Genomic DNA, 72,089 nt, shown 5'->3' on the forward strand with positions numbered 1-72,089 from the left:
AATCAGAATGAGAGAATGGTTACATTGGAAGTATGACTATACCTAGTCATGTTTCCTTCCATTTAGTTAGCAAATAGGAATATATTAATTCAAATTAGATTTCTTTTCTGTTTGCACTTATTTCAGATTTTCAATAAAGCAAGTAATAAATCTGACTTCTTTTGGGCATCCCCTTTAATTTTTGGAAAGCGGCTTAAAACATTTTAGAAGCTCTTAGATCCTACATATTTTCGAAAGAACTCGATTGTCTTGTTTTGCAAAAAAATCATCACGATGATCATACATAAAGAAATTCCAAGAATTTGTTATAGCTTGACAATTGTTTTGATTCACAAGTAATTCTGAACAGATAATTTTTACCACTCTTGTCTACCGATGTAAATTTGAGGTGGATGCAATTTGAAAATTCATTATTTAGCATTTTTTAGATGATATTGAACATGAGATAAATTGAAGATTCATGAGGTAAAATTTACAGTCAGTTTTCTTCCAGGTATGCGTTTATAGGTTCATCATCAACTATTGTTATTTTTAATTTTCAAAGGTTATTTCTTATTTTCTATTTTGTCTCTTTTGTAGGTCTTCATTGATTTGATTCTGTTGACCTGAAATAAGCAAACAACAAACCCTTTTTAAAATACGCAACATGTTCAGGGAAGTATTATTTGTTCTTCATCATAATTTGAGTATTGCTTAGTTTTACTTTCATTCATTAAAACCCAATAAGTCTTTAAATTAGTATTGGAAGATTCATATCGAAACACTCTAATAGCATAATTGTTATCATTCAAAAAGCGTTGATAAACAATCCAATATTTATGATATCTATTAAAAGGAACTTTATGTTTAAGGAGTGAAATTAAAATGAGCGTTTTCTTTTGAATTAAATACTTTGTCATTAGCCCCATAAAATGCCACGTCTCATATCGCATTTCGCATATCGGAAGTTTTCAATTAAGCATATCTCCAATATCTCGAATCACCGATCTTCGATAGTTGACTTCGCCAATATTGTGATGTCCACACAATCCCAGACTCGATACAACATTTAAATCTAGTTTTGAATATCGCATCCATTCACAAATTGCAAGTTTGGTAGGATCGTAGGTTTAAAAGTTCTGATGTCCCGGATCCGATATAAAATTAAATACGTATCATAAAACTATCAGGTTCGTTTTTCATCGCACATCGGTGTATGCTGCACCCCATACTCAAAACATCCCATCGTTGATCTCTTATAAATCCAAAGCCAGTCCCACCAATGTTCCACATCATCTATCATATTCCCACTATCGCAAGTATAATTTCGATGTTTCCTTTTCATTAACAACTATGATCTCCCTATATTTCTATTCTCTGATATCACAATCGCTTCATCGCAGTTTTTATTATATATGTTCATATTGCAGATTTGTTATCGCAACACTGATATCGCATTGCAAAAATCAAATGAAGCTTTGTCTTAAGATCCTCTGATGCGATAAACTCTAATATAATCCCCTCTGCCATTTGTCTTTTAACTATTGTATAACACTCAATCACATATCAGAAAAGGTAAATCTAACAGTTTGACGATTAAGCATGGCAAAGAAACTTGCGATGCAAAACATCCGATCAAGCGTTGTGTTGTATAAAAGAATCTAAGGCAATCTTTAGCAACCATTATGGTAATGAAGCAATTGACAACAAATTTACAATATGGTTAAATCATTTTTTATTTCTCTTATATTTGCTTTTAGATATATCACTCTATATTTAATATATGAAATTCAAGACCTCCCCATCTACACACCTGTATTTCATTATTTTGGATTTGGTCTTAATTCTGAACAATTTATGAAAATCATGGAGTTGATATGAAACTTATAATATTATGAGAACATTCATTGCTGCAATTCATTAAGAATCATCATTTCGTTCTCATTTATGATAGATTTTGTTTATTTTCGATTCCTTGAACACGAAACATTTCTTTATTAGTTTATTGTTCACTTTAGTATAGATTTAATAAATGATGATTTTGGGTTATAAGATTACAGTTAGTTCAACTTCTTCATGCTTTTAATTCTAATTAAAGGAAGAAGTTAGCTAGTATTGGAGAAGATGATACTTCTCAAGTAAGATTAAATGCAATTCTCCAATGGTAAGTTTCATGTACCCACTTTCATTTATTTTCATTACTTTACTTTTGTTTTTAGTTTTTGTTGATCTTAAAATCTGTTTTTACAGGTCTTCATCAACCTTTCACACCTCCACCAGATCAGTTTTGAAGTTCATTTTCTTTTATTCTCATTGCTTTGAGGTTTTTAAGAAAAGAAGTAATGATCCTAATCAATTCAGCTAAACTGGGGAGTTTCTGAACCTTTAATTGTTCCTTGAAGCTTTACTTTTATCAAAAAATGATTAAAATGCTTCTTACAGGTTTTTGCTTCAAAGCAAGAAAGTTTGCAGCAGACAGACACTTCTCATTTAGCATATTATCTATCATCACTACTATTCACCCTATACATTATGAAAGCCCCATTTCTTATAACTCTGCAAGATAAAAAAATTTAAATCTCAACATAGGAAGGAACATACATATGTTTATTTTATTTTATCTCTTTTGTTGAGATATTTTTATAAGTAATCTTGTTAGAGTCTTTCTTTTAAAATTGGGTTTTTCTTTTACCTTTCGCCGCCTTCATTTCTATTTTTGTTTTCTTCGGTTAATTATTTTCCTTTTGCTTTCAGTTTTTTTTCTATTTTGGTGACTTTGCCATAATTTATGTGAAAGACCCTTTTCTCACCCGACAATAATTACCATACATGGGAAATCTCTTAAATATATATATTTCAATGAGTTTCATTTATCATTAAAAGCATATCCTTATGGAACCATAAAGTTCTCTTACTTTAAAATCTTTTTCATAGAGGAACACACATCCTTACTAAGTGATTGAGTTTACTCTTTCAAGGAAAGAACTGATTTGAGTTTAATATAATTAATCGCTCCCACCCCTCCACATAAAATTCTCTGATTGATAGTCACGGGGAAAGAATTTGGAGTCAACATTACGAAAGTAATATGTCCATTAGAAATAAGTCTCTATTAACATCCCACCTTTTTCACTCAAATACATCATAAATCAAAAGCTTCTAAAATGCACTTATCAAAATGGTGATTAAAAGAGAAAGCATGAGAAATACAAGTAAACTCGTGGGTGCTATGGACGCTTGCTGGCAATGGGGCTAGGCTTATGTGGCATTAAAGACAATTTCATCGGGGTATTGTTCAGGCTTGCTGGCAATGAAGCGGTGTCAGAGACCATTCATAAAAATGGACATATGCTTTATCAAAAAACTCTTGTATGTACCTCTTTCTATTTTTCATATGAGGTAATTTTAAGATAAATTTTTCCCAAATTTGGATTCATGAAATTTTACTCGGATCTATTTTGAGTAGTTATCTTTACAAACCCATATTGCTTAATCTATCTATGTGGGACCTGTGGAAACGTTTTACTGTTAGAAGATCTTGTGATCTCCATTATTTTTAACCTTTGAGCATTATCTTCAATTAAAGATAACTAGTTCTTCTCCTGTATGTCCCCATTGTTGTAGGGAAAACCCAACACCCCCACCCCCCATTTTTAAACCATTTACTTCAAATAATGGGGACCCTTTCTATAATTTTTTGGATAAATGCCTTTTATGATTTTTTTAGTTAATTGTTTTATAATTTTGTGATTTTTTTTTTCGTCAGCTTCCTGTTTTGATTGCTTTATTGAATTCGATTTTTAACTAGCTTTCCATCGATATTTGTTTCGCCTCATTTGGTCAACTAGTTTGTAAATAGCACTCCTTTGAAGTTTGATCACTTTCTCCCCTGAACTAAAAAATGTAAATAAATGTATAATATTTCGATTTTTGTAACTAATTAGTTTCAATAGTCATTCATTGTAAATATGAACTCTTAGCTAGTTTTTACTAATATTTTTCTATTTTTCACTAGCGGTCCTATAAAATGACTCAGCTAAATTATATGTCAATTGGATAACGTTTCGGGATCCTAGTAATTTACTCCAATTTGTTATTTTAAAACAAATTTCCAAACCCGAAATCTCAAAACTACAATGTAGCTGTAGTTATAATGAGAAAATCTCTTTAAGTAGACCCCACTTTAGCTATTGTTGTTAAATTAATAACCCCTAAAACCAAATTTCATATGAAATTAGACCTCACATAAAATAATAATAATAATAAATATATATATATATATGAACAATATCAGGTACACTCCATATCCATATGGAACTTCCGGTATCGCAAAGATTACAGCAAGCACAACTCCATTGACCATTCCCTTGCGATATGCGATAAACCTGTGTGATAATATGTTAAAAAGCTTAATTCTTCTCATGCCTAAAACTTCTTTGAAATATTGCATATTAATGCTATCGCATATCGGGTTTCGCACTTTTTCGTTAGGCTTCAAAATAAAAATTGTGAATCGCTGTAATGCAATATTCATTTCATTCCATCCTCCAATGGCTTGGTCAACACATACATTAATTTAATAAATGTCCAAACACTTAGGTAATGCTTAAACATCGGATTTGGATTTTAAATTTTTCAATTGGTTTGTTTAACTTTATGAATGGACTTTTCGTTATTTAATATTATAATATTAATTATATTATATTCTTATTATAATAATTATGTTTAAATTATAATATTAATATAATATAATAATATTTTAATAATTAAATTATTTTTATTATTTAAGTTTTTGTGATAAATAATCTTTTAAATTAAAAACATAATTAATATTAATTAGTTGTTAATTATATTTTAATTTAGGATTAAATTTTAATTAAAATTTCTGATTTTTAGTTTAAGTATCAAAATTTATAGAATTCGGACAATTTTAATAATCTAATTTTAGAAGTTCATAAATGGAATTTTATTTGGTCAAATGAGGCCTAAGACGGCTCATTATAAAAATAATATTATGGAGAACATTTCTATAGTTTCATTTCCATATTTGATCATTTATTGGGTCTAAAAAATAGTAGAGGATCAAGCTCCGAATTTTTAATAAAACTAATTTTTTGAGTTTAATTTTCTATATTCTCATTTGATCACAACTTCTCCGGAGGATAGATCCATTCGTTTATGTTCCCATTGACCAATTAAATCTCCACGGATATCAATAGAAAGCTCAGATTTATTTTATTTTAATTATGTAATTAAGTTTGGATTGGATTTGTTTTAATTCTAGATTTGATATTTTGGTTTTATTGTTGCTTTTTAATTTAATATTGATTGGTTTTTTGTAGAAAAACAATTTAAAGAGATGAGAAGAAGAAGATATCAATCAATGAGAATGCTCTAGAAATTGAAGAATAGGATTTTGGGCCAATGAAAGTTCATTAAGCAGATTTATTCTTCAACAAACTTTCTTGTTGAGGATTATTTTTGTAAAAAATATAAATTGCAGATTATAAAATGTAATAGGGGCTTCTCTTCTCTGCAATTCTGAAGTTCTAAAAGCACTACTATAATAGGAATTTAGAGTTGCAGGTGATAGGAGAGAAAATCTCATATTTGAGGATTATTAAAGATTTTCCTTTTGCATTCTGAATTACGTATGGAGAGCAGAGCTTGTACCACTGCATCTCTTGTTGTAACAAAAGAAGTTCAAACATTGTAGAAGACTATTGGAGACCAAAGCCAGTGAAACTGATTCAATAAATTGGTATTTATAATACTATTGTTTTAAATACCGGTTTCATTTATGATGGCAAAAATGTGTCATATTATTCATATTTGTGCACTTTTGTCAATATGAGTAATTTGTCTAAATTATATGTTATTATTTATCTCTGCTCTTATGGGTTAAATTCTGATTTATGAGTAACTATTTATTCAGAAATTTTTCTTTTAATACTGATTTAACAAATAGTGATATGTTGTGAACTATTTCCTCATATTATTGTTTAATTATTTGAATTATTGATTTGAAAATCGATATCATTTTGTGAACTACTTCCTAAACGTTGTTGGTTTATTATTTCAATCAAGAGGTCTCTTAATAGGATGTGATTTGGTATGTGATTTGGTATTCATAATGTCAGTTAATTGAACTACTTCATTAACTTGATATTTATTATAAGACAGACATATTTAAATCCCAATCATTTAAATATCTTGCTCTCAGTTGGGTTATATCTATATTTGCCTAATTGAGATAGGATAGGATTTATTTCCTTTTGCTTGTCTTTTAGAATAATTTTGCATATAGATTTAATTCTACATTCTTGAAATTCCTCTTCACAAAAAGGTGAACTTTAGTTGTGGCTTGGCTAAGCCCTAAATCAGCTTAAGGATCACGTTCTTTCCTGATGAGCAAGAGGGTTGATCTGATGTCTCTTCTCCATTGCTGGATGAAAGCCATATTTTAAGTTATTGGAGATTGAGAGAAGGTAATTGGACCTATTTAAACCAGTAGGAGCCACCATTCCAAATGGAAAAGGATTTTCTTTAAGGTTTGGATCGGGTGGTCATCCCCAATGTTGTTGAAGCGAATTTCAAGGCATCAACAGAACGACAACATAAAATAAATTGCATGCAAGAGAAAATACACATGCAAACTAGGAGGGCACACTTTCAAAGCACAAAGGGAACATGCATGGTCATTCAGGTCTTCGTAGTGCACTCATGCACTCAAGAAAGGAAGAAAAATCAACAAGGGCACATTGTCGCACCCTGAAGGATCGAAGGGATGGGGAAAAGGGCCTTCAAGTCTTCCCTATCTGCCCATGAGCTCAAGCAAACAAGGAGGGTTCATTGTCACACTCTGAAGGAATGAAAATTGAGGTAAATGAGGCTTCATGCCTTCATAATGTGCTCATGCGTTCAAGGGAAAGGAGGGTGCATTGTCACATGCTGACGGTTGAATGATCAGGATTTGTGCCTTCGTGATGAGATCATGCGCTCCAAATAAAGGAGGGTGCGTTGTAGAACTCTTCAGGGTCGAAGGGAAATGTTTCATGCCTTTGTGATGCGCTTATGGGCTCAGGAAAAAACTTGGTCAAACAAGACATAATTTTCTAGGTTGGTAATTCTAGGTTGGTGGACCTTCGAGCTCAAGAAGTGTGCTCTTCCTATTAGAAGCTTAGAAATAAGTTCAATCAATAGGATTCGATGATAAGATGAGGAAGAGAAGGATTTGTAATGCTTCATAGTTGTTGCCACATGCCTAGGGTTAGATAGAAGGTTGCAAGAATGTGAAGAGTTTCTTGCATGCAACAGTGAATTAACACTTGCAACATGAAGATTCAACACAAATGCTAGCAAACAAACTGAAAAACAAGTGATAAAAAATAGGAAAATAAATATTTGACAGTGAAATCATGAACTACAATAGAAGGATTTACATGCAAACTTACTTATTGCACTAGTTGATGAAGAGATTTTTGATTCCCTAGTTATGCGCTCAACTCAAATGAAATGATTATGAAAGGAACGATTATCTAAGTTTATTTAAAGAAATTAACATGAAAAATTTATCCATGCATGATTTCCACTTATCATTGCATGAAAGGGTAAGTTAAGAGGAGTTAAGAAGGCTCATATTTTCTAGGAGTGCACCCTCATGCAACAAGTTGTCTCATGCATGCAACTGGACATGGTGCATGTCTTCAACATGAAGGAGTGTGCCTAGGTGGGGTGCATTTGCTCAACATGAAGGATTTCGCTCAAGTAAGGTGCACTCCTTCATCCCGAAGGATTGCGCTCAACTCAAGAGCATGTCTTTATCAACTAGAAGTGTGATTTTTCTTTTGTCAGTGATTTTCTTTCTTTTTGGTTGTGTTTTTGTGCTTTTGAGTGTTTTTTGTTGTGTGTATGGAAATAAGGCAAGTTTCTAAGTTTAGAAGATAATGATTTCACCTAACCATGGATTAATTAACTCAAGTGCTTTCAAATGGTTACGTGACGACGCTTAGGAAACATTGACTTAGGAGGACTTGACGCTAGGAGACAACACATAAATGGAAAAACAAACAACATGACGAATCAAGAGGGCTTGAAATGAAAGCTCGTAGGCTCCAAAATTGACAGAGGCCAAAATTTTGGAGGGTCATTTTTGCAACGACAACAGACTCTTTGAAAAATAAGAGGAAAAAATTTGTTGAAGGCATGTGCTAGCAGCTATGAGGAAGGTTAGTTCCTTGGAAGAAGAGTAGATATACCAGTTGATGATAAAGCTGACAAGTTCTAGATATATCAAAGTATGATGTAATATCATACTTTGAGGAGCCAAAAATCCCTATCATGAAGATAGAGTGTGAAATATTTTGATATAGCCTTGTATGATAAATTCCTGCAACTACAGTGATATCTCCATGAAATAAGAAGTAGTTAGTGTAATGGTAAAGTATGAAACAATATTAGACTTGTGGTTGTGTCTCCCTAGTTGAGAGGGAGCAAGGATCTATTCCCTAATCAAGAAGGAACGAGAATATCCTCCCTAGTTTAGAGGGAGTGGTGACGAACATTATATTCTCTTCTTCATGTGTCATGCACTAGGCCAAGACTAACATTCATGCGTCTAGTGAAGGACATGGAGGCAGAATGGGGTCTGGAGGATTGGATAAGCATCTGAGACTGGTACTCCTTGAGGATTGGGAATCCAAGATAGGAAGTAGTCTCATGGACCGACACTCTTTGAGGATTGGACAGGGTATCCAAGACAAGAGTGATCGAATAGGATCGATATTATTTGAGGATTGGGAATCCAAGATAAGAATAGTCCTAGAAGGACATACCTAGTGAACATCTGGATGTGGTATGTGCCTCAAGATGTAGTGTGGTATCTCATGTAAAACCTCATAGCATTGTGCTCTGATATAGTGGAGAGATAGAGCTGGTTAGTGAAGTCCTCGCTATGTTAACAATGTTGGTTATGATTTTGATGCTTAAATATGGATTATCAATCTGACTCTTCTTATGAGAATATTTCAGAGTGAGAGTATCCTTGTACCAGGTGTACAATTATTAATACCTCCCTAGTTAAGAGGGAGTGTTGGAGAAAGTAACTAAGTTCAATATTCATAATTTTCATGATGTATTTCATGTAAAAGAAAAAGAAAAGAATATAAATAAAATTTATTATTATTTAGTATTCAAGCACGCATTTCATTCTTCTAGGGTTTGTCAAAGTGAAAGTCCCATTTGGACTCTTTGTAAAAGAATTTTTTTTTTTTTTTTTAAAGTTAAATCCTTAAGACCAAGTCATTTCTTACATGATCAGGTCGATCAGCTCAAGGGACGTGACCCTTCACATAGAAAGATAACTATATAATGGAAAGTGAGCACCTCCATTTGAATAAGACTTAGTTGCTCTTCTTTAGTAAGGCATGTGAGCCTAATGAAGCTAGATATGAAATTTTCTTAGAGGAAAAAGAAGAGAAGGGTCTGAAATTATGAGAAAGCACCAATCTAAGTTTTGTAATATTATGTTTCAAGAAGAGGCTATTCAAAATTATGTTTTGGGTGAAGTATGATGCATGAGTTAAAAGACTCTTTATAGTTGGAATTTTATGAAGGCTGAAATTTGTTACAATTGGAAGGCTTGTAAGGTAAAGGATAAAAAGGAGTGATGGATTGGTTCTTGAGGTGGTAATGAAGTATTGGATTTCTCATTTGATTTGATTCTATAAGAAGAGAAGAAAAATTTTGGGTTTTCACCTTGGAGGGGCTTTTACCTGGCTTGGAGCATATATATTGTTTATACTATTTTTTTTGATCTTCATGATGTATAATTTTGATAGTTATTTGATGAAGAAACATAAAAAATAGTAATAAATGGTGTAACATATTCACAAGAAATTATCAAAATGAGAAACTAAATTTAATTTGTAAACCTCCTATTTCTCCAACAAACATTACATCATCGTATCAATACACCACAAGGGTGAATCTCCATGCTACTTTTGGAGTCACTTTTGATGGTAAATATTGGTATAGGGAGGTTAGTATAACTGTTTTTCCCCCTTATTAGTTGAACTTGGTTCCTCATTATCCCAAGCTAATATGTGGAAGGCCCCTTATATCCATTGGTTTCTCTATTATGTAACTTAAGCCTTACTAGGGGTGTGCTCTTTATCCCGAGTATATTTCTCCATAGTGGTGTCTTGTTTCTTCAGTAAAACACGTTTACTCACCATGGTTGAAAAAAAAATGTTGGATTGTTGGAAATGTCTAGATGGTTGGTGGCACTCACTATGTTGGCATTGATTTTAACTAGACTAGCACTAAGGATAGAGGCGACACTTGTTGGAATTAATAAGCATGTTGTTTAGGGGGAGTCCCATGGTTGTTGCAGTATTCTGTAGAGAATCATCACAGTAGATAGCTTACTGGAGAAGCCATAAAGATATGATTGTGATGGCTCAGGAGTCCTAGACTTTGGAGGTATTTCTTCCCCATGTGTTTATTTCATATGTCATTAGTTATGGCATAATTGAATAGTGCTCTAAAATAGCTCTCCAATGGTATCTCTACTCTAGAAAAGGTCTTATGGATTAGGAGTTATAATCAATTGAAGTTGGCGGATAGAAAATCTCATTCACTTAGGGCTTAGGCATATTTTGAACTAAGGTAGGGACTTAGGTGATTAAGGCCAGTCAAAGGTCGAGTCGTGTAGTAGAGTCAGTGGGAGAACAAATCCTTAACCCCCAACACGTTTGAGACCAACTGCAATTCAGGTGGTGGGTCTAGTCAGGGTCGGTTGGAGGTCGGGCCATGTAGCAAAATTTAGTACAAGAACAAAGCCCCAACTTCAGACCCCCGACCTATGTGGGACCTGGTATAGGTAAACAATTGGTAGAATGTGATTAGCTCGTGGTGATGTGCTGACAACAACATGGTAGATGACATTAGTATGACATGGCAGTACAGAGGACACCTAGCAACCAATTTCGACATTTTTGGATGGCCTAATGGACCAAATTTGGGTGACACATGTCACCATATAGAAGGAGCCATGTGGCCTAGATTATGTCAGCATGACATAAATTAATGATGTGGTATAACCTAGAAGATTGTGCCAAGAGTTTGTTCTGGGAACTTTTTCCCATGTATTCAGTTGTCAGTGTTGAATTAATAGAACAGGCCCCAAAATAGTGGAAAAGGTCCCTAGTCAAACCTACAAGCAAGTTGGGGGTTGATGCTAATACAGGCACACAAGTAGATAGATCTTGTTGACTCATGACTTCCCTACCAAACCAGCATACCATGGGGATTGCAAAAAGGTTTCACTGATCTGTGGAGTTGCCAACTCCTGTTCATTGTCCAGTTGGTTGATGTCTAAGGCTTGAAAGTTTGTTTCAGACATCAGTTTGGCTAAACCTTGTCCCTTTATGAGCTTGGTTGGTTTAATTTCTATGTCATACTCAAGGATGTTAGCAATCCACTTGCCTCTTTTGCCCTCTAACCCCTCTTGGGTTAATATGTCTTTTACAACAGCATTTGGGACATAGGCAATCACATGTGAATATAAAATGTAAACTCGGAAATCTTTGATTGCTTTAACAAGGGCATAGGCATGCTTCTCCATGATTTGGTATTTCGAAGGGGCATCTCTTAAGGCTCGGCTGAAAAATGCAATTGGCTTTTCAACTCCCTGATCATCCTTTTGCAAAAGGACAGCAGCTATGGTGTGCTCAGATGCAAATGAAAATATGATGAAATCTTTGTCAAATTGTGGACTGGTGAGGACAGGGGCTTGGGTTAAGGCAGTTTTGATACTCTCAAAGGCTTGCTTGGTCTCAAGAGACCATTTTACCTTAGCATCCTTTTTTAACATGTTGCTTAACAGTCTTATTAGCTCGGCTAGATTTGGAATAAATCTCCTTAGGAAGTTGATTTTTCCAAGGAATGCTTGCAACTCTTTTATGTTTCTTGGATATGGGATTTGGAGGATGGCTTGGATCCTTTCCGGATCTATTCTAATACCGTCTTTTGAGATGATATGGCCAAGGAGTTTGCCTTCTTCAAGGCCAAAGAGGGACTTCTTGGGGTTCAAGGAAATGCCATATTTCCTACATGTCATGAATATTTTCCTTAGGTGTTTGAGGTGCTCTTGATCAGATTTGGAGAAAGGGGTTAAGTCATCAAGGTAGACGACTAGGAAATCATGTATTTCCTTGGCAAATGCAATATCCATTGCCCTTTGAAAGGTAGCACCAGCGTTTTTAAGTCCGAAAGGCATCTTCACATACTTAAATGTTCCCCACGGTGTGGTAAAGGCTGTCTTGTCTTGGTCATCCGGGTGAACCAGTATTTGATTGAAACCTGAAAAGCCATCTAGCAAAGATATTCTAGATGACCCCACTACTCTTTGTAGAATGTGGTCCATTTTTGGCAAGGGGTAGTGGTCTTTTAGGGAGACTTGGTTTAAATTTCTTAGGTCTACACATAGCCTAATCTCACCTGTCTTTTTCCTTGTGGGAACAAGATTGGATACCCATTCAGAGAATCTGATGGGTGCTATGATACCTGCTTCAAACATCCTTTTCACTTCCTTTTCAATCAAAGGAAGGAGTACGGGATTGATTCTTCTAAGTTTCTGTTTGAAGGGCTTTTGGTTTGGTTTTAAAGGAATGGTGTGTTGGATCACTGAGGTGTCATAGGACTTCAAGTCCTCATAACTCCAAGCAAATACATCTTGGAATTCTTTGAACAAATCAACATATTTGGGTTTTTGATCGGGTGGTAAAGATTGAGATAGTTTGATCATTTTGGGGTTGTCTGTTGTCCCAATGTTGTGTTCTTCTATAACAGTGTTTAGGGGCTGTATTTTTGGCTTTTTGGGAACATCATTGGCATCAAACATATCTTCTAATGGAGTGAGGCCAACAGGGAGAAAGTTATCTTTTAGATCAACGATCAGGGCCTCTGTTTCTGCTATTTCCTCCAAATGCATCTGTTTCAGCTCTTCTATGTTTGCATTGTCAAAAACAGTTGGGTTCAACATTTGTTTGGCTGTTACAGCGGTTACAGCCTGCTGATTTTCATTTGTTTGCTGTTGTTCATCCGTCATAGCATCCATGTCAATGTTAATATTTGAAAACTCATGCTCAAGAGTGAGGAAGTTGTTAATCTGGGCATCACTTTCAAACACTTGCCAATCTTTAACATTATTTGGGATAGCAGGCCTATGTTTTATCTCAGCAGTAAAATGGTGATTTGGCTCAAAGGGAACCTTGCATGTACTAGAAAAAGTGGCTAGGTTGTGTGCGTGAATGTTATGATCTCTTGAAGTCTTGGCAAGCTTGGATTCAGTGAATGCATTGAGTATATTAGTAGTAGCAGTCCTATAGGCCCTCATTCTATTGTCATTGGTAACAAAATTGCCTTTCATTTGTTGTATGATTAAATCAAAGTCACCTAGAATAGACACTTTTGCAGCTCCTAGAGCTTTGAGCAGTTTAAGGCCTAAAAGGAGAGCCTCATACTCTACCATGTTATTGGTGCATTTGAAATTTAGTCTGTAGGCATGACCTTCTGCATGATTGTTATGTTTATTGTGAATCCAGACACCTGCCCCTGCTCCTAACTTGTTAACAGAGCCATCAAACTCTAAATACCATGCGATTTCTTGCTTGTGGTTAGTATCAAGAGTTTCAGTCACTTTAGGATTGGGCAGTTTTGAAATTTCTGTTTGGGGAGGTTTTTCTTGTATGCTGGTTGCCTTGCTTGTTTTGACAGTTTCATCAGTATGGGCAACCAATTCTTCATCGGTGTGTATGTTCAGTTCTAAAGCCAAGGGCTTGTCATTAGTGAGAGTATTTGTTTCATCATTAAATAGAATAAAAGAATCCATATCAGAATGGATTGAGTGAATAGGAAAATTTTGGAGCTTGTCCTCACTAGTTACCACATACTTCACCAGTGTTTCTCTATATAGTCTCTTTGGTTGCCCAAAGACAGATATAGTTGCATAAGAGAGGTCTAATTGGAGGGATCCTTGGAGTTTTTCCCCCCAAGATCTTGATAATAGCATGCCATATTTTAGTGGAATGTCAGCAACCACCATATCCATGAGGATTGTCTTGTTAGGATATTGGACTAAGGAGACACACAAGTCTTTGATGAGGCCTAAACACTTGGCTTGACTTGAGTCAAAGGAGAATAGATCTTTGTAGGGTCTTGTAACATCAAGGTTCAGTTTTTCCATTACAGCTTTGGGCATAAGGTTGTGTGAGGCACCTGAGTCAAACATAGCATTATGCAAGACTTTGTCATGTATGTGCAAATTGACATAAAAAGGTAGAACATATCCATATGTTGATTTTCCATTAACTTCTGGACCAAACAGCAGTTTAGGCTCATCATCAAGAACATTCACATCATCCTTAACCTCTGGCATTTGAAGTGATCTTTGAATTTGTTGCCTATACACATCATGTTTGGCAAGCTCAGATAAGGGGATGGATATCTTCAGTTTACCTATTTCTGCCTCTAAGTCAAATGATTTTTCAAATTGGGTTTTAGTATTTTGAGAGGCAGGCTTCTCTTTTTCTATTGGAGTATCAGTAGTTCGGTCTTGTTTATCGGCGTTAAGGGAAGTAATTGCTTGCGGTTTTTCAGTTTTAGGAGGGCTTTTTGGAATGTTGTTCAAATTCTCTTTCGAGGAAGAAGGTGGCAGAGGCTGATCATTAGAGGACTGCATGTCCGTGACATCCTCTATGGTGACATCCTTTGGATTAGGGACTGTTTTACCAGCAGTTTCTATGAGGGCAACCTTTTCTTTAATCTTCTTCGGCTGCTTGGTATCATTTGGTTTAACCTTTTCAGGCACATCTATGGTTCTTGTCCTTAGCTTATATTGTTTGTGGACCTCATACACAGCAGTATCATAGCCTTGTTTAAAATCAAAAGATTCACCAGATTTAGTTTGAAATCGATTAAAGTCATGCTCATCTTGGTCTTGTTGAGTTAGGAAAATTTGTTCCTCAACCTTCAAATCCACCAAGTTCATGTGAGTATCTTCCGTCTGTTCACTAGATGTAGATGCTTCCGCGTAATTTTCATGAAAATGAGGCCTTACATCATGGTCTGGGCTAGACCTACCAGCATTTGTATTCTGAGTTTTCCGGAAATTTGGGTTCCTTATGGTATTAGGTTGTTGTCCTTCCCATGATGATTTCCTCTGAACACTCTCTACTTTGTCTCCCATCCTGTGCATGCCACTGATAATAGCATCCAGCTTTTGATCTAAGGCTGAGGGTTCCTCTTTGAAGGTGGTTCTTCTCTCATTTCTAGCTCTGTTTCTTTTGGCAATTAGATTTGCCTCTACGCTAACAACAACATTTTGCATGTATGCAAGGGTTTGAGGGGCTCTTTCCCTTAACTGATAAGCCATGTCAGTGTCAAAACGATCAGGGAATTTATACAAAGAAAGATCAGGTGGAGGTCTTAGGTTCTGTGGTATTGCATTATAAACGTTATTAAATCTTGCACAATAGTCCAAGACAGATTCTTGAGGGCCTCTTTTGATGGTGTCATATTCAGATAATATGTGCAAGGGGTCTTTCTTTTTCTCCCATCTGTTGATAAATGACTGGTATAAGGCTTCTGGGTCTGCTATGGAATTGGCTGTGAGTGCTCTAAACCAAGTTCTAACATCACCTGTCAAACTTTGGATGAAAATCTTCATTCTCACGCTATCGTCATCTATCTCGTAGTTTTCAAAATAGTCTTTCATCTTCTTTGTATGCTAAAGGGCTGTGCAAGAACCAGTTCCATCAAAATATGTGATTTTAGTTTGATAATCCTGAGGCATAGCCCCTGGATTAGCAGGTAATTGCAAGGGTGCATATCTATTAGCCATGTTTACGGGGATAAGTGGAACAATAGGAACATCTAGAACAACTATAAGAACAACGGTTATGGGAGTATGTGCAGTAAATGGAGGTATGGAAGGAGTGCTTTGAGAGGTGGATGATGAACAAGGGGAAGTTGGGGTTGAATGAAATAAAACCTTGACAGGGGTTGGAACATAGCTTGGCTGAACTGTTTCAGGGCTAAAGTCAACAAAATCTTCTCTTTGCTCTAGCTTCTTGAAGTTCCTTGGGATTAAATTGGGATTTTCACGAATAGCTGGGGGGTTTGGGTCTGGATTTGACCTTGTGTACCGTGAATTCCTTTTGGGAGCTAGATTCTGAACTTGTTTTGGTATTTTCTATGAATGCTTTTTAGAATTAGCAAGGAACTGATCAAATTTTGGTATAGCTATCTATAACTTAAAACTAGCATGAGTATTGACTGAAGCAGCATTTGTTTACTACTATAAATGCAAAGCAAGAACAGTTTCAAAGGCTTCCTAGCTGACATTCAGGCTTCATCTGTATTTTTAAGGAATATGCAGCAATTAGAAAATTCATTGTTTTCCCCAATGGAGCTTTCCAACTTGATTTGTGAGATTTAACTGAGGATGTCCCCAGTGGAGTCGCCATTATGTTATCACTCAGGTTCCTTAAAGGTCCTTAAAGGATACGGTCGAGGTAACCCCAAACCAATCTTTGGACTGCAGGTCCTAGCCTACCGGTAGTCAGAGAAGGCTCTCTCTTTAGGATTTAGCTTTGTTGATGATGATTTTAGGCTAGTTATTGAGTACAAGGGGTTGTATTTGAGTTTTGGTGGGAAGGATGATGCTTTAAAGTAGAGAGGCAGGGATAGCATGAAAGTTTTAGAACCATTGGGCGTGGAGTCAAGGAGTAGGACTGCTGGTGCATTTTCTTGGTCACAAGAGGGAATATGGAGCAAGCTAGCTGCACATGAAACAATGATTCAAGCTAAAAGGATGGAATGAGGGCTAGGAATGAGAGGCAGTTAAGAATCTCTCGTTCAGCTTAGCAGAGGGAAGGTGAATGAGCTCTACCTAGGAGTAGTGAAGAATCCCTAGATAACTGTCAAACATGGGTGAATTAGGGTAAATATGAGCCACAGGGAATTCATATTCATTACTAATTTAGATGAAAACATAAAGAAACAACAGAAATTGAGCATAGAGGGCAATTAAACCAATTCTAAACTATTCATTCTTTCTGCTATTTTAGATGGTACATCAATGGAAAACAAAGGTAAGAAACACTTATTGAGTCATGTTGCAACACAAGAATTCCACATTCAATTCTTCAAAACATTAATACACAGCACACAGTCATTCCTCCAAGCTTTTCAACAGTCTTTGATTAAGTAAAACATCAGGTATACAAAACGAGTCTCTCTTGGAGCTATACAACCAACCAACCCTTTAAACTGTGAATTAGGGTGGTTTTATAGATAAAATATCTACAAAATCAGATCCCAGTCGGATCTGCTGTAATAAGTGTCTTTAACCTAACACATGTCTGAAATAAATGCGGGAAAATATCCTCAAGCTGCGCTGGGTGCAGCTATCTCAAAAAAGAATTTAATGTGTTGTCTTTATGGCTCTGTGTTGACCACTTAGCCATAACTGTGCTTTGGGTTTTGATCCATGCTCTTGAGTGGTTCTGAAGTGCATTAACTGTGATGGGAGAGCCGATATAGCTCCACCGTTTTCTTTGATTTTGCTGGAGGTCATTCAATGTTCACCTGCATTGGGAATAAAAGTTTTTCATTAAAAACATTCGACTGATACTCTTTGCCGCTTCCTTGATATGCTTTGGCACTGAATGTGTGCCTTTCTCACTTCTGATACTCTTTAAATTGTTGCCTCGACCTTTCATGGCTGCTATTCGGCCCTCTGTTGCATTAAAAATTGTCTTTGCCCCTTTCCTGAACCTCTGCGAAGAAATTTATGTCATTTAGCAACTTTCAGGCCTGTTGGAGGCCGAGCCATGAAAGGGCTTTCCATTTTGGCCTATTTCCTGTAGCGATGCGCGATTAGCGCTAAGCGCTAATCGCGCATCAAAAACTGCCTTAGATTTTGATTCCGGGCTCTCTAGGCTGCGATTTGCGCCTTTCGCCCTTTTTGACGGTGACGTCAGCGTGGGTCCCAGTACGGCGGTGACGTGGCAAGGTGACGTCAGCAGGGTGACGTCAGCGGTATGGCCGGGTGACGTGGCGGTACGGTGGAGGAGATGACGTGGTAGTACGGTGGCAGCTACGTGGCAAGGACACGGTGGCAGGAGGCCGATGCAGGGTGATGACGTATTGCTGACGCAGGAGGGGGGAAGGCGGTTTCAGGTGCACCGCTTTTGTGTGCAGGCAGTTTCGGAGGATGGGGCCGGGAGTACGACGGGAAAACCGCCCATCTCCCGGGCATTAACCCTTGGCACGTCGGGGCACAAAAGGGCCCGCCCACCGTAGATCTCGGGCGCGCCAGATTTGACAGTCGGCGGCATTGATAACGCGGCGGAGGGTTAGGGACGAGACCCGCTCTGTTTTTATTTGTTTTTTTATACGGCGGGGGGGGGGGGGGCGTTAAACATTAGAAATGTGGGTTTATGGGTATGCGCAGGCAGCGTTTAAATAAACGCCAAACAAGGGTTGGCTATTAATTTAACAGGGGTTAAATTAATCCCAGGTTCGGACACGGAAGGGCTAATGCCAAGCCCCAGATGAACTTAGCATTCCCCGAACTTAGGAAATATGGCTATAGTGCCAAAGGGAGGGGTTATTTAATATTTTTTTGGGGATTTCATATAATTTTTAGTAGTCAATGGGGATGGGGAAATGATATAGGGAGCTAGATAATAGAGTTAGGGGTTAATATGAAAATGAGGTGAAGTGTAGGGGGGAGGCTAAGTTTGTGAGCCTAAACTTTGGACATTGAAAGTGAATGGACTGTGGAGACATGATTTTACACAAGAAATGTGGCTTCCTTTCACAGAAGAAAGTCAAAGCTTGACTTGGTGTTGTTACAAAAATAAAGTTATAACAGGACTGGTTGGGCAGATCCCAAGGTCCTCAAGGGGATGTTAGTGAGTGATTTGGGGAATGAGAAGAAAGGGGAGTTAGACATGCCTCACTTGAGCTCCTCCAAAGGGGAATTGCCTTGCCCTGTAATCTGAATAGATATAACACTTGAAAAGATGAAATGGATTACACAACATGATTCTGCAACCACAAAACTACTTACCCAGCCTACTTACCTAGCATTTTTTCTTCTTTTTTGCATGGGTGCACTTGGACTTGCAGACCCTGATTATCCTTTTTTCTTTTTTTTTTGTCCTTCTATCTAAATCTACACTTATTTCTTCCAAGGGCCCAGATTAAGTGGTTGGGCTCCTTTGTTTCTCTACCTATCTGCAAATCTGCCAAGATTAAACTGTTTGGACAAATAATGATTCTCTATATTCTATAACAAGAAATTAGGGAAGCCAAGATTAGGCTGTTTAGACTTCCCTTACCAAAAAATTCTTCAAAAATGGTTAATTTATCAAAATTGGAATACAGTAGTGGCATTTAGACTGGCACACTCTCATGACCTTTTCTTTGGCCTCTTTTTAGGAAATATGGAGCATTGCAGCATGCAAAGTATAACATATTTGGCATGTAAAAATGCCAATCATGAAAGATGAACACCTGTTGCAACAGGAGGCTAACACTCGCAAATCTCCCACTGAACAGGGTCTACCACAGGTCCGAGCGAAACCCCTCAGCAACAAAGGTGTCCCCTTGAAGCCAAAACAGCTCTGATACCAAATTTAGGTTTTAACCCAGTACATAAACTACTTGCATACAAATTCTAAAACACAGAAAAATAAAAAATGCGAGAGCATAACACACAAAACACATATACACAGAGATTTTCCCACTATATCCCAAAACTGGGACTACCAACTTGACTTTTCATTATGTTCCTTTCAATGTTACAATACATATTTATACATGTCGAAGCATCCAATACCATGGACCAAAAACCATCGCATCCAATACCATGGACCGAAAACCATCGCGTCCAATACCATGGACCAAAAAACCATCGCGTCCAAAAAACATGTGCGAAAATCATGCACAAAACCATAGGTGGGTCCGCCCAACCTAACATAGGGTCCAAAACCAAAATTTTTAGGGGCGCTGCCCCAAACCCCATAAAATGGGGTTAGGGTGCCCCTCAAGCCCCCTATTAACTACGTGGAAATAATATAACACAACCCAACAATCACAATTCCATTGACATTGACCCAATCAAGCTTAGAACCACTTGGCACAACAAAAGAATGAGGGAGGACCGAATTACAAAACACATTGATCGCTTTCTACTGGTTGAGAATCTGGTAGATATTCTGCCTCTTATAAAACATTGTATTTGGGATGGTGGTGGCTCAGACCACTCCTTGATGACGTTGGAAATCAAAGCTATGAGGAAAAAACCCCCCAACCATTTCAAATTCAACTCTTCCTAGCTCATCGACAAGAGTTTCACAAAGCTAGTGAAAGCCACCTAGAGGCCTTTCAACCCTCTGTTTAATGTCTCAACATGAAGACAGTTCACTCAAAATTTAAAATTAGTAAAGAGCTACCATAAAATGGTTGGTTGACAAAATGAACAGGGACTCTCAGAAACTCCGTGAAGTGGAAGTTGATCTAAAGGTAATATCAGAAGACCTATCAGAAGGCTATGATTTAGAGGAATCAAAGGAAAATATCTCCCTCCTTAAAGGGATGAAGAAAAAATCCTGGATAACATTGAGGCTACTCAGATACTCAAAAGTTGAGCCATCTAGTTGGAGGAAGGTGATGAGAACACCAAGTTTTTCCAAAACTTCACTAAAGGGAGGAAAATGAGCAATACAATTCAGAAGCTAAGGGACCTAGAGGGGAATTATGTTTCCTCTTTCGAGAACCTTGCTGCTCTTGGGACAAATCATTTTAGCTCTCTTTTCAAAGAAACCCAGAGGGCATCCATTGTAGAGGTGGTCAAATTGGCCCTTTTCTTCCCAAGATTCACGGTACCAAACGACAAGGAGCACTTGATGGAATCAATAACTATTAATGAGCTTAAGAAGGTCATGAGTGGGTTCCAAAAGGAAAAGAGCTCTGAGCTAGATGGATGTTCAATTGAATTCTTCCAAGTGCTTTTTGAAATCATAGGTGATGATCTCTACAGAGTCTTTGAAGAATCCAAATCATCTGGACATATCCCTACCTCTTTCAACTCTATCTTCCTTGTCTTAATCCCAAAATCCAATGACCCCTCTTATTTCGATGATTTTCGCCCCATATCCCTCTATAATTGTATCTACAAAATTATATCCAAAACTATAGCTCCCAGGCTGAAACTCATCCTATATAAATCTATCTCCGAGGAATTTTTTTCCTTCCTGGAAGGAAGACAAATCCATGAAGCCATAGGTGTTGCCTAGAAAGGACTTCATAGTCTCAAACAACATCATCTGAAAGGAACCATCGTAAAAATTAAACCTCCAAAGGCTTTTGAATGAGTTAGTTGGTTATACATTCAACTTTTTCTCACTCATATTGGTTTCAGAATCGACTTTATCAAATTGATTATGAGTTGCATCTCCATTGCCTCCTTTGTAGTCCTCATCAATGGTTCTGCATCTCCTTTCTTCAAAACCAAACATGGATTAAGGCAAGGTTTCCCTCTATCTCCCCTTCTCTTTCTCTTATTGGAAGAAGGCCTTAGTATATCCTTGGAGGAAGCTCATAGAAGGAATGGTTTGATGGGTCTCAAGGTAACACCCACTATCCACATCACCCACCTCCTTTTTTTTATGATGTCCTCATCTTCAATTATGGTTCCCAAAATGATGCTCGTTCAATCAAAGAATCTCTTACTCTATTCGAGTCAGCCATAGGAATGGCTATCAATCTTCAAAAACAAACCATCATTCCTTTCGGTCTGAGTGAAGGTGAGGTGAGGTCCCATCTTCACTTATTTCCTTTCAATCAGACCAATCTAGAGAGCGAATTCGAATACCTTAGTTTCCTCCTAAAACCAAACTCATACACTAATGCAGTCTAGAAATGGCTCTTAGCCAAGATTGAAAATAGTCTCAAATTTTGGAGCACAAGATGGTTATCAAGGGCGAGGGACTTAGTTCTAATCAAATTAGTTTTGGAGGCCATCCCAACTTACTGGATGTCTCTCTCCTGGATCCTGAAAGGTACCCTCACCAAAATATGAAAACTATGATATAAATTTCTATGGGCTAGCACCTCAGAATAGTATGCTTTTCCTTGGGTCAAATGGACTAGAATTGCCATGCCCAAGGCATGGGAGGTATGTGGATTGAAACAACTTCCTTATTTATCTCAAGTATCGGTAGCTAAAGTAGGTTGGAGGATACTCTATTCCCAAAGTCTGTGGACTTTTATGGTCTATAGGAAATACATTTTCCCTCTATCCCTTGAGGACTGGATTCATAACTCCAACAAAAATGGGCCAAATGCCTTTATTGTATGGAGGGCCATCATCAACTCTTTCCCCCTCATTGAAAATGGTCTTGCATGGAAAGTGGGAGTAGGCTCAAGCTTATCATTGGGCAACGATCCTTGGGATGGAAGTAACGAATCCCATTGCCTCTCGATGTATCTAATTGCACTCCTTCACTCAAAATGGAGCTATGCTCTCAACTAAGTTGTGGCACCCCATCTGAATCCCCTCAAAGATCAAAAATGGATTTTGGGTAGAAAGTTGAACTTACCAAGACAGTTCAGAAGAACCTGGTTGACATTCACACAAGCCTTACGAAAGGCACACATCCGCATAAGTTAGCACCCTGATGAACTAGCCTAGACCCTCTTCTCATTGGGACTTTACATTCCAAAAGAAGCCTACCTAACCCTCATCTCATACTGAGCTCTGGGCCCTTAGGAGTTGTGGTGGTACCACCTATGGAAGCTCAATTGTCTAGCCAAATCTAGATTGTTCATGTGGTGTGCTTTGGAAACAAAATTCCCACATGGGATTTTCTGCGCAAAATACAAAAATAAGAAGGGCCAAACTAGTGTAGTTTAAGAAAAACAATGGAGGAATCAATCACCCACATGTTGATCGAATGCTCCTATACCAAAATCCTTTGGCAATACTTTTCTTCAAAGCTTTTTCAGGCCTATAAATGGGAGGGTTTAAATGTTATGGAAGAATGGAAAGAGTGGGTCTCTAACAAAGGAACAAGAGACTTCATTGTTCTCACTCTCTTATCAAGATGGGGTTTTTGGATAGCAAGGAAAAAAGCTATTTTCAATGACAAATTGATTCCTTCTTAAACCACAGTTACAAAATATCTTGCCATTATGGACCTTCTGCCTAAGCCATCCCATGATCCTCACACTAGAATTGCTCCCTAGCCTCAAATAAACAAAAATAACCCTTGGGGTTTCTTTGATGGGGTAGCACAGGGAGATCCTAAATTATGTGGAGATGGAGTTGTCCTACACATTCACAACAAACACTCTTATCATATGAAAATGGGGTTGGGAGAAGGGTCAAATAACTATGCAGAGGTCATGGCACTGAAGCTATTACTGGTCTTTTCTTTGTGTAGGTTTTAACCCCGTACATAAATTACCTGTATGTGAATTCTAAAACACAAAAAATAAACAATGCGAGAGCATAACACATAAAACACATATACACAGAGATTTCCCCTGGATCCCAAAACCGGGACTACCAACTTGATTTTTCATTATGTTCCTTTCAATGTTACAATACATATTTATACATGTCGAAGCATCTAATACCATGGACCGAAAACCATCGTGTCCAAAAAACATGTGCGAAAATCATGCACAAAACCATAGGTGGGTCCGCCCAACCTAACATAGTGTCCAAAACCAAAATTTCCAGGGGCGCTGCCTCGGACCCCATAAAGTGGGGTTACGGGTACACCTCAAACCCCCTGTGACCTCCCCCCCTCTAACCCCCGATTACTACGTGGGCTAGACGTGGAAAGAATATAACACAACCCAACATTCTCCCACTTGTTGTTTTCTTTCCACAGGGGGCCACAAGAGAGCTTAGTCATTTTTCCAGCCCTGAAACGCCCATTGTTTCTCTACACCAAGAGAACTTCTCAGAGCTCACAAATTTTGTCAATGCATATGCAATATTCTTCAAAGTGTCCACCTTTACCAGCAACACCTTTTTGTCTTCTATCATAGCCCTCACAAATTGATACTGAACATCAATGTGCTTTGTCTTTGAATGATATGCAGGGTTCTTTGCCAAGAAAATTGCACTTTGGCTATCACAGTCTTTCCTTATAGCTTCTTGTACTAACCCCATACTTGAACACAATCTTTGCAACCAAACTGCTTCCTTGCTTGCATGAGTGGCTGCCATGTATTCTACCTCTGTAGTTGATAGTGCCACTACATATTTTTTCTTACTCATCCAACTGACTGCACCTCCAAATAGGTTAAAAAAATACCCACTTGTAGATCTTCTCTGATCCAGATTTCCAACCTAGTCTGCATCAACAAAGCCATGAATATCCAACACTCTGTCCAATCCTGGTCTTCCTTGGTAGCGCAAACCATAATCACTAGTGCCACGCAAATACCTGAAAACCCGCTTCACTTATGTCCAATGCTCATTTCCTGGTTTTGATATAAACCTGCTCAATACTCCCACTGCATGTGCAATGTAGGGTCTAGTATAGACCATTGCATACATCAGGCTACCGACTACACTTGCATATGGAACACGGGACATGTCCTCTTCCTCTTCTTGTGTCTTGGGACACTGTTTAGCAGATAACCTCACACCTACAGGAATAGGAACCTTCACTAGTTTACTATCTTGCATATTAAACCTCTGTAATATTGTCTCGACATACTTCCTCTGGTTTAACTAGAGCTTCCTCTTTGCTCGATCTCTTTTAATTTCCATGCCCAAAATATAGTTTACATCACCAAGATCTTTCATGTCGAATTTGGAGGACAATTGGGTCTTCAAATCCTGGATAATTTTTTTGTCATTTCCAACCAGCAACATGTCATCCACATATAAGACCAGATAAATAACACGGTCACCAATTAAGCCAATTCCTCGTACAAATGTATCAAATTTCTGATACCACATCCTTGGTGATTGTTTTAACCCATACAAAGACTTCTTTAACTTGCATAATAGTTCTTTCTTACCCTTCACCGCAAAACCTTTAGGTTGATTCATGTAGATTTCCTCTTCCAGATCCCTGTGAAGAAATGTTGTCTTCACATCCATTTGTTCTACCTCAAAATCAAAAGCAGTAGCAACAGATAAAAGTAATCTAATAGAAGTTACCTTGGCAACAGGAGAAAAAAATATCACCAAAATCAATTCCGAGCACCTGGGAATAACATTTTGCTACCAACTGATCTTTGTATTTCTCCACTTTTCCTTCTACATTTGTCTTCTTTTTAAATACCCAATTGCTACCAATGGGTTTCCTTCTAGCCGGCAACTCCACCAGATCCCAAGCCTCCTTTTTGTGCAAAGATGCCATTTCATCAACCATGGCCTCTTTCCAGAGTTTTCCATCCTCTGAATCCACTGCTTCCTTCACAGTTCTGGGATCATCATCAGTAACATACAAAGCAAAATTTGAACAGAAAGTAGATGGATTATACCTTTCTGGCTGTCATCTTTCTCGAACTGATCTTCTCACAGCCGGAGTTTGTGGCTCTTCATCTTCTGATTCCTCCTATGCTGTAGAGTCTGATTCTTCCTCCTTTAGCTCAAACTCTATCTTCTTAGGTTCCTTTGGTTGGACTTCATGTTTAATAACATCTTTCACCTCTCTGAACACCACATCTCGGCTGTACACAACCTTCCTTGTTACTGGTTTCCAAAGCTTATAACCCTTTAAACCATCCTTATACCCAATAAAGATGCACTTTTTAGATTTGCTATCCAACTTAGTTCTTTTCTCCTTTGGAACATGTACATATGCATCACATCCAAATACCCTTAGATGTGAAAGAGAGGGTTTCTTACCAGTCCATACCTCTTGTGGAGTCTTATCCTCCAATGCTGATGAATGTGACCTGTTGACCCAGTAACATGCAGTATCCACCGCCTCTGCCCAGAATTCCTGTCCTAACCTGGCACCATTAAGCATGCTTCTTGCCCTTTCCATCAATGTCTTGTTCATTCTTTCTGCAACTCCATTTTGCTGAGGTGTATATGGAGTAGTCTTTTACCATGATATACCACACTTCTTATAGAATTCTTCAAATTCCTTGCTGCAAAAATCTCCACCATTATCTATCCTCAGCACCTTTATCTTCTTCTCTGTCTAGTTTTCCACCAAAGCCTTAAATTCTTTAAACCTGTCAAAGACTTTAGATTTCTTCTTAAGGAAATATATCCATGTATTCCTTGAGAAGTCATCTATAAATGATACATAGTACACAGACTTACCCAGTGATGGAACCTTCACAGGTCCAAACACATCACTATGCACAAGTTCTAATATCTGTTTCACCTTCTCACCACTAGAGGGGAAACTCACCCAATTCTGCTTCCCATATACACAATTTTCACAGAAATCAAAATCCATATAGTTATTACTCATACCTTCTACCATACCTTTACCATGAAGTATTCGAAGGCCCTTCTCTCCAATATGTCCAAGCCTTTGATGCCACAACATGGTCTTCTCTCTAGAGACCACAAGATTTTCAACTCCACTTTCAGGAACCACAGAGCTGTTTCACCCCTCAACAATAGTGCTACCTTGCAGCTTGTATAAAGTTCCAATCTGAACTCCCCGCATCAATACCAGTGCTCCCCGAACCATCTTGTAGGTATCCTTCTTTAAAATTGTTTTTACACCTGCATCATCCAGCTTGCTAACAGAAATCAGATTTCTAGCTAATGCAGGAATATGCAGAACACCCGGAAGTGTTCTAACCCTTCCACCTTGCAGCTTCAACTTTACTTTTCCAAGACCAATGATTCTAGCCTTCCTGTCATCCCCCAAGAAGACATCACCACCATCATATTTCTCATACTCACAGAACCACTCCCTATGGGGAGTGAAGTGAAATGGTGCACTTGAGTCAATCAACCATGCCACATGATCTACATGTGTACTTGAAGAAGCCAAGTACACATCCCCACCTTCATCTGAGGTGGTTTTCGCCTCTGCAGAAGGAGCCTCATCAGATCCATTTCCTTTGTCAGGAGCTTTAGATTTACAGTCCCTTTTGAAGTGGCCTTCCTTTCCGCATTTCCAGCACACCACCTTTACAGGTTTTCCTGGAGATTTAGATCTCCCACTCGATGACTTATTTTTGTTTCTGTTCTGGGAGTGTCCTTGTACAAACAAGGCATCACCATTCTGGCTCTCCATATTTTTCTGTCTCATCTCCTCCGTCAGCAAAGATGAGACTATTTCATCAAACTGCAAGGCAATTGCATTGCTACCTATTGCAATAACCAGACTATCCCACGAATCTGGTAGAGAACACAACAAACTGATGAACTTATCTTCATCTGAAATTTTAATATCAATAGATGCTAACTGACTTACCACAGTGTTAAATGCGTTCAGATGCTCTGTCACCGAGTCTCCATCCTTCATCCTCAGGTTATATAGCTTTTTCCATAGGAACAGTTTATTCACCAGAGACTTAGATTGGTACAAAGTCCCTAACTTGTCCCACAAAGCCTTTGTCGTAGCTTCCCCTGATACATTCAACAATACTGAATCTGAGACACACAATCGTATTGTGCTCTTTGCCTTTCGATCCAACTTCTTCCATTCTTCATCGGACACTCCCGTTGGTTTAGTACCCGGATCTACCATGATCCACTGATCTTTATCCACCAATAGATCCTCCATCTTGAGTTTCCACAACTCAAAACTCTGACCATTAAATTTCTCGATCTCTATCTTTCCACTGCTCGCCATCTTCTTTCACCACCAGAATCGATCTCGCAGATCTCCCACTGAACAGGGTCTACCATAGGCCCGAGTGAAACCCCTCAGCAACAAAGGCGTCCCCTTGAAGCCAAAACTGCTCTGATACCAAATGTAGGTTTTAACCCCATACAGAAATTACCTGCATACGAATTCTAAAACACAGAAAATAAATAATGCGAGAGCATAACACATAAAACACATATACACAGAGATTTTCCCCTAGATCCCAAAACCGGGACTACCAGCTTGATTTTTCATTATGTTCCTTTCAATGTTACAATACATATTTATACATGTCGAAGCATCCAATACCATGGACTGAAAACCATCACGTCCAAAAAACATGAGCAAAAATCATGCACAAAACCATAGGTGGGTCCGCCCAACCTAACATAGTGTCCAAAACCAAAATTTTTTGGGGCGTTACCTTGAACCCCATAAAATGGGGTTACGGGTACACCTCAAACCCCCTATGACCTCCCCCCCTCTAACCCCCGGTTAACTACGTGGGCTAGACATGGAAATAATATAACACAACCCAACATTTTGGAACAAAACATCACTTCTCTTCAAATTTTTGGGGATTCACAGCTCATCATAAATTGATAAAATAATTGAATGTATGTTATAACTTCAGGCTTCAACCTCTTTTATATGACATATCTCGCCTCAAATAAACTTTCTCATATTTTACTATTTCTCACATCTACAGGAAACACAATACATGTGTAGACACCCTCTCTAAAGAGGCTATTTTATTGGTTCGTGGGACATGGGAAATAATTGAGCACTTTGAAGGAAAGGTTCATTGAGGATGAAAGCACATATTGAAGATGTGAATCAATAGCCTTTTGTTTTTATATTGGCACTACCGATATTTAATATTTTCAACAAGTGAACCATCAAATTTGGGGCTACTTACGCAACCCAATTTTATATATTTTGTAAACATATCAAAAGACTACTTCTCATATGTCACTTTTCAACATTGTTTCAGATGATACTTACTGTTTTTTGCAAATCTGATTTGTAACCAATAACACCATCATAAGTAATTTTTAAGAAGTATTATGAACCATCAAATGAATACATGCATGACATGTATAAACAAAATGTAATTTTGTTTTCTAACGATAATAAAATTAAACATTTTTTTGAGGAAAAAAAATTCTATGTTTTGGTTTCTTTTGTTGGAATCTAGTTATACAATTTTTGTCTAAATCACACTTTTTTGTTTTTTAAAATGTTTTTTTAAATGCATAAATGAATTCAATGACGTGGAAAAACTTTGGGGAATTCAGATTTTATAGATTTCACAACTCAAACTTATGATTCCAACAAATCTCTATTAGATTTCACGTAAATTTCCCTAGAAAATATTACAAAAAAATCAAAACATAGAAAAGTTAGACTACAATAGTTAAATATATTTATTTTTAGAATGAGTGAAGGTTGAAAGATTAAAAACTCATTTATATCTAAGAACCTAATAATATATTATATTTAAAGACTCATGTTCCTTTGTAAAATAAGTTGAATAAAACATGAGGACCATAAAGAAAATGTGTGAGTGAATTGGATCCATGGAATATGGCCTTCAAGGTTCCCTACAAGTTGTGGTTCTTTACATGGCTTTTAGTCTTCTAAAACTTGCCTTTCACAAAGTACTCTCTTGATTTATCTTGAAAATAGATTGAGACTCTTCATTATTTCTTTTTAGATTGTTTTGTTGTTTTTGGAAAGTGAATTTGTTAAAAGATGTTAATTGAAGATGCCGTTTTATTTTTGTAAGTCAAGGTTTTTCATGTGCGCAAAAATATTACATCGTTGTCCATTGTTTTCCAAAATTTTACCAGCTTGACTCTTACCATGTTTGTTGTCCAGCATCTAGTTTCCAAAAATGATCACACGATGCCAAAAGGATTTGGAAATCTAGAAACAGAAAGGAACAAAAAACCAAAATACCATCAAGTTCAATAAGCAACAAAGAGTCATTATGAATCTGATGAAGTTACTAGTGTAGGATCCTCCGATCTTGAGTCAGGAGTGGCAAAGGCTAGAATTTACAATGTACATGATTTTCCATATGGGCCAATCATCCTTCTAAATGATCCAGGTTTTCATTCGAGTACCATTGTCCCCTTTGTAGACTAGCCAATTTTTCATGCATATGCCACTGGTTCCTTTGAAGGTCATTCGTGAAGGAAATAAATGCATTTCAGTCATCTTTCCTATCTATGAGAAGTTGTTCCAAAAGTAGTTTAAGTTGTATGTGCTAGCAACAAGTGTTTTCTAGACTGAGAGAATGCTTATGGAAGTGGATTGGGTGAGAGGTTGCTGCCTCTCCATGGTTTGGAGCCTCCAGGTGGGAATGGATTGACTGACCCCTCTCACCAACCCCCTAACAAACTTGGTCACTCTAACATGGCATAGTGTAATTCTCCAAGGCACATGTAAACCCTAGCTTGGGATGGCCACATACAAGATGTAGGGGAAGAGCCTCCCAAACCGCCCAAGAAAAGGACCTCCTTAGAAAATATAGAACACCCATATATTCACAAGAATGCAATTGACTGCAATCCCAAAGAAGGATAGAGAATTGGAAACCCCCAATCTATAGGTAAAAAAAACATAGTTTCAACAATGTCTCTCCCCCTAGACGAGATTCAGGCCACTAAATGTAGTTTGGGTTAGTAGGAATTCCAATGGTGTAAAAACCCCGGGTTAAAATCCATGTAATAAAGTTAATAAAGGAAAAATAATAACCAAGGTCATGAGACACGTTTTCCAAGCGGAATGTTGGGCAAAAACATAGTGATGGGGATCACTTGTGATTAATTAATGGCTATGGAAATTGCCAAAGGCAATGACAAAGGCAAAGAGGCAATAATTGGCATTTTATTTATGAAAATAATGGAAAATAGGAGAAAAGGAAGGTGAAAGGTCACAAGTTGCATGTGAGGAGGAAAATGAAGCAAATATAGACCTCAATGATAAAAAGGCTTATGAGGATCAGTTCACAACCTTTTTTTTTCAGTTTTAGCTTTGAGTTCTCTCTCCCTCATGCTCTTGGACACTTAGAGTTTTCTTGGATCACTCTTGGAGGAGTGTGGCATACTTGGGATTTGGAGCAAGGAGGAAAAAGGAAAGGAGGAAAACATAAGAGGACAGTGGGATCAACAACTGCAATGAGTTTTTCTTGCAAGTACCGAGTTGCATGTATGATTTCCTTGCTAGTTTTGGCATGCATGGAACATGCATGTGGTTTATTGGTTATGATCTGTTATTGGCATGGAGGATTGCCTGGATTGATAATGGTTTTGCCTAGCCTTGCCATTTCCTAGATAGCCATGGCGTTGTGGGTTTTACCTTTTGTTTTTTGGTTGGTGTTCATGTTCCTTATGGCTGTGGGTTGAGTTATTAGTTCCTGGAGCCTTGGTTGGACAAATGCTCTGGAAGCCTTGTAACAACTTGGGTTGAGTTACTAGTCCTAGAAGCCTTGGTTGGACAAATGCTCTGGAGCCCTTGGTGGGTTGAGTTACTAGTCCTGGAAGTCGGGTTGGAACAAACACTTTGGAGCCTTGGAAATATTGTATAGAGACCGATTTGGTGATGGTTAGTGACGTCCAAACGCGAGGTGGAATCATTGGTTGAGGGTTGAGTTGGTTTGGCCTCTGGATGCCATTGTTTAGTTTTTTTGGTTTATTCCATGAGATCCCACATTTATGCTTGGAATATGGTGCGAGGGTGATTGACTGAAAGAGAGATTTGGTTAAGCCCAATCTATGGTCGGGTGGTACGTGGAAGTCCCTGACTTGGTTGGATTTGCATATGTTAATAAGAGCTCTTTCCTCTTATGTTTTGTGTGTAAATGTACTTGTTATTATATGACTTTGATGGTTGTTCTATTGTTGTTATTTATTTGGTTATATGCTGGTTATAAGTATGGTTTTATGACAATCTTGAGTTATGGCTCTCATCATGTTTTAGTTAGTAAATGAAATGTTAATGAATGAATGACCTAATAGATGATAATGCAACTAATGTGAGAGGGCATCAGACCTTCTTGATGATTCTCAGATAAGTATGAGGTCCCTATGTTCATATGTGTTTTTATGACTTGTACATTACATGTTCATGATGTGTTTGACGAAATTCTTGTCATGGTTAGGATGAGTCAAGTTAGGTCCTTGTTCAAGTTTTGCATTAGAGGAATTTTATTCTTGTTATTTATCATTTTTTAGAATTTCATCAAGTTTTGGGCAGAGGCCTGAGTCCTAGCCCTGAAAAAGTGTCTCAGAATTCAAGGTTGCTAGCATAGAACTGCCTGAAAATGATTGCAGTCACATGGAGGCCTTGTTGTGGGAGTGACTAGAGGGTTTTGATCGCATCGAGGGCTTGTCATGAGAGCGACTAAGGGTCTAGTTCAGTCAAAAGACAAGTTAACTAAGGGGTTGGGCACCTGGAGTGGTTGGTTAGCCTCTGGGGTTCTTGTGGCTCCTGAGGAAGGTCAATTTGGTTTTGGTTCATCGATTCCACTTCCTTAATTGTACTTGGGGAGTTGAATCATATCATAGTAACTCTTCGTCACATGTTTACCCCGATGAACTAGTTATCTTAGGTAAATGTGGGTGGAGGGGCGGTTACAAATTTCCTGTGACTTATCTCTTAGGCCAGACTATCAAAAAGGAAACTAATATAGGGTGTGCCAAACATAAAAGGGTAGGTCTAGTGCACCATGGAAGCCAAAACACCGAATAAAACCAGAGAGGGGACAAAATTCACAATTAAGCCAAAATAACTCAACAACTCAAAATGGAAGCCAGACCTAACAAGCTTATGATTTACCTCATAAGAAAACTATGAGAAAGGATGTGGGATCGACTGCAACTCTGCTACATAGAAACCATCGGCCATGCCCCTTTTACACCCAATTGTTGCGATAGTTTAGGGTTTCCCATGTACTAGGGTCCCAAATTTCATAGTCCTGCGCTTGCCTACCACATAATTTCATAAGAGCACGCCCCTGAGATAATGACCTACTTTCAGAGCTTCAAACCCTAGGCATACGAGGCCACAATAAGGCCAACCCTTCCCCCCTTGAGCTCCCAAGCCTTTAGCATTGATGACCAATTACAAGGAAAAAACACAAAACTTCTATCTGCACCCATCATTCTATAAGGATGTATGTCACAAGTATACTGTTGGCACCCCCCCTTGACCCCACCAAGTCCATGTTCATCCACCCCCATTGGGGTAATTACAGACACCATTTTCATTAAAAAGGGCCTTGCACCGTATTTAAATAGTTATTTGTGCATTATTTGGGAAATTAGTGTAATGTTGGTTTTAGGTATACAAGATTTTGTTACAAATGAGATTTGAATTCAAGTGGAGAGGATAACAATTTTATCTTTCAACCATTTGAATTAAACCTAATTAACTCCTTATTAATTTGTTTAAAGATTGACACATTTTATTTGTTTTTAACATAAGTAGCATTTTTCAAATAATAATAATAATAATAAAGTTAGTGTAATGATATCTATTTTTGACCATCAAAGGTTTACCACTAGTTTAGATGCATCTTAAACTCAGATCTATCAAGTATCCACAGGGATCGAATTTTACCTTTTAATATGAACAAATTAATATATGACATAGAATATGTACATACAACATCTATGTCATATTGGGCTATAGAGCACTGAGAGTGATAAAAAGATTTACACCTTAAAATTGATCTCTATTGATACTCAATAGATTTGAGTTTACGTTGGATCTATGATGATTTATTTTTTTGAAAATGTTGTCATGTGATAATATCTATAGTATACTAGGATGTAAAGCAGACACACTCTCTCTTTATAGTAAGCTAGATGGTCTTATTATTAGTACATTGCAAAAATTGTATAAGCTTTATTGTTTGATGTGGGAAAGTAACACTACAATAGTATTGGGTTATCAATTTTTTTTATCTTACAAAAAATTTGAAAGTTTTTAAAGGAAGGTAAAAACCTGAAATATATGCCTACTTATCCTAGTAGCACCAACAAACCAAAAATAAAACTAGTGAAAAAATATGCAGTTGACAATTCTCTTTGCATAACAAGATAAGAAAAGGGGTTTAGATTGAAGTCTTGTGTCCCTACTTTAGACAATAACATTTGTAGCTCAACTTCTCATCCAACAAGATGGAATTTGACATAATACATGCATATGTTGGGAACTGGTCATTGTCTTCCATGTGATTTATTTGAGAGTCTTCTTATCTATAGATAGTAGTTTCAATATTGAAGAATTCTCTATAGAGATAATTAAACTTTTGTTCCATTATGTGAAACTTATGTAAGATAGTATGATGTTGGCTACCCTTTTATTCAATTACCTAGGTAATTAATGCTTTACTCATCAAATATAATTCAATGAGTTTAAGGAATTTTGTATCTCTAGTCATATAGTAAAATGAGTCCATAACCTACTCCCTAAATTTTACTTCCAAATTACTCCTTTACAAGACAAAGTTGGTTGTCTCCATCCCACCATCTCATTCTTGGTTTCCTTTAATAATTAATACTAAAAGTCTAAGGTTGCCTTCATTGCTTCCAACCAAGCCTTAGTCACACACTAAGGAGTGTTGAAGGGAGGGGGCAGGCTAGGAATGTGAAGAGTACCTTTGTTGTCATTCCCTTTTTCTATATGTACGGAAGATTCCTCTACCTACAAGATTCATTGAAGAGGGCAACCTAGCAACAAAGATGATGGAGAAATAAATAGGAGTTATAACACCTCAGAGCTATAAAAATGAATTCAAATGCAAAGAAAAACTTCTATCCAAATGCATATAAAAGGAGAGAGTCAACAAGTTTGCTTCTAGAACATTGACAAACTCCCTTGGGAGATAGGAGATGGGACTAGCGCTAGAGCCCATCCAATTCTTAGGCTCCACTTTGGAGGAATCGAACCCACATAAGAGAAGACCAAAGGGAGACAACCTAGGAAGATGTAAACTCAAAGACCATACGAAATTCAATTCTCAAGATTACAAGGAGCCCAAGGATGGTGGTGACCACAAATAACACCTGAAAAATTCAAATAGATGTAGACTAGGTGGAATTGAAAAGTGTAGCAACAACTTAGTGAATAAGACTACTAAGAAAATTTCCCATAAACTACTTGTGTCAACCATCAATCCTAAATCTTTCACTGACCAATCATTAATTAAAGTTGCAAACCAAAACCATGCCAAGATGTTTTTTTGTTGTTGAAGAAATAGAGATAGATATTGAACAACAAAGTCAATATTTGCAACCAATTTCCATATCCAAGCTTGAATCTCGCATTCCTAAAGTTGTCTCATCTTGCAGTTTCCTCCATAGGGTTTGGCTACTTGAATTTGGAGCTAGCTATAATCCAATTAACCTTAGCTCACTTTATGATTAAGCTGAGAGACTCATTCTATAGTCCAATATGAGGGCGATGTGTAATTCCATCCATGTTGAACATGGAGTTGACATGTGTCCCTATTAAAATAAAAATAAAATATTTTCCAAATAGAAAAGAAATACTGGCTATAATAAAAAACAAAAATGAATATGTTATAAATGTTTAGTTAATTGTCCATATGAGGTAATATAATTTCATATAAAGTAATTAGAAGTAAAAAAATTGTGTGAGTAAGATGTTTAAACTTTATACTTTTGAAAAATATTTCAACAATTTAAATAAACTATTTGAAGTTATGTGTTAACTAATTTATATCGATATCAACTTCACATATATCTAGATATATAAAAAATTGTTAAAAAAATATTTTAATGTTGTTTATAATTCAATGTCCAAAGAAAAAAAGTAATTGAAAGTTAAAAAAAAGAAAAATATAAAGTACTTACTAATAAAAATATTAAGAGTGATATGTGTAATTCATTCAATTCTAAATATAAAATTAATAAGTGACATTTAACAATATTGATAGCAACAAAAAAAATTCAATGCGGGTTATCAATAAATAACAAGAAAAACATTTTAATGTGTAGATCTAGATGCACATGTTATGTAAAATATTTTAATGCCAACTATGTATATGTTATATATTGTTTAAAAAAAATTATGTATATATCATATAAACCAATTTTTTTTTTTTTTTTTTTTTTTTTTTAACATTTGAAGTATGTTATGTAAAATATTTTAGTGTCAAATATGTATATATTATATATTGTTTTAAAATTTAATGTATATACTATATAAACCAATTGAAAAAAATAAGTTTTTTATAGTTAAAATATTTGAAGTAGTCTCAATATTTTATAGTTTGATTTTTTTTAGGTATATGTTTTTTTGTCGAAATCTAACAAAGGTTTTTTGGACTTAAAAGTTTAAGTTATGTATTTTATATACAATTCAAAAATACAATTTAAACAATGAAAAATTACACACGCACATTTAAAAAAAAAAACAACAATTTTATATTAAAATATAAAATAATTACATGTACATATGTCATATAAAGAAAGTATTTATATATAAAACATGCCACATGCCACTAAATATTCATAGAGATATATCACGAAATGAGAAGAGTGTAATTTTTTTCCAAATTTTACACAGCGTGAACCTAAAGAAAAATCCCTATCAACTCATGCTAAATCTATACTCTATACTAATTACAAACCAATCTATCATTCTAAAATATCTTATTTACAACCACTTTCAAATAACTCAAATTAACTATAAAATCTATTTTACCCAACCTATCTTTCAAATAACTCAAATTAACTATAAAATCTATTTTACCCAACCTATATTAAGTATACATCTCATTGCTAATTAATTACTTCTCCCACTCCCATTCTAGTAAGAGCCATCTCATTTTTTATAAACAACACCCCTTCCCATAACACTATTTTATATTATCTTTATTATAATTATATTTTCCTTTTAAATTTTAATACATTAAAATTACAAAATTTAACCAAAATTTTTTATAAACAACACCCCATCCCATGACACTATTTTATATTATCTTTGTTATAATTATATTTTCCTTTTAAATCTTAATACATTAAAATTACAAAATTTAAAAAGATTTTAAACGTTTTTCTATTTTTATTTTATCAATATTGATATTTATTAAATTTTTAAATCTAAAACACCCTTCCATTATAGTGTTGCATAAAAACACTCTCTCTCAATGAAATAATATTAAGGAAATATCTAGAAACCTCTGTCATATGTGTACCGACAAACATGTCCCCAACTACGCAGCAATACCCTGAACCTTTGAGCCATACAATATTCGAGCATAAATTGTTTAAAAAAACTTCCGTGTGACATCCTAGCACCGTTGATGAAATTATATAAATGAAATTGCGAGCATCTGCTGGCTCTGCTATTCTCCAATCAAATCGAGACTCTCTTTTTGGCCGACGCAAACTGAACGGATCCGCTGTAGATTTACGCATTTTTTAGAGATTGCTTGAGCTGGTCCCTTTTCCTCTGAAAAGAGTCTATAAATTCTTCTGTTTCCTAAATTTTGGAGGATTTGTCATAATTTAAGGTTTTTGGAGAGGTAAATAAGATGGATTTTGAACTGAGGGCAGCGAAAGAGAAGTTGGAGCGCGAGCAGAAGGAAAGGAAGGAGAAGGCCAGAATTAAGATCGAACGAGAAAGAAAAGCACGGGAGGAAGCTCGGCGGCAGCAAGAGGCTCTTGATGCAGAACGACAGGCGCGAAGGATTGAAGCTATTCAAACAGCTTTAGCCGTAAGTGTTTAATTCTTCAGCCCTCCCATGCTTCGGAATTAACACCGCCAGGGTTTCGGGTATCGTCGCGTTGAGAAAAAATTTAGGGGCGAAATTTTACAATTTTTTTCTCTAAGCAATTTGTCAATTTTCAGTTTTGTTAAAAACAATTTGAATATTTTTATGCAAACATTCGTAGCTTATGTTGTTTACCGAAAATCGTCTTTGGCGTATGGTTATTATCATCAAATTCCTTATTTTCTTCTGATCCAGGCATTTGTTTAGTTTACTTGACAAAGAAGGCTTGTTGCCGTTAGCATCTAATTCCCCTTTCCCTTAAAATCCAGTCAATTATCTAGCTTTTTTGACAAAAGAATGGCCGAGCGCCCATGATATTTTCATGTAATTCTCAGATAGAAAAACTAACTCATCTACCGAATGTTTTTTTTTTGTCCTGCAACTTTTAGGATATTTCGAAAATGGCTTTCATTCGTTTATCTGCAACTCTTTTGATTTCAGTATAGGATTGTGATACCCTTTTTTTGTAAAATTATGGATCACTCTCATATTGTTATGAGCAGATTTACTCTTTTTATCTCCCTAAATATGGCTGGAAACTTGATTTCCGGACAGTGGTCAGTTGCAGTCAAAACAAGGAAAGTATGCATAAGATTTACGGTACACACGAATTTGTTTCTGTCTGTCGGTGTCCACAGTGAAAATTTTTAGAACGGATAATTTTCCTTAGTTGTTAGGTGGAAGAAGGCATCTCCTATTCTTGGGTCTGCTTTACAAAGAAAAATTGAAAGAGAGGGAATCAGACCAAAGAGCTGAATCTCATAAATAAGGTCCTACTAAATGTTATGAGCCTAACCTAGCAATCTGCTACCATAATGGAAAGAACTCGCAATGGAAATTTCAAATATCTGGATTAATTGGCCGTGAAAAGTAATAAATAAGCAGCACCAACAGCATTAAATCAGTAGTAACAGCAGTAATTTTCATCCTTAACGACAGAAGAATAAGCACTAATCATCTATTCCTTGACAACTTATTTTTAGAGAACCATAATAGAAAATTTTGAGTTCATGTTTTGGGCCAATTTGAGATTTTCTTTTTGTTAAAATTGGCAACTAGGGCCAAACTCCATGTGGGTCATCTTATTTATGGCCGCTGATATTTTTCTTGGATTCCTCTCATCGAGATGTGTAGAATTGATCTAACGATCATCCGTTTCCGACAAGTATTTATGGAGATATGAATTTATTTGTATTTACTTGACAAATTGTCAAAGTCAGCCAGTAGCTAAATGTGTGGCATACATGCTCATATAAATACAAGTGAGGTTGAGGCATTATTTCATCATCTCATCTCACTCATTCTTCTCTCTCTCCTTAGCATTGGGTTTACACAAGGAGCAACTCACACGTGGGAAGGAGGACGCAGAAGGGCAAGGAAGGGAGACGCAGAAGCTGCAGGTCATCTCTTTGACCAGCGAGGACATTTCAGGGCTGCAGTTTTAGTGTGGCTGTTTCTCCTAGGCAGGCCGCAAATTCTGGCACACAAACCAAGGCATTCTGACCTCGGGTTTGACCAGCGTTGATTGCCCTAGTTTGTGGCAGCAAGTTGACTTCAGTTGACTGGGTTGTTTTGGACTGTTTATGGGCTGCCTCTTCTTGCTGTTGGAGGCCTAGATGACCAGGAAATTGACTAAGCATATTGAAGGTCATTTTCATCTTGTTTGACCAGATTTGACTTTGCTGGTTAGGGTTTGCTGCTGTTGTCATAAAATTACAGATTTATGTATTTGTACTAATTCTCTCTCTGCTGAACTATCGAAGATTAGAGAAGAATTGATCAAAGGGTTTCCCCACATTGGGGTTTGTCCCTGGCTAGCCGCCACATCTGGTGTCTCTTGTCTTGACTTGTTTTCTGTTGATCTATTAATGTTCTATCTGCATCTTACTATATGTTAATGTGACTGCTAAACAGTGGCTAATAAGAAGAAATTGAAGTAAACTGCTCTAAGCATAGAACATACCATAAATTAACACTTTCAGCTGCTTCATTGTTTCTCGGAACTCCTCAAGGACATCACAAAGAGATGGCACTTGGATGTCTTCAACAGTCCAATTAATCAGTAAGGGAAGGTAATGTTCATAACTGTAGAGGGATTTAAATGGTGACATTCCAATGGATATGTTATAGGTTTTGCTGTTCCTGTTTTCTTCCAAATTCATCCAGTTTAGCCAAGAAGCTTGCTAGCCTGCAACATACTTTCTCAAATACCCCTCTAAGCATTTGTTAGTAATCTCTGTTTCTCCCATCTATCTGAGAATGCTAAGTGGTACTTTCCCCTGCAAAAGGATGTTTGAAGTTATAATGGATTTCCTCATTTGATTGGGAATTGGCAGTGTCTGCAATATTCAAACTCTTCAGAGTCTATGTTTTGTTTCTTTATCAAGTTTCACATGATTCAACAAATCTTTTTACGTTATGCTTCAAGTGTGACCATAAACTGCTGGATAATGGTATTCGGCTAAGATTTTTTTTTTTAAATTTGGAAGTAGGTACAAAACATTTACAAGTTTCTTGTAAAATATCACATCAGTGGGTGGTGTCTTTGTTCTCTTTCTTCCATCTTCTCTGTGTCTTGCAACATAGGAATAGCCCTTTCATTCTTGACATATTCAATCAATAGTTTTTCCTTCTACTGATTTTACTGCGTATATAGGGTGCAACTCCAATAGCTGGGATATGGAAATCACAACATCGTTTTTGCCTTTATGTTGAATTATAAATTCAAAACCTTGTAATTTGTTTACTCACTTCGACCGTTGCTTGCGCAGATCTCTTCGGTGTAATAAATACTCACTTTTGTTGGTCTATTTGGAACCTTGGATAAATGAAGAGTTGCCTGAACAAATATTATTTGAACTTTTATACAGCATGTATTAGCCAACTTCTTTTCATCATAGATGCATACTTATCAATATCAAAACAAATAAGTTGCTGGTTTTGCATAAGCACATCCTCTATGCTGGTGCCTGAAGCATTGTATTCCACTGTAAAGAGTAGTTAGAAATGTGGGCAAGTAACTGTTACCTTTTTCATGTGCTATAATGTAGCTTCTGCTGCTTCTGTCCATTAGGATTGATTCTTGTTTGACAGATCAGTAATAATAGAAGCTGCACAATCTGTGATATACACTCAACTAGCTCACATTCTCTGGAGTGGATGAACGAAGACTAGCCTGAATCTTAGTTGGAACTTGGGACAGCTTTGATTCCATCCTTACTGATGATATGTTCTAGGTACAAAAGTTCACACATTGCAAATTTGCATTTTTATTCCTTTGTATATAGAAAGTTTGGCTGTTGGAGTACATTGGTTAATCTAGAACACATTACCTGGAATTCATAGTGGTGATGATGAAGTTCAAAATTCCCTCACCCTGATGATACCCAAATGATAAATCAATCTTTATAATATTACCGAACCAAAAATTTATAGTGGTGATGGCAGCAGAGATGCAAAAGGGGACTTGCTTAGTACTATATGACCTCTATCCAGTAACTCTTGGATTACTTTTTGTATTTTATTCTTGAATAATTTAGTAGGTGCTGAAAAACATTTGAAACTTGTTTCGAACCCAATGATGTGTTCTTGCCCCCTATCTAGTAGCAGCCAATGCGAGAGGGCCAGAGACATTTGGAACTTGGTTTGAACTCAATAATGTGCTCTTGCACTCTATCCAGTGGTAGGTTCCCACCTTCATATGTAGGTTCTTTATAGAATTACATTTGTAATATATATCATAATTCACCTTTAGTAAGTTGTTTCCTTATTTTGCAAGAAGAAATCAATTCATCTACACATGTTTGCAGCCCGGTAATTGGCAAAGCATTTTGACTCAGTCAAATTACATAAAGATAAATATAAATATAAAATAAAATTAAAAATAAATAAATAAAATTAATAATTTTAATTATTAATTATTAAACCAGCCTAGATCCCTCTCGGCGCTTGGTAGATCCGGAGTTACGATGGATATAGGCTGGTTGTAATCAGTGGCTCTCCTCTCTGAAGTGTTATGAACAGATCATCCAGATTTGTCTGAAATTTGCCCAATGCTTTCAAGTTTCCACCATTAAGCCCCCGTGACTATATCAGCCCTTATAATGTTATGGCATAAATATTGGAACTCAATTCTCAGACATCCAACTGTAATTTCAACCGATTTGTTCATATCGTTTCAGTTTATCATGGTGTTATTCTCCACTGAGGCTTGCAACTTTTGCAATAGAAAACTCAGCCTCATGGAAGTCACCATCTTTAAGTCTATGGAGTTAAGATTGCAGCTGGAATAAATGAGATTCACCACAGTTCGTTCCTTGATTTTGATTTTTTGAAAATTTCACTCAAAAGTCTGGTATTGAATGACCCCCATCATCACAAGGAAGATGGTGTTGGGATTTCATGCTGTTCTTGGTCTGCCATATGGGCATTTCAGTCCACTTTCTCTGCCAACAACTCAATCATATGGATCCTTCCATGGGTCTTGTCGTTTTGAACAAACCTCCTTGCAGCTAAAACAAAGCCCTTTTGAGCGTAAATAAACAATGATAGAAAATCTCTACTCCTCTTAAAGCTGAAATAAGAGTGATTTTAGTTTAAGCATTACCTTTATATTTTTTCTTGTTGTTGGAAGCAATGTTACTTGGGAGCGGGAGCGGAAGCGGGGAGCGGGAGCGGAAGCGGGAGCGGGAGCGACCATTTTCAGAAGCTCCCGGTTTGGGAGCGAATCCCGGAGCGATTTTTTAAAAATATATATATTTTTTATATTTTTTAATTTTTGATACATATATGTCAACAAAAACATGTAGAATGATGAATTAGATATAAAAAACATAAAAAAGCATAGATTGAACCATATAACAACAATCATCTAGAAGTTATAATCTTCATCAACCACGTCCGCAAGTTAGTAACATAGTAACATACAACATATTGAGTCTCATGATTCATCAATCTTAAAGTTTCAAGCTTTCAAAATTCAATATATAACATTTATCATCATTGATCACCAAAGTTGTACTTGTAAGCTAAGTGTAACCATTACGACAAATAATATCTAACATGAAATGAAATGTTATAAAATGAAACGAAATGAAACAACTTTCAACTTTCATGAAGCATCATATTCATAATTCATTACTAATGAGTTATAATTGCCAACTTCAAACTTAAATTGTCATATATTGTTTAAAAAAATATCATAATAAATATGAAAGAGTCAATAGTTATAAAAGCTACTAGAAACTAGAGAAGAGAAGTAAATCTATTATCTATTTCTTATGCTTGGGCCTCTTGCCACCACGAGAAATGTCTAATTTTTTAGTCTTGTTGCAAAATCAGGATCTTTGTCATTAATATCACCCTCCAAGCATTAATATCCAGAGGTATCTTTGTCATTACCTTTGTATCTGTATAGGGATCTTTGTCATTAATATCACCCTCTAAGCATTAACATAAGATAGAAAAAGCATAGCATGTCAAGTCAAGATTTTGTTTGAGTGATGCGTACATTTTTAGAAGGGTCATGATAGAGGAGTTCGACAACCAATGTCACTAACATCAAGGTACATAGAGGGATTGGTACTCTTGATTAAATATGAGTTCCATACCCTAATACATGACAAAATTCAATGGAAACATTGCAATCCCCCAATCCTGAAATCCTGAAAAACTGATAAGTCTGCTGGATTTTGAATGAAATCTAAAATTCTACTTTCTCCATATGAAATCCAATGAGGACGAAACCACTCTCAAACATCCTGAGTCATTTCATGGTAATGTTAAAAATTTAAGTAAAAGGATGAAAATGAAAATTAAAGAAAATGTCACTTTTACTTTAAGAATTTAACATTACCATGAATAGCATATCAATACTAGGGCCTAGACTTGATCATTAAGTTGCCCCACTCAAAAACTATTTGTTTCTTTCAAAAAAAATTGCATTTCGAACATTACTACAAAAAAAAAATGCAAAAAAGGCAAAACGCTCCCGAAAACGCTCCCGAAAAGGCAGGGAGCGAAAATTTTTTTAGGGAGCGCGCTCCCGACCCGCTCCCGCCCGGAGCGCGGATCGGGAGCGGGAGCGAGGGGGGGGGGGCGCTCCCCCACAACACTGGTTGGAAGGATTTTGGAGAGTCTTACTATAGGCCAGGCCTGACGACCACTGGGTAAGTTTTTGATTGTTAAATGTTGTTGAACCTCAAAGTCTTGATGTGTCCTTCTTTGAGTCCTTCAATATGCATGGTAATGACACCTTAAGGCGAAATATTTTCAACAAGTAGGCTAGCATTGCAGAATTCTCAAGTAAGAAGTCATGGTGTCTTGTTGCTTCATATTCTTGAGGGCCAAGAAGAAATTGTCGGGTATATACCTAAAAGTTATGATAAAAGGCAGTCATAAATTTATCCCAGGTGGTTATCTCCAGTTGGCCCCCCTTGCCCCATGCTTGTTCTATCATTTGCTGCTAATCAAAAGCTGGAAACTTGAGGTGTAGAATGGAAAACTGATTTGTTTGTAACCTGCCATAGGATTAATTGCAAAAACCAGGACAACTTGCCTATCCAAGCTTCTGGTTGTGTATCCTCATTGGCTACGTGAAAGTTGAGGATGGAAATTCTCTAAACTAATCTTTGCTTAATGTGGTTACCCTTTAAATTTTCAGTCACCTTGATTTAGATAATTGCTTGCTTGTTTGTTGAAGTGCTTCGGAAAAGGCCTCTGCTCATGGTCATGATGACCAACTGCTCTTCTCCTATTTTGAGAAGGATGATGATCTTCACCACTGTCATTTCTATGTTCCCTTCTCTCATTCCCCTTTTTGGGTACCTGAAGTTCCATCCCCACGTTGTTTCTGATGGGCTTGTGTTCCGAGAGTCATACCGTTACTTAACTATTTCGTTTTTATGTAGAATAGTCATAAGAATTGCTTTGGCAGTCTCGCTATGTATTGCACTGGATTGTACTTGAGTCGCATTGACCTGCTTTTGTGGTTGTCTGTTGGACATCTTATGTCATTTCATCTTGGCTCGTCTCTTTCATGGTATCTTTTTTTACCTATCCTTCTTCTATTTATATCATTTTTCATGTCTACTTGTCCATTGATACGACTGTTATGAGCACACCCCAACAATCTGATTTAATAGTGAAAGACAGAAATCTGGAAATGTGGAATTAATTGGGCATGGACATTGGTGAATTTAACAGTGGTAACAACAGTAAACCAGCTCTATTAACAAAGATTTCACCATAAGGTAGCAGCAGAAGAATAAGCGATAATCACCAGCAGTTTGACACCAATTTTTTTTTCCGAGAGTCATAACAATGGAATTATAAAGTATTGTAATTACGATAGCAACTAAATACCATAGTTTTTTTTGCTGTTCCTAAGTTGTGTGAGTCCTGATATGACTGCACGCATAACATTTGGCTTTAGAAACCGCAACCCGGGGGCATCCAAGCTATCTAAATTACCCAGGGATTGCACCCAACCTGGGCCACACCAGCCCTTAACATGGCTGGATTTTTGCACACGGTGTTTCAAACTGGTGACTTTCACATCATGGAGTGCCTTAACAGTACACCCCATCACTCTCTATTCTACACCCCATGGGCACAACTAAATACCATAGTCGTAGTACGTAGAAGCTTAAATGTCATATAATCCAGTTAATCAATGTAAAGTTTTGTAGATGTTCTATGCTAAGAGCAATTTCACTTTTCTCACAGCAATCATACAAGTAGATAAGCAAAATGCAGATAGAACATATAAGCAGATCTTACAGAAGACAAATCAGAAACAAGAAAAATGTATGTGTTTGTTTCGGCGGTCAACAGGATGCTTCAACAAGCAAAGTCTCCTTTGGTCAGCCAGCCCAGCATGTGTCACAACAACCCTCCAACCAGTAGATGAGTCAACCCAAGTCAGTTCTACAAAAGTCAACGCTGTCCTGAAAAGTCAACGCAGGGGCAGCAAGCTAAAAGTCAACGCAGCAGCAAAACGGTCAACCCTTTGACCTCGATTTTTGTGCCAGGTAGTATGGCCTTCAAAAATCGAACCTCCCACAAGTTTTCAGCGTGTTTGGACCAAGCGTTGACTTGGTCAAACTTCTGCGAAACCCTAGCAGCAGAAAAATCCTCTTCGTCCTTCCCACGTGTGGCTGAAATTCGTCCTCCAGGTAGCTCGTACTTTTTAGGATGAGAGAGGAAGATGTGAGTTGTGTTGTGTTTAAATTCTCTCCAACTTTTCCTGTATATATATATCCATCAATGAGGGTGTGTGACACATCTGTTGGGCATGTGAGCCTACATTACAAAACTGGCTGACCTTTGCACATATAATTTATTAAGAATAATAAATTCAAAATATAAGTTCTGCTCATCGGATTAAGACTATTTTTATATGGATTTTACACCTCTCAGAAAGAGGAATCCAACAAAAATATTAGCCTCTTAATCTGAGCATCAGAACATGGAGTTTGGACCTAGTTGTCCAAATTTAACACTCCTTCTCAACTAGGGAGAACTCCATCTATTAGTGCAATTAACATCGTGAGTCATCCCGCCGAAACTTGCTTTGCTGGCTTCTTTATTTCAGAACAGAAGTGGGTCAGTCACAAAGACATCATTCCCCGATTGACATAATCAGTCCAGAGGTCCCAGACCTCACAAATCTTGATCCCAGATCAAGTGGTTGGACCATGCCATCCTAGATAGAGAGTACGGCAATCTCTGATGCGTCCATCAGTCTTTGCTAATAGTCTCTAGCTTTTCCACACCTCATTGGCCAAATGAGAGGTACTTCCCATGAGCCCTGAACTCAATGGGTAGGATGCATACGGGGCACAGATTAAATGAGTGGCGAACCAGCTCAATAATCACAAGGGTGGGGCAGAAGCATTATGAGTGCTTATAGCTCCGAGAAGCTATCCCCAAAGCCCCCCAGAGCTCCCAGAGCTCATCGTCCAACAGGACCCACATCATAGGGTCTTTCCACGACACCAAGACTCTCACGGAAGGTTAGGAACTTGACCTTCCCCAGGGGCTTAGTGAGAATATCCGCGACCTGCTCATCAGTTCCTATATGATCGAGCCTTACGGCGCCTCGCTGTACCATATCCCGGATAAAGTGGTACCTGATATCAATATGCTTGGATCGGTCGTGGAACACAGGATTCTCAGTCATACGAATCCCACTCTGATTATCACAGAGTATTACAGTGGTATCTAGCACATGTTGGAACAGCTCACTAAAGAGCTTCCTCAACCAAACTGCTTCACAACAGGCCATACTAGCAGCAATGTATTCGGCCTCCGCGGTGCTCAAAGCCACCGACTTCTGCTTCCTGCTCATCCATGAGATCGAAGCAGAACCAAGATTGAAACAACATCCAGATGTGCTCTTACGATCCACCACACTGCCAGCCCAATCGGCATCAGTATATCCCCGGAGTATCACACTCCCGGCAGTGTATCTCAGCCCATGGTTTATCGTGCCCCGAAGATATCTCAAAAGATTCTTGGCACCAACCCAGTGAAAATGATGAGGCTCAACCATCTGTTGACTCAAAGTATTCACTGCAAAACATATGTCCGGACGGGTGTTCACTAAGAACATCAAAGCTCCTATGAGTTGACGATACTCAGTAGGATTGGCCAAGATAGGCCCTGCAGCGCTGCCACTCAACTTCTTAAAGTTGAGTTCCATTGGTGTCGACACGGACTTACAGTCCACCATCCCAAATCTTTCCAGAAGCTTCACAATATACTTTCCTTGAGAAAGGAAAATCTCTCCAGGTCTCTGCCAGACCTCCAGGCCTAGGAAATAGTGCATCAGTCCTAGGTCTTTCATCTCGAACTCAGCAGCAAGCTCCCTCTTACATTGATGAATGAGAGGGTCATCACCTGTCAGGAAGAGGTCGTCCACATACAACACTAGAATGAGAGGCTTTCCTTCCTCAACCTTAAAGTAAAGGTTTGGATCAGCATTGCTTCGAGTGAAGCCCAGCTTCATCAAGTAACTATCCATCCTCTCATACCAAGCTCTGGGTGCTTGCTTTAACCCATAGAGGGCTTTCTTCAACCTGCAGACATAAGTGTCTCGATCTTGAACTTCAAATCCCAGAGGTTGTTCTACATACACCTCTTCCTTTATTGCACCATGCAGAAAAGCGGTCTTGACATCCATCTGATGAAGACTCCATCCTTGCGTAGCAGCAAGGGCTATGATGGATCGGATGGTGGTATATCGAGCCACAGGTGCAAATATATCGTCATAGTCAATTCCTTCCTTTTGAGAGAAGCCACGGGCAACAAATCTTGCCTTAAACTTTTCAGCACTCCCATTAGATCCATGTTTAATCTTGTAGAGCCATTTAGCGGTGACAACAGATTTGTCCTTCGGTCTCGGGACCACATCCCAGACATCATTCTTCATAATAGCCTCATATTTTTCATGCATAGCATCCTTCCAGACTTGATGCTTGATGGCTTCTTCAAAAGATCCAGGTTCAGATTGTATAATAGTACTCATGGCAGCTAGATACCCTTGGTATCTACACGGCTTCTTGCTTTCTCAGAATGTTCCCCTTGGGGCAGCATGACCCTCAGCATCTTCGAGGGTGTCCCTGAGCCATGATGGCCTCTTTCCTAGAGAAGGGGAAGGATCAATAGGGTCCATTGGCCCTTCAACATCAGGCATAGTCTCATCCTGGGGTTCTTTCAGATTTCCAGGTCTTTCTTCATGGTTTTCTTCAGATCTAGGAAGATCTACTACTTTCTTCCGGGAAGCATCTTCGTCAAAAGTGACATCATGGCTTATCTCTACTTCCCTTTGACTAGGTACATAGACTCTATATGCCTTAGAAGTCTCACTGTAGCCCACAAACATTCCTTTCTTCCTAGTAGCATCCAACTTACTTCTCTTTTCTTTCGGCACATGAAAATAGACAGGACATCCAAAAATTCTAAAATGTGAGACATCAGGTTTCTTACCAGAGAAAACCTCTTCGGGAGTTTTGGAGTCCAAAGCGGAATGAGGGCATCGGTTTTGAATGTACACAGCAGTATTTGCAGCTTCTCCCCACAGAAACTTTGGAAGACCCTGGTCACATAGCATGGCACGGGCAGCTTCCACAATAGTCCTATTCTTGCGTTCAGCAACACCATTCTGCTCAGGAGTATATGCAGTGGTAGTCTCCCTCTTAATGCCAGCTTCTCTGCAAAAGTCTTTGAACTCATTTGACTCATATTCAGTGCCATTGTCAGTCCTCAAAATCTTGATCTTCTTTTCGGTCATATTTTCCACCAAGGCTTTGAAGGTACAGAACCACATGAAAGCCTCATCCTTCTTCTTCAAGAAGTATATCCAGGTTTTGCGAGAGAAGTCATCAGTAAATGTCATATAGTAAGAACATCCCCCCAGGGATGTTACAGGCAACATACCGGAAAGATCAGAATGGACCAGTTGCAATATCTCAGATGTCTTTGTGACACTTGAGGGGAAAGGTCCCCTTGTATGTTTTCCTTCAGCACAACCCTTACATACACCTTTATGATTATTTCCAAAATCAGGCATCCCTGTCACCACCTTCCTTGCTTCGGGAAGAGCCTTGTAATGAAGGTGTCCAAATCTTCGGTGCCATAGTTCGGTTTGACGGATAGTATCACAAGTCATAGCTCCCAACGGACTCCCTCCAACCTGGTAGAGTGTACCAACTCTAAAACCAATTGAGATAGCTTCCTTGAAGCTCTTCTTCCACATGAGTACCTTTCCATCAGAGAAAGTTACATTGAATCCTTTGTCTTCCATGGCAGATACAGACACAAGGTTCTTCTTCAATTTGGGTACATAGAGTACATCTTGTAGATGGAGGACTTGTCCTTGAGACAAGTGGAGGGTCACAGTCCCGGTCCCTTTCACAGGATAAGTGGCATTATCCCCAAGGATAATTTCTAGATTAGTATCCCTTTCAACCATGTCAGAAAGTGCTTCCTTGAATCCGGTGATGTGTCTTGAGGCACCACTATCGATTAGCCAGACATCCATAGTGTCGGGCGGAGATGCAGCTGAGAGAGCAGATATTAGAATATACTCATTTCTTTTATCAACAACATTAGACTCCTCATACCTGGTATTTCTGGTCCTTTTAGAAGGTGGATGGTTTCCTTCAAAGTGAGCCTTCCTCTTTCCTTTGGATTTGTCATTTCTTTGATTCCCATTCCTTCGGTTGTTGTTGTTGTCGTCACTATCGGGAGAATTTTTCTGGAAGGGGCATTCTCTAGCATAGTGTCCAGTCCTATGGCAGGTGAAACATTTACCCTTCTTCTTTTGAGTCTTAGTCCTTCCTTTGTCCTTGGAACCACCAGAGTTCTTCTTTCGGGAATGAGCAACATAGGCAGCATTTCTTTCATTATCAAATTCCTTCATCCTTGTTTCTTCTTGCATACATCTAGACAGAAGCTCATCAAAGTTAGGGATGGTATTATTGTTGAGAATGGTAGTTGTGAATACTTGCCATTCATATGGAAGTCCTCCAAGTGCGGTGAGAACCATCTCACGATCAGCTATTGTCTCCCCAATAGCTAGCAGATTGTTCCTGGTTTCGGTCAACTTCATAAAGAAAGTTTGAATAGACTCGTCTCGGCCCTTCTTCATATTCTTCAACTTGTTCTTGAGGAATAGCACTTGGTTCACATTGTTTACTCGGAACATAAGTATCAGTTTGTCATACATCTCCTTGGATGTGCCTAGTTCAGATATGTAGGCAACCAGACTCTTATTTATGGATTCCCTGATCCGCAGTTTTGCTCTGATTTCTCCCTTCTTATACTTGTGTTGAACAGCAGCAGAGGCATTTGATGGAGGTTCTTGAATCTTCCCTGTCACATGATCTAGGAGATCATGATCTTCTAATTTGAGATCTAATAACATCTTCCAGGCATGGAAGTCATCACTTCCAGTCAGCTTGTCATTCTCCCTGAATTCAAGCTTAGAGGAATCCATTTCCTTCGATGATGATTGCTATAGATAGAGTTTGTCTTCACCTCTGCTCTGATACCTGTAAAGTTTTGTAGATGTTCTATGCTAAGAGCAATTTCACTTTTCTCACAGCAATCATACAAGTAGATAAGCAAAATGCAGATAGAACATATAAGCAGATCTTACAGAAGACAAATCAGAAACAAGAAAAATGTATGTGTTTGTTTCGGCGGTCAACAGGATGCTTCAACCAGCAAAGTCTCCTTTGGTCAGCCAGCCCAGCATGTGTCACAAGTTACAACAACCCTCCAACCAGTAGATGAGTCAACCCAAGTCAGTTCTACAAAAGTCAACGCTGTCCTGAAAAGTCAACGCAGGGGCAGCAAGCTAAAAGTCAACGCAGCAGCAAAACGGTCAACCCTTTGACCCCGATTTTTGTGCCAGGTAGTATGGACTTCAAAAATCGAACCTCCCACAAGTTTTCAGCTTGTTTGGACCAAGCGTTGACCAAAGTCAACGCTGGTCAAACTTCTGCGAAACCCTAGCAGCAGAAAACCTTAGCAGCAGAAAAATCCTCTTCGTCCTTCCCACGTGTGGCTGAAATTCGCCCTCTAGGTAGCTCGTACTTTTTAGGATGAGAGAGGAAGATGTGAGTTGTGTTGTGTTTAAATTCTCTCCAACTTTTCCTGTATATATATATCCATCAATGAGGGTGTGTGACACATCTGTTGGGCATGTGAGCCTACATTACAAAACTGGCTGACCTTTGCACATATAATTTATTAAGAATAATAAATTCAAAATATAAGTTCTGCTCATCGGATTAAGACTATTTTTATATGGATTTTACACCTCTCAGAAAGAGGAATCCAACAAAAATATTAGCCTCTTAATCTGAGCATCAGAACATGGAGTTTGGACCTAGTTGTCCAAATTTAACAATCAATTAATATATGTTTATAACAGAAGATCTCTCTAAAAATTCCATTGGCGTTTCTCTTAGTGCTCTAGGGTAGACTGATGCCAATCTGTCAGGGTAGGTACATTTAAGAAGCACAAGAAGGTTGTCACAGGAAACAATGTCCTCGATGTGTATTGGTAGACAGATACTCTGAAACTGAATGTGTGTTATAAAATATTAAAATGAGCCCAGTAGCTGCATGTTTAGTGGATAAATATATATTCTTTCTAACAAATTTAGACTTACCATCTGTTAGCTCATACAAATGTGACCACTGTTTTTGACATGTTCTTGTTAAAGTTTGAAAACTTTATTCTGATTCTCGAATTTCTAATTACCTTACTGATATGGATGTACGCTTTCAGGAAAGTCAGCAAGAAGAACAAGATCTGGTTGCTGGGAATGGAATCAGATTCAACACAACTCTTCATGCCATACGTTATCAAGGCTATGGGGATAAGATCAAATTGCCTCCATCCTCCTTTGACAAACTATCAACTCAGGGAGCTTTAGATAAAGGTCCCATGTTTTTTGAACTATCTACAGTTGATCAGAAAGAAATGGAAGGCTTCATGGAACAGAAAACAACTCATACAGGAGTTCTGGAATTTACTGCAACGGAGGGCTTTGCTGAGATTCCTCCACAGGTTTGGCAAAATTTGTTTCCTGACAACAATCAGAGCCCCTTGATTAGGGTAAGGTATGTGAGACTGCCAAAAGGAACATATGCAAAATTGCAACCTGAGGTTCTGGGCTTTTCTGATATTCCCAATCATAGGGCTGTCCTGGAGACAACATTGCGTCAGCATGCTACGCTTTCAGAAGGGGATATGCTAATTGTCCACCATGGAGGGATTGATTATAGGCTGAGGGTTCTTGAGCTCAAGCCCAGTTCTAGCATTTCCGTGCTTGAGACTGACATAGAAGTTGATATAATTGAGCCTTCAGTGGTTGCAGGTACCATGTCACAGGGTATGTTAATTCCACTTGTGCTGGGAAAATTGGAAATGGGGATTGTAGAAGAGGGAAACTATAACTACTACAAATTCTCTATTGACAATAAAATTGCCAACGCAACTGCCAATAGGGAGATGAATATTCTAGTTAACTTGGTACTAGATAATGGCGATACACTTGGAGATGCTGACTTGTACATTTCTCGCCATCCACTTTTGTTTCCGACTCAGCACCAATACCAATGGTCCTCCCATGATGTAGGCACAAAAATTGTATCCCTTACAGAGGGAGGACTATCACTAGCTGCAGATACATACAGCGTTGGTATTTTCGGGTTTAAAGGAACAACTAAATACAAAATTATTATTGAGTGTCAATCTGTTCAATTGGAAACCATGGGACAGAAACTTGGAAAAGCAAGTGCTATAGCGGGAAAGTCTGGTGCATCCTCCCAACCAGGTGCAGATTCTGAACAATGTCAAAATTGTAAACAATTTATACCTACCAGAACAATTGCTCTTCATGAAGCCTATTGCAGGAGACACAATGTAGTATGTCAACATAAAGGGTGTGGGGCTATACTCAGAAAAGATGAAGTTGGAAAACATGTTCATTGTTTGAAATGTGGTCGGCCATTTCAACAAGAAGAGATGGAGAAGCACATGAAAGTATTCCATGAACCTCTTCATTGCCGATGTGGTGAAGTACTAGAGAAGGAAGAAATGGTAAGACATAATTATGTGATATCTTCTGAGATTTTATTCATATTGTCAGTGTTTTTAGCAGGGTGAGGCATAGGAAGATAGGAATGGCTGCCCGTGTAAACTGTAGCATCCCCTGATTTGATAAATTTGCCTTATGCATTGTATATTCTGAACCATGCATTGAATCTGATTAAATGTTCTTGTTTATTATGACAGGTGATTCATCAATCTTCTGTCTGCCCCTTGCGCATGATAAGTTGCCGCTTCTGCGGTGACATGGTTCAAGCCGGAAGTGCCGCTGATGATGCGCGTGATCGAATGCGTGGATTTTCCCAGCATGAAAGTCTTTGTGGCTGCAGGACAGCTCCATGCGATACCTGTGGTCGTGCTATCATGCTTAAAGAAATGGATCTTCATAGAGTTGCAGTACATGAAAAACAGGCATCTGAAAATGAGGATTTCACTGCTTCCAAATCTTATACGGTGCCGTATACTGAGGGTGTAGCACATCTTTCTGCACCTATGAAGTCACCCCAAACAAGCCAATTTGCTCAGGATGAAACAGTTGAAAGTTCAGAGTGCCCCATCTGTTATCAGAAATTCAGCGGATCACATTCCGATAGGCAGTTGAATGCTCACTTAGACAAAGATCATTTCTCTACCAATATGGATGATGATAGTGTTTCTGCACAAAGCTCTTCAATGCCGGAGGAGCCATCGCCGGAGGAGCCATCGTTAAGAAGAATGCTAGTGTCTTGCCCCATATGTGGTATGAATGTGCATAGTGAGCGGGACTTAAGCCAACATATTGACATGGTGCATTAAGCCAGAATTAATAATTCTGGTGAATGTGATATTCACCTGTTCCCAGTTTTAGTTTATCTTGGTGCAAATTCTTATGACACAAAAAGGAATCCGACTTCTAATTTTTAATGTTTCTTAGTCATCGATTACTGATGACAAAGATTGCCCCTTAATAGTTTGAGAGGAACTACGTACCTTAACAGTAATGAGAATGCAGCACCTAGATATTTGCTATTTGGATAGTGTCAACTAGGGTACCAATTATGTAGTTATCCTTCAATCATTTTTATTTGTCAATATTAATTTATGAAGGTCCTTAAAAATAATTCATTTATGCAGTATCCTTTGTTCAATAATTTTTATCTGTTGTTATTCATTTGTTTCCTTATTTTTGGGTGCCTGTGTCGCCAGTTTAAGGTTAAATGCACTGTATCTCAGTTGAATTCGGTGCGCGTTAGTCTGGAGTGAAATACTAGCCAATTTTTTATTTGTTGTTATTCATTTGTTTCCTTATTTTTGGGTGCCTATGTCCTCAGTTTAAGGTTAAATGCACTATATCTCAGTTGAATTCTGTGCGTGTTAGTCTGGAGTGAAATACGAGCCAATTAATTACGCTGAAAGAGCACGGTCTTTACGGAATCTTCTACGCCTGGCGAGAGAGTATAGAAATCTTCCACCTGTCCTGTGGTTTGGGCGCACTGAAATATTCCATCTGCCCCTACTTGGCTTGGCATCATCGTTTCATCTGCTTCCGGGATGAGTACCATGCAATTCACTGTCGTGAAGACATGCCCTTCAATACTGTGACCCTGTTGGGCAGGTGAGAGGGCCTGCATTTCCAGGCAGAAATTTCACATAAGACGTCGCCCTGCCTACCAGGCTTGAGGCCTTTTCTTCACTGGAAAACGGAAGGCGCTGGACTTGGTGAAAATAACACACTTAGAAATATATTTCCTTGAGTTCTCAACGCCATCGGGAATTTCAACTAATTTCCTTAACTGCAAACAACCAATTTTCAGAAAAAATTACTTTACGCGATTTGAACTCGCGACCATCAGCGACAAAAAGGCGTCAGTGATTTAACAACCTTTATCAATTTATTTAATATTATGAGTTACAATGTATCTATTATTATTAGTTAGAATGTTTTAAATACACTAAATTGAATAGAGACTTTTTCTCTGAAGAAGAAGAAATTATTTTAACGTCCACGAGGCTAAAGATAGCCTATGGGACAGATTGCTTTTTCATCTGCTTGATGTATTCGGCCCTTTTTTTGTGAAGCTTCACAATAAATGCTCCCGTCTTCTCGACAAACCCCTCGTTAAATAGATTATCCCAAGAGTTAGCTGCCAGCGTATCTGCGTAACTTTCCCTGTTGTCTTTGAAGGCCTCACATTCTAAAATAAAATGTTTTTCTGTTTCCACTTTTCCGGAAGAACAAAAAATGCATACCCTTTCCTCCCACACTTCCTTTGGCCTTTTCCAGCGCCCTGTTTCACAACGGAGTTGATGAGAATTAGTCCTTAACTGAGCAATAAGAATTTTGGCTTTCCAAGAGATATTGGCCTCTATGTATGCTTTTGGTTGATGATTATGAGTGGGATTAAACACTTCAATATAGTAATTTTTCTTTCTTCCTAGCTTCTTCTCCCAAGTACGTTTGTGGAACTTTTCCATAACAAAAGCTTTTATCTCTTTGTTGTTTATGGGGCACGCGTTCAAGCAAATATCCCATTTACTAAACCATTTGTTATTTTGTTGCATCCAAGTTTTTTTGCTCTTGCACAATCTATCATTAAAGACAACCTTAGGCCATCTACCATCTTCCATTTGCTCAATTTTTTTTAAATAACTTATGACTCGCACCATAGCAATTGCTTCAATAGGAGCAGCCCCTGTTTCACTTAACAAGATATCATAAGGCACTGCACTTTTGATCTTAAATTTGTTTGTAATCAAACGCTTCTGAATTTTCTCAATTTGTCTCCACTGCATGTCGGAAGTACTACTAGCCCACAGTTCACAACCATATAGAATCACTGGAATCACTAGAAGCCCAAAAAGAGTTTGAGTGGTCTTTCAGTCCCATAACTCTGCCTCTCTACACCTATTTTGAAAAGCATAAAATGCTTTCCAACCCCCCAAAGTTCTTTTCTTTCTACAACCATTCCAGCTTAGATTTTTGTTGAAGTCAACTCCGAGGTATTTGTATTCCGCAACTTCTTCCAGAATGTTGCCTTCAAAGTAGAACTTATGTTGATTATGTTTTCTTTTCTTAGAGAAGACCACTACTTTCGTTTTGCTGATATTGACTTGCATCCCCACACTTCTACAAAAATGCTCAAGGGATAGTAAGTGCTCTTGCAAACCAAGCGCCGATTTAGCAATCAGAATAAGGTCATCTGCATACAAAAGAAGCCTTATAACAAACTTGCACAAATAGATACCATCACCTCCTTGCGAATTTAACCACTCCTCAAGCTTGTCGATATATAAACCAAAAAGGGTCGGAGACAGTGGGCAACCTTGCTTGACCCCGATATCGCTTCTAAAACTTTCAGAAATGCCTGCCGAAGTTCTAATTTTGACTTTCACCTCTTCATACAGTCTATGCACAGCTGTTCTCAAATGTTTAGGAACCCCAAGTTCCTCCATTCTTTGCCAAAGTTTATCCCTAGGAACCGAGTCAAACGCTTTTCTGAAATCAACAAAGCAACAAAAGACTTCTTCCTTATTCTCCCAAACTTTTTCAATGATGTGCCTTAGAGTTATGCAATGATCAACTGTTGAATGCTTAGGTCTAAAACCTGCTTGCCCTTTAGCACGCTTATTTCTTTCTTCTGCCCACTTGCTAATTTTGTTTTCTAGCATGCTTCCAAATAGCTTTGCAAACAAAGGGTTTATCATGATGGTCCTATAATTGGAGGGATTATTGATGTCACCGCTCTTGAAAAGAGGTATTGCCAGACTAGTTGTCCAATCTGTGGGGAGCCCTTGTTGTATGATGTTGTTGAAGATTTTTGTAATGTGAGGTGCAAGGATCTTTGAGCCCCACTTTAGATATTCTGCTTGGAGTTCAGCTAAGTCTTTTGCTTTTCCAACACCCAACTTCTTGATATCCATCTCTACCTCTTGTACCGTGAAGAGTTTAGTATCCGTGTTGACCAAGGGGGGAGGGTCAACCTTGGGAACCTGCTCATAGAGTTGTCTTGCATAGTCAAACCATCTAGAAGCTGAAATATTATTTCCAATTTGTATCTTTTTCGGTTGGAGCTCTTTCCAAAATAATTTGGGATTATTTTTCCCTAGGAAGATTAGTTCTTCCCTCCTTGAAACCATGAAATCAGCCTTTTTCTTGCTTAATAAATGCTTGTAAGATTTGAGCGTTATGTTGTCCTTGTTTGACTCTTTCCAGATTCTCCTTGCCTTTTTGCATTCCTCGTCAAACCAAGCATTAACCGGAAAGCAATTTGTTTCAGACTTCTTAATTTTTGTTCTTTTGCACTTTGCAAGTGCGCATTGAATTAAATGTGTTAATTCATGACTATGAAGGTTGTGAATTGTAATTTTCTCCTTCTCAAAGAGCCTCTCTAACGTCATTTTGAAGGTATTACAATTTTCTGGGGTCAAAAGAATTCTGCCCTGTGGAAGATTTTGTTGGACACGCTGAATTTTTGACTCTAATTGTTTCTTTCCAATCCAAGAGAAACATAAATAAATTGGCTTGTGATCTGATTTCAAATCCCACAGCTGATCTCCAACCAGAACTTCGTCCATTTTCTCACACAAACCATGCGAGCAAATTACATAATCTACCACACTTGCTCCATTATAAGTATTGCACGTGAAATTACCGGACTTTGCCCATCTAGTCAAGCCATTACAAATGACTAAATCAAAGGCCCCACATAGAGTAAGCAATTGTTCACCAAAGAGATTGCAGCCCTTGTCCTCTGAAATTCTTTCCCACTGATGATTGCTTTCTTCTGTAAGCCAAATAGGGTCACAATCATCTTTACAACAAAGAATGCTAGCTTGCTCACTTGCAGTCCTAGCATTGAAATCACCCACTATAAGGACTTCACCTAGCTGAGAATATGTTGCAATATCCGCTTTTAAAGCTGCAAATGGATCTTTGTGGTCAAGCCCTCTGCCTTTGTAGATTTTTGAGACCTGTGGCGCAAAATAGCATGCTGCAATTCTGATGTGGTTTCCATTTTCTGATATTTTGAACCAAATGAATTGCTTATTTGAGTCTTCTTTTTCTAACTGAATGAGACGACCTTCTTTCTCCCTTACTAAAACCATGATACCCCCGTGCCCTTTGCCATTCCCTGCTGCCTTGTTCCACACTGCCATCTTCCAGTATCCTTCAAACAAAGGTGTCTTGCACCCTTCATGCTCATGTGTTTCTATGAGGCAAATTATGTCTCTATTTTCCGCAATAGGCCCTAACCCAGGTCCTCGTCTCCATGGGTAACCTCTGCAGTTCCAACAAACTAATCTCAAGGAAACCTGGGTATGACTTGATTGCTATTTATTTTGACGTGCAAGACTCACATTTGAGTCTTTGTCCCTGTTTTCCCATACTGACCTTGCTTTCTGATTTCCTGTTGAAGAGTTTGTTGCCTCTTCTTTATTACCATCTTGCTGCTCTGTTTTGGAAGGAGGTCCAAATTGCGCTATCACAGCTTTGCCTTTATAAATCCATGCTCTCTTTCCTTCATCTCTTGCTGCCCTAACCTTTAAAATTTCCTCTCTTCTTTCCTCCTGTTGTTTTACAGTTAAATCTTCTTCTAGGAAAAAACGAGAACCCCTCAAGAGATGCTTCTTGCTTAGAATAATATATTTATCACGTGAGCTAGGCATAATGACTTTTATGGGCCTGGCTCTCTCCTTGTTAAACTTACCCACCCTCCATGCTTGGTATATTTGTCCTTGCCATAGCAACTTGTCTTTCAAGAAGTCTCTTGCAAGGTCAAGAGTACATTCATTTTTTCCATAGTCTTTCACCCCTTTAATAATTATGTTTGCTGCCCTATTTTGTCTTTCCTTGCCTTCACTATCTTGCATGCTGTCAACCTTATTAGCAGAATTACTAATAACTTGAGCCCAAGTTTTAGAAACTTTGGTGGAATCTTCTTTCATTTCTTCTCTTGCGTTCTCTTCGTGGTTGTTTATTTGGACAATCATTTTCCCTTTATCCTGGGATGATTTCACATTCACCACCTCTGTACTTTCCACTACAGATTTCTTTACATTTTGCACATCCGCCTTCATGCGTTGCCATTCTGTCTTCCCTATCAGGAGAGCTTCCTGTAGCAATGCCACTTGTTCTTCTAAAATTTTATTGCTTTCTGCTAACGCCTTGTTCTCAGCCGTTATTATATGAATTTTATGATCTCTTTCCTGCCCTTTAGCTTCTAAAACCTCCAACCTTTGTTTTGCATTTAACAATTCTTTCACATAAAGATCAGATGACCAGGTGAGAGGTGTGGATGTGGGACTATATAAGGCAAAATCATCAATGGTTTTTCCTTTGGGCTTCTTGTTGCCACGTGCTTGTGGAGGAGACTTGTTTGGGTGCTTTTTGCGAGGGAGTTTCTTCCTTGTTTGCTCCCATTTTAGACGAGCTATTCTTCGTTTTAAAATGCCCCGATATTGTTTGGCATTGACCCAAACCCACTTCCCAGCTTTGGCGAATGATGCAATTTTCACTTGTCCTAAATCATTTGTCTCCACATGTTCTGAAATTTCTGGTTCCTTTGTCATGTTTGAATGCATTTGTTGTTGCTTGCTTGCTGCTCAATACTTCCACTGCGTAAAAAACTCCCTGCTTTCACACTGCTCACTGTTTGCTGCTCGCTGCTCTTACTGCTGCCCAAATTGCTCTGCTCACTGTTCACTGCTCATACTGCTCACTGTTTGCTGCTCGCTGCTCTCAAATTGCTCTGCTCACTGCTCACTGCTCATACTGCTGACTGTTCACTGCTCATACTGCTCACTGTTTGCTGCTCTCGCTGCTGCCCAAATTGCTCTGTTTAGTGGGAAAAGCGAAAAAGCTTTTCTCTGTAACGATAATATTATCTTCAGATATGGAGTAAATTATTAGTTTAGGAGAGAAATCCCACGGTTGCCGCAAAACCCAAGCACGAACCCTCCACAATTAGGTCCTCCTGAAGTTTTCTGCGCTGATCGATGCCGCTGAGTGAATTTGTTTTGGGTTTTGGGATTTTGAAATGCACGTCCACGCAAAACCCCGCCGGCCCCACCTTGTTTTCGGCACAGTGAATCCCTGTCCCACTGCCACGGTACTTGATTTTGAGCTTCGGCTGTTTGAAGAAATTCAGAATCGGCTCCTGTTGACCAGGTATCGGCTCCTCTTCTCGTCGCTCAACCGTTTACAGTGCTCTTCTCGTCAGCTTCACAGTTACGCTGGTTACGCCCTGGTCAGCTTCACAGTTACGCTGGTAAATAGAATCCGTAAGCCTTATTTCTAACAGTAGCACAGAAGTGGGAAAGCTCAATGCTTCCGGCGTGCTAGTTCCTTCTGTAGTTCCATGACAGTGCCCAATGCTTCATACAAGTTCAATCAAATTGTGTAAGGTAGTCTGTGGATGCAGTATTGTAGACAATTCTAATAATACAAAATTAAGAATTCTAATAATTTTGACATAAATAAAAGAAATTTGACCTCGCGACCATTCAACGACTAAAAGGCGTCAGTGATTTAACAACCTTTTATCAATTTATTTATTATTATTAGTTACAATGTGTCTATTATTAGTTAGAATGTTTTACATAAATAAATTGAATACAGACTTTTGCTCTGATTAAAATAAAACAAAATTAAGAATTTTAATAATCTGGACATAAATAAAGGAGAAATATATTGAATACAGACTTATTAAAATAAAACAAAATTAAGAATTTTAATAATGTGGACATAAATAAATAAATAAGAAATATTTTTAATAATATGGGAGAAATATTTATTCATGAATGCTGCTTTAGGTGTGAGAGTAAACAAGTCCTTGAAACTTTTTCAGTGTCATGTTAAAAGTCCTTGAAACTTTTTCAGTGTCATGTTATAATGCTTTAATCAAATAATGCTTTAGTGAAGTACTTCCGCACATCCTTAGATTGCCAAAAATTGAGAAACCCAACAATCTTTATAGCACGTTCAAGCTATACATTTATATTGGTTGCAGCGGTGGGTAAGGTAATATACGTAATTGTAATTGTTGAGTGCCATTTTTGGCATTTATGTGAGTATTTTTGGTAGTTATGTGAGTATTGTAATGACATGAAGCACAAATGATCACCAACAAAGTTAAATTTTTGGTAGTTATGTGAATAGTGTAATGACATGAAGCACAAATGATTACCAACAAAGCTAAATGATTGATTTTGTTTATGCCTATTTAATTAATTGAGAAACTTAATAATCTTTATACCATGGTCAAGCTACATATTTATATTGGTTGCAGCAGGGTAAGGTAATATACATAATTGCAATCTATGACTATCTTTTTAAGAATTTATGTGACTAGCCTAATGACCTGCACACAAATGATCATTAACAAAGTTAAATAATTGATTTTGTTTATGCCTATTTAATTTCTAGGATATTTCAGAATTTGTAATCAACATAAAAATGATTATATACTTGTAATATGAGTATCTCAACAATATTAAAAAAAACATTATAATTGGAATTACAATGACATCTATTCTATCATAAGCAAATTTTAGTTATCTTAATTTAAGAGCTTTGTATTCAAGTACAAGGTAATTTCTCATCCTTGATTTTGTGTTTGACATGCACATTTGAGTTGAAGCCATCTTGAAGGAATTGAAGCATTAAAATTCAGTATGTTGGATTTGAGTATAAACAAACTAATGAGAATAGATCTTGTGGATTGTACTATGTATTCTAAAGCAAAGAAATACCTTGTTGTAAGGAGGAATGCAATAGAAGAGGTTTTTATTATTGCAATGACACTATTCCTCTTCCACAAAGATGTAATTGGAAGGATGGGCTACCATGTGATTATTGTTCGTCTCAAAAAAATAATGAAGTTAAAAAAATGACTTCCACAACTATTATCTTCAAATGTGTTTGATTCCTTCTTTGGTCATATGAGAAAAAACAATAAATGCAACAACCATTGGAAACTATAGCTATCATCATCTCACATCATTTATTAGTAGTTATCATTATCTTACATAATTTATTGTCACTCCCATTTTTGAAACTTATTTACTGAACATGTATAAGAAAGGCATAAGATACAATAAATACATATTACCATTTAAGTGAAAGAAGATATTTTATTTATTATTTTCCAATTGATGTAATTTGGATGATTTCATGTTTCAAGGATTCTTTATCTACTATATCAAATTGTAACAAGTATAATGATCTTGGTTTTAACTTTGTCTTAGCATATGAAATTTTAATGGTTGTGTATAGTCAATAGACCTCAAAACTATAGTTTTGAGGTGCATTTTTTTATATAAATTTTTAATAATTTAGGTCATCTTATTAAGTCAAATTTCCAAGAACAATTTTTTTATAATCAAAGGTTTCATTGAATTATAATTTCTAGCGAAATTCCTATAGATGAGAGATGGAATGAAACAAGAGTCAAGGTTACTTGGATTCCTTATCGACAAAAGTGAATTCCTCAAGAAATTTCTTATGGCAACTAGAAAATCTCTAAAAGAGTTTAATTTGTTAAGAGTTTGTTGTAAATAATCTTAGGTCCAGTGAAAAATCCTTTCTACATTGAATGTATAGTGCTTTTTTTAAGGGTATATTTTTAATAGGCATTTTTCAAGTATAGTTTCTAATTGAAATTATACAAATGGTTAAAACGAAGATAAATGGGCTTAAAAGACAAAATGGAAGACAACATTTTATTCAAACATCCATAAAGTCATCTAGATCATAGGGGTGAAAGAACCAAATGGATCTTTTCAACTAGAAAGAAGTTAAATTTATATTTTTATCATTTTAAATATGATAAATATCAAACACTATGAATATTAAAAGAAAGATTATAACAACTTGTATATTTCCATTAAAAACAATTGCCAAATTTTTATTGATTTTTGGTAGCTTGGGAGATACTCTAAGCCCTACGGTTTGGGGTTTGGAGGAAGAAGAGCCACACAAGTGCTTTGTGGGCTTAGAACCCAAGGTGTGGGCTTTGCACTCAAGCTTGTGGGTGTGAAACCACATAGAGAATTATCATGTGATTGATGGAGATGATAGAGGACCTCTAAAGGAACTAAGGGCAACAAAAATCACTCAAACTAGAAGTCTAGAAATGGAGATATGAATTTATTTGTATTGTTGCTAGGTTTTGTGGCACATAAGTCAGGTCGACTTGGTGTGTTAGTGTGCAACAAGGACAATTATTTGGAGCCACATGAGAGCATATAAATAGAAGAGAAGTTGGAGGCATAATGGCACATCTAAAGTGCAACAAAGAATAGTAACATATCATCTGAAGTAGCTACAGGTCAAGAGATCCTCGAGTGAAGGAGAGAAGGACGAGTTGGACGTGTTTCATATGACTATTTTGAGCGACAAGTTGAGCTGACAACAAGCCGAGTGGATCTCATCTGTTATAGGTTGGTTTATGTATGGATAAACCTCATTAGAGTGGCTGCAGACCTGTACAAGAGTTTGGTAGGAGGGTCCAAGCCCTATACCCGTGATTTGGTGAGGGAAGCAAATGAAGGGAAGCCACAACTGTTGTAATTTATTTGGAGTGTTTTGTGAGGGCTTAACAAGAGATGTTAGAAGTCCTTACTAGGTAGCATTGGCTACTATAGTGCACTAGTCCATGAGCAGAAGAAAAAGGTATGTGTTGATGTGTTAAGTTGCTTTTGTTGCTAGTGGATGTAGTAGTCCAAATTGGACATTTGTATTAGACCCTTGTGGAATGTTGGAGGGTAGCGAGAAAGTGGACCAAGTGTGCCCTAAGTGCAAACCTTAGGAAGGACACTAGAGTTGCTAGAAGAGGCAGAGAAGAGAAGACCTCAAAGTATGATTAGCTAGGAAGAGCAGAGTTACCAACGCAAGTTCATTGGGCAAAGGATGTTTAACAATGGTAGGTGGCAACCTTCTTGCCCTATGTTTGTCTTCATTGGAGCAACACAGGAAGACAATAGTGGGAAGAAGTCCCTAAGTAGATGAGTAGTAGTGGGAATGAAGTTTCAAAGTGTTGTGGCCTTGAAGAACTAAGGATTAACTAGTGAGTGTTAAGACCCTATTTGTTGGTTGTATATGGACTTGTGATCAACTTGTAATATGCTTGACCTACATAAAATATTAGAAGAGTGAATATGCCAATGATACCATAGAAAAAAAACACAATGAGATGAGAACAACAAGAATATTTTATTAAGATCTGTAACAAACACTGTTCACTTGCCTCTTTGAGGGGGCAAAATTCAGTAGAGTAGAGCTCAATTACACAAGACAATACAAGACTTTCCTTACTATCTTTGAAATTATATAGTTTCTTGAGACCCAAAACCTTAACTACTCGTGGTCCCTTACATAATGCGGGTTAACCACTTTATTTATGAACTATGGCCTGTTATAACTAATTGTGGTCCCTTTTTTATAATGTGGGTCAAACACTTACAATGCTTACGGTTTTTATTTATTAGACCAACTAATTATGACTCTTACAGGGTCCCTTGGGCTTATTGTATTAAGAAAGGGGTTAGGTTCAGACCCTAACATGCCCTCCCCCTTCAGAAACAGACTTGTCATCAAGTTTGAACCTGCGAAAATTTCTGAAGAATAGTTGTTGGTTCACATGTCACATATTCATAGTAAGGTGTCTTTCCACTGGATGGGGACTTCCTTAATAGTGCGGCCCCAGAGATGACGTTCCCTAGAATCTAGGACCTGTTCCGGCTGGAGCGAAATAGATCGTTCCTCGTCCAATTCAGGAAAGATGGCAATTGAACCCCATGAATTTCTTGAGATATGAGACATGGAAGAGGGGGTGGAGTTTGGAAGTGGCTGGCAATGCTAGTTTGTAGGTGACAGAGCTAATACATTGAACCACCTGAAAAGGCCCATAAAAATTTGGAGCTAAATTTTGGAAGCCCTTTTCTTTGAGAGATGTCTACTTATAAGGCTGGAGTCGAAGGAGCACTTGGTCACCCACTTGACTCAAGATATTTTAGAGCGATGTTGGTCAACTTGTTGCTTCATCTATTTTTATGTTTGGTTGAGATTATATTTCAGAAGAGCGAGAGTGGCAACTTGGTTCTGAAGCAACTTATCCACTACTTTTACTTTGAAAGACCTTGGAAGATAAGAAGTTAGAGAAGGTGGGAATTAGCCATACACCACCTCATATGGTGTCATTTTGGCCGCTTCATGATAATTAGTACTATACCACCGTTTTTCTAAAGGTAACAATTGCACCCATTGATGTTGTCTGTTCGAAGCAAAGCACCGCATGTAGGTTTCCAAACATTTGTTTACCACTTCAGTTTGACCATCTCTTTGGGGGTGATAAGTTTTACTCATTTGGAGTTGTGTGCTGTGTAGCTTGAAAGGATCCTGCCAAAATTTGTTGGTGAATGTGGGCTCTCGATTAGACACAATAGAGGTAGGCATGCCATGCATTTCGAAAATTTGATCCATGAAGACCTGAGCCACCAAATCCGGAGTGAATGGGTGTGGTACGACACAAAAATGGCATATTTGGAGAGTTGATTAACTGCCACCATGATGACCAACTTGTTCCCTGATTTAGGGACACCAGTAATGAATTCCATTAATGAGACATCCATCCATATAGAAGTAGGTAACGAAAATGGTTGTAAGGTTCCTGGTGTCTTCATTGTTTCCCCTTTGTTGTACTGGAAAACATCACATTCATCCAAAAATGTAAGAATGTCTTGTTTCATCCCTTCCCAAAAAAAGAGCAGCGTGCATGAGCATAAGTCTTATGGAAGTATGAATTTCCTACATTGGGAGAGGAGTGTAGCTCTACTAGGATGCATGGTTTGGGAGTGGAGTTAGGGGAGAGAACCGCACAATATTTATATCGAAGAATATTTTCCCGCCAAGTGTAACCTGTTGGAGGGTTACAATCCTCTTGTAATCTTTGGATTCACTAGGAAAGAGATGGATGGAAAAGCAATTGATGACGGGCCTCCTCAATCCAAGATGGGATGGGAAAAGATAGGGATAAGAGGTTTCCGTCCTCATATTTTCGAGATAAAATATTTTCCACAACATTTTCATGACCTTTCTTATAGACTATCTCATAGTCATAGACTAACATTTTGGTAAGACATTTGTTTTTTTATGGTGAGGATAAACTCTACTCCAAGAAATAATTCAGACTATGGTGGTAAGTTCTTATCTGGAAACAATGAATGTGCAAGTATGTGTTATAGCACCATTTACCACTCTTGGTAGATCTGATGCTCTGATTATGGCCTAGGGCAACCCTTCCTTCCAGACTTGGTCCAAAATCTAAAAAACAATGTTTTATTCCCTATACGCTACTTTTCCCTGTGATAAAAGAATGTATATGCAGGTCAACATATATCCAACCCGCGTACATATGTTAAAACACTTAAAAAAATTAAATTTCCTTAATTTCAGGCAGAGTTCACGGGTTTTACCTGTTACTCACCTCCTATTGCCCGTGGCCCAACTGTTTCCCAACTGAAAAAACTAATTTGGAGAAGTATAACTAAACGTCCATGGGAAAGCCTTAAGGGAGAAAGGATGAGATATTGATACTATAGTGAGATTATCTTTGATCGAGTATGAAGAATCCTTGTGTCTCCTGCACTCCCCAAAGCTTCATGAAACCCATGTTTCCTTGATTATAGATATCCCCCATATTGCTTGAGATATCCTTGTATTGGTGATGGAGGAAGATTGCTGAAGGCCGGGAAAAGACAGATCTGGAGGACGGTTCTGCTTGGAGCTGGAAAAAGACTCAGGTCGTATTTATCCACCTTATCTATAACTTACTTCAATAAAAGGAATGTTTTTCTATTTCAGATATGAAATGTGTTTATGCATCAAAACATGTTGTAATTCATTTATGAATTTTATATTGATGTATAATTAGTCATTCATTTATATGATTTAAAGTGAACATCATGAATATGCTTTATGTTTCTACTGTTGTGTATTTTCCATTTGAATAATTTTCAGGTTTCAAGAACATTGGGAGAAGCTGAGGGTTTCCACCTTGGGGGATCTACCCAAACAACGGACATTTCGGTAAGGACAATCCTACATGATTTAGTAGAATAAGAATTTTTGTTGATTACTTGAGCATTTCTTGTTGAGGTTTGCCCTCTGCTCTGTTGGGGTTCTCAACCCAAAGCCTTAGGGTGGTTTCACCCGTAACAGAATTGGCGACTCCGTTGGGGATAACAATCTTGTTATTCCTGGTTTGGGTTGTTTGTTCTCAATCAAGGTTCACTTTCTTGATTGCTTGCTTTTACAGTATTGTTTCGTCCATTAGTATCCCACGCATCAAGTCTGATATTCTTGATCAGACCTTGATTTTTGTTTTTCCTAATAAAGCTTTGTATACGCTGTTTTCTTTGACTACAGTAATGTATACACACAAGTTTATTTAAAGAGGGCTCGCGCATACGCGAGTGTCCTGTATTAGAAATGCGTGTGCACACTTCTATGTCTTTACACAGTCGTGTATGCAATTTTTTGGATTGTTTTTTCAAATCTTTCTGCCCAGTTAGGTCTTCTGCCTAGTGGTTTATGTTGTTGTATGGTCATCTGTTGTTTGGAGAATTCATTTTTCTTGCAAGCTTTCTTTTTCAAAAATCTCCTTCTCACTGAAAATATTTGGCCTAGGATTGCTTCTTAAGCAAGTTTGTAGTTTGTATCTTGGGTTCAAGGCTTCGTTCTGAAGTTCTTGGTTGTTTTGGTCTTCCAGAACAGAAAATTGTTTTCAATTTCGTTTCCAACCCAGATTTCAAATCCCTTGCTTTGCTTCCCCTTGTTTGGTGGCCTTGTTGCTTTTCTTGCTTTTTGAGAGTCTTTTTGACAAGTTTGAAAGTATTTATTTCTTGACCTTTTTGTCAGTTTGTTGAAATATTTTGTTGCTATTGGGTCAGTTTGTACAAGTTCGTAGTCTTTCTTGTTCAAGTTTTATTCATTTTCGAGTTTATAACTTGCGAGATTGAAAGACTCCTTGTGCCTATTTATTGATCTTTCGAGTTTTAGTAGTACTTTTGTGACCTCAAAAAGTTGTTTTGTTCCCTTTAAAAGAAAAATCTCAAAAAACTTTTATTTGTTTTTCTTTTTCCAAGTTTTTGGTTTTTGGTTTCTTTTGTTTTAGTGTTGAAAAGTGAATTGAGATCTTTTGCAATTTGTTCCACTTGCTTTGAAGAGATATTTGTGTTCAAATTTTTGCCCTCTTCATTTTAAGTTGGCTTATTGTCTCGATAAAGAGCTGCATTTGGTTATGAGTGTTGTTTAGGATCTTGCATCATCATTGTAATTTGTATTAGGTTAGTTTTCATTTTAAGGCATTCTTCGTTCTTTTAGTTTTTGGATGTGTGTGGATTGTTTCAAAAAAGAAAAGAAAATTATTTTTCTTATATATAAGTTTTCGTAGAACCCAAGTAGAGATCACACTTCATCGAAGAAAATGAATGCATTCATATAGTTAAGTTTTCCATTGATTTCTTTTGCGTCATAAAAACATTATCAATTTTACTCTCGTAATTCCCCCTGACTTAAAGAACAACTATATAGAATCAAGCGATTAATAAAATGAACTAGAAATTTTATTTTTGTCATTAAATGAACACTAACAAGTTTAGGTTCATTAGGGCCTTGGATTAGGTGAGTGGAGAGAGAACACTCCAAGGCCGCTCAAATTACGAAACGTAGAAGTTGAATAAAGAGCGAAACCCAATATCGTTAGAGAGACTGGGAAAGCTCCGTGACTGGGAGTTAAGCACAAGGGAGAGTGTAGACAAGGAAGAGAGATACCCCCTCTCCAACTTGTTGGGTCCCGCCTCATAACTGTTCCGCTCGGCTTTTGATATGAGTTGGTATCCATAGTTTCCTTTCCTAGGGATCACATAGGTGGCTGTGGAGGGGAATCCTGTGGCACCAGAGGGTGACGTTGCATCACGTTCAATAGTACTTCTAGAGGGTACCGTTGCAAAGCTTGGGTGCTTGCATTGACAAAGGCTATTTTCTAGAGGTCAACATAACTGCCTCTGATACCTTCGCTAATAGGCCTAGGACGTAATTACCCCAGTCTATTTTCAAAAGGCCCTTGATTTTGGCTTTCTTGTATTTTGGTGTCTGGTCCTAATCACTCGGAGCATAAATACTTGAAAGTTGTTTGATTGCTTGTATATTTAGGGAATTTTAGAGAGTGCTCTTTGCTACTAGTTGGCCTAAATTTACAACCTTTTCGAGTCTTTAAGTAGATTTCTTAAAAATAATTCAAAGTGGTTGATCGACCGGCTCGTCGGTCTAGGAGATTTCGTGGGATATCACCTATGAGTCCTGAGCCTTCTCCTCGAAGGCGTAGGAGCAATACTGCCAGTGGTTTTCAACCAGTAGCAACAGGCACATCGAAGATTGATCCTCTGGTTGGAGTCATTGATTCATAAGATAGACTTGGTACAAGTAGAGAGTTAGAGAGGAACACTCCAGTTGTTTTTCGAGTCCTCTTCCAATCGGAAGATAATATCAAGGTTTAAGAGCTTACAGATTCTATTGTGGGTCCTAATTCTCCTCTTCCTCCTAATCATCCAAACATTTTATTATACATCAGAACTCTGACCAACAGGGCTTCGAGCCCAGGTTTACATCAATCTATTCCTTCGATGACTATTACTGGAAGCATGGCATCTATGACATGTGCTACGAGTATGAAGACTCCCGTATCTATACAAGAGGAGGAACAATTTCTATACCTTCTATTACTCCTAGCACTGATATATTTTGTTCTACTTCCATTCCATCATCAAGTGGAAGTTCTTAAGCTATTGCCTCTGGCATTGGTTTTTTCCCTTTTGGAATTCCGACCAGCGGAATTCCTTTGGTTCCGTTGAGTATTCCATCAGCTTCCTCTACAACCATGGCGAGTGGACCAACTTCTTTTCAGGGTTTCCCATTTAGGGGTGGTCATTTACCACATTCCAAACCTACTATGGGATCCATGCCTTTTTCCTTTTTAGGTCAAGGTTATAATCCATTTCAAAGTTGGACAAACCCTACGGTTAGTGGTTTAGGAGCCGGGAATCAACCTTATTTTGGCCAATAGGGGAATATGCCGTATTCTTCTGTCAATTCTTTTCAAAACTTTTCTCCCTATGCTAACACATGGAATCCTCATCAAGGGATTTTTGCTCCTTTTAACACTTCTTTAGGGGGTAACTTTACTAGTTATGGAGGATTTTCAGTAGGAGTTTGTCAAACTCTGAATTTTGCTGGACCATAAGGGGATCCTTATGGTTCAGTTGGGTCTACGAATTACTTTGGGAAACCTAGTGCCTTCACAAATCCAGGCCATTCTTTTCAGAACGTTAGGAGTTCCGCCCACACCGGGTGGAATCCTCAGGGTCCGCCACGACTCCCTTTTCTGGCAACATTAAACTTGCCAGATCTCACTAAATTGACTAATGATCTGATTAGGTATAACCCGGTTTGGCCTCCGGTCCCAACCAAACTTCCCTCCGATATCCCAAAATTTGAGGGGAAGACGGGTGAAGATCCGGGTGACCATGTAACCACCTTCCACTTATGGTGTTTGTCCAACTCCTTGATAGACAATTCAATTAGGTTGAGATTATTTCAATGTACCCTAACTGGAAATGCGGCTAAGTGGTACATAGAGTTGCCAGGGGGCACCTTCACTTCTTTCGGCGATTTGGCTACTATCTTTTTGAACCATTTTCAATTGCCTGTTCGATATGATGCGGAACTGAGCTTCTGGCTAATTTCCAACAAGACCAGGTGACTCACATTTCAGATCATATCCAGGAATGGAGGAGAAGGAAGAGGCTCATCAAAGCCGATATCCCACAAGAATTCCTTCTTGAATGGTTTCTTAAATCATTACAACCTGAGATCTCTAAGGACGTGTCCCTCTTTGGTGTTTTCACTGAAGAGCAGGCTATTTTCAGGGCCTAGCAGTTAGAATTGATCTATTCTCAGTTTGGGGTTCTTCAAAAAATTCTACCTGATGCTCCTAGATCCAAGGTGGATATAGCCAAACCAAAGCCAGGTCCCCACGCGGACGGGCTAGTTGGATCAATTGATGTAAACATGTTTAACCTACTAAATCAATTGCAGTAGTTGTCTTTACAAACTGCTTCCTCTATGCAGGCATCACCATCCAAATCTACACCTTCTCTGTTGGGTGTGGAGCTTGATTATCTTCTATATTCAAAGGTATCGCCACATAGGACCCCAGTTCGAAATGGGGGCGGCAACGCCGCCCGTAAAATATTCGCTGCAGGGGGGGTCCAGGGGGGCGGCTACGACCTTTGGGAGCCCCCCCTGGCGGGGGGTTAAGCTAAAAACAACTATAAAATTTCCTTGTAAAAGTATAGTAATTTCTAGTCAATCTGAGCCATTCATTAGGCGGATGATCTGACGGTAGAACTTATGTTTAGTTTAGGGTTTTTTGCGCTAGAAGGCAACCCCTTTCTATGTATGAGGGTATTGTATTTTGAGGCTGTGTGATAGATGTGTATTCTGTGAGCGAGAAACAGAGAGGTGAGACTGTGAGAGAAAACAAAGGATATTACAACGGATTTGCTGTAGGTTGTGTCTCTTCATTTTGCTGGATAATAGAAAGGAAGGACTGGCTGTTAGGGGTGGACGTAGCCCAAACTGGGTGAACCACGTATATCTGTGTCTCTCTTGTTTTGTGCGTTTTCTGTGTTTATATTTCTGCAATATTTTATGTGTTCCATTGCTCCGTAATATATAATT

General features: G+C 37.9%; 1 protein-coding gene across 2 annotated transcripts; it reads left to right on the plus strand.

Moving 5' to 3' along the window:
• The first annotated feature begins 37,101 nt into the window (after positions 1–37,101).
• Positions 37,102–54,321, plus strand: LOC149169050 (uncharacterized). 2 transcript variants are annotated; one of them, XM_089428540.1, is made up of 3 exons: positions 37,102–37,626; positions 51,986–53,302; positions 53,498–54,321. In XM_089428540.1, exons 1-3 carry the CDS (start codon positions 37,444–37,446, stop codon positions 54,104–54,106), a joined length of 2,109 nt encoding a protein of 702 aa, XP_089284666.1. In that variant the 5' UTR covers positions 37,102–37,443; the 3' UTR covers positions 54,107–54,321. The 2 variants fall into 2 exon arrangements, with proteins under 2 accessions (XP_089284666.1, XP_089284667.1); XM_089428541.1 differs by lacking the exon at positions 37,102–37,626 and adding an exon at positions 40,782–40,919.
• Positions 54,322–72,089: the final 17,768 nt, after the last annotated feature.

The sequence above is a fragment of the Pinus tabuliformis genome, chromosome 4_2, assembly GCF_031772625.1.
Source record: "Pinus tabuliformis cultivar Carrire ecotype Pingquan chromosome 4_2, CPIR1, whole genome shotgun sequence".
In the NCBI taxonomy this organism is placed as follows: Eukaryota; Viridiplantae; Streptophyta; class Pinopsida; order Pinales; family Pinaceae; genus Pinus; species Pinus tabuliformis.

Coding starts and splice junctions, on each gene's coding strand:
- LOC149169050 (XM_089428540.1), top strand. CDS start 37,444: ATGGATTTTGAACTGAGGGCAGCGAAAGAGAAGTTGGAGCGCGAGCAG. Junction 37,627..51,985: donor CTATTCAAACAGCTTTAGCC/GTAAGTGTTTAA, acceptor GTACGCTTTCAG/GAAAGTCAGCAAGAAGAACA. Junction 53,303..53,497: donor TACTAGAGAAGGAAGAAATG/GTAAGACATAAT, acceptor TTATTATGACAG/GTGATTCATCAATCTTCTGT.